The sequence below is a fragment of the Barbatula barbatula genome (genome assembly GCF_947034865.1).
Source record: "Barbatula barbatula genome assembly, chromosome: 5".
Lineage (NCBI taxonomy): Eukaryota > Metazoa > Chordata > Actinopteri > Cypriniformes > Nemacheilidae > Barbatula > Barbatula barbatula.
Window position 1 is genome coordinate 4,277,320 of NC_136769.1, and position 72,089 is coordinate 4,349,408.

Below are 72,089 nucleotides of genomic sequence, written 5' to 3' on the forward strand. Positions count from 1 at the left end.
ATTTCACTGGGACTTAAAATGTTGGTTATGAATCACTTGCATTTGTATTGCAGATGAAGCTAGTGATGAAGGGGATAAAACACTTTCTGATATGTCCGATCAAGAGACACTTGATGACCAGTTTGCTGATTTTGAAAACCTCATTGATGACGACAACGTCTCTTGTATGTTATGCACTTGTGCGTCATTGTGTATATGGATTCATAAAGAATTTAAATGTATGCTGTATTGCAGATCTGCCGAGAAGCGCTGAAATGCAAGGACAATTTGAAGGCTCATCTGAAGAACCCTGGGATGCAATGTCTCCAAAGCTGAAGTGTGATAAGGATTTTATGAATTTGCAACTCTTTGGTTCTGGTGTGGACCAAGTTGAGCTTTGTCGAGGTAAGTTGGGAATTCCTGTTTGGTTTTGTTTCTTATTTGATGACCTTCACTGGCAAAATTGACTAAATTTTTTGCTGTTTATTTCCTGACTCAGTTGGGCTCAATAAAGAATACTCGTATAGGATGCTCAAATATCCTATAAAATGTAACTTTTTTTTAATGAAATTCTCCATGTTTCCACCCTAAATGTGCAAACTGCTCTACAGAGTGCGTTCGATCCTTCGGCAAAGTGAAAACAATGACGTGTTAGGCCTTTTACCACCATAGTGCTTTGAAAGGGAGTTCCGTTGGTTGCAATTCTAAACCTCACTAGTTGCTGCTAAATTTGTTTGACCCTTAATGAATAGTGTAATGAGAGATTTGCAGCATTGAGTCTCCTTTAACTTATTTCTCACAGATAGTTCTGCACCGGTTCCTCTTGGCCATTTGCCGCCTAACTGTGGACACACTTCACACACTCATGGAGGTCTTGTTTATGCTACACCCTATAATGGATGTGGTGTTACACAAAAGGTACTTGTGGTTAATTTGCTCTTGTGTAAGGTTAAAAGCTATAAAGCCAACTTGTGTGTTTGTGTTTTTCAGGGAGGGAATTATGTCATGCAGATGCAATGGCAGGGAATCCCTGTTTTCCTCTCTTGTCCCATGTCCTAGTCTGTTGTGAATGTGACCATGTCTGGATATCGGCCTCCTTGATTTCAACCAGACACAACTGTTACACCAGCGTCTACAACACCAACCCAAAAGGTTGAACTTCTATCGCTGCACGATAGAGAGCATCCTGACCAACTGTGTCACAGTCTGGTACGGGATCTGTTCTGTTGGTGAGCTCAAGGCACTGCAGCGGGTAGTGAAAACAGTCCAGTGCATCACAGGGACTACACTTTCTCCCATTGAGGACATCCAGAAGAAACGCTGTCTGCGTCGAGCTCGCAGCATTCTCAGGGACTCCTCTAACCCGCTCAAAGACTGTTTACTCTCCTGCCTTCCGGTAGGCGCTTCCGGTGCCTCCGGACAAGAACCAGCAGACTAAGAAACCCAGAGCCCAGAGCTGTTTCATTATTGAACTCTGCCCCCCACTGATTCCACTACCTCTCTTACCTTTAACTTCATCGCTGCTATAACATTGTTTACATTGCACTACAGGGCTGCATGACTGAACTGTACACACCAGTACTTCATGTTATCTGCTCTACTGGACTGTTTACACACACACAGCATCATTTGCACTCTATACTGCTCACTTGCACATCTGAAATATTTAACTGAATGATCATTTGCACTCATGGACCACTTTCATAACTGCACTAACTTATCTAAACTGCACTGTAATTCTAATAACTGCATCTACTCATCTATTGCACTGTAACTTCAATAACTGCATTAACTAATCTACTGAACTGTAACCTTATTAACTGCATTGATCTATTTCAGTCTAAATTATTATTAACTGCATTAACTCACCTATTGCACTGCAACTTTAATAGCCAATGTCAATCATTTATGCATACCTAAGTCACTTGCACTATTTTAGTCTAAATTATTATCTGTTCATATCCACCTGCACATTAATGTTCATAGTATATAGCCATCTGTATATATTGTTCATAGTACATACATACTGTCATATTTTCATAGAACATACCTACTTCAAAATATTTTTATAATCCATGCCCACTGTATTCTGTATTTATTCTAACTGTATATCCTGCACTTGCTAACTGCACTTCTGGTTAGACCTAAACTACATTTCGTTACACTGTACTTGTATATGTGTAATGACTAAAGTTGCCTCTAATCTAAAACCCACATCGCCCTTAACATATCTTTCCACCTCTCTCTGATGTCTGAAATAGTCAAATGTGAGGAATGAGAATAAAATGTTTGTTTACATTTGAAAAGCTTGGTTTAATGTTCTTTGTGCAAAAGCTTAAACCTGTTGATACCAGTTCTGTCATACACATCCCAAACAAGTGTAAACAAACCTATTATGCCATTTGTCCTGTTAAGGAATGGGTTACATTCAAAATCTATATTGTCATACTCACCCTGTCGTCATTTTAAAGTTGTGATTGTCTGTCTTCTGCAAAACCCAAATGAAGATGTTCTGAAATGTTGGAAACCAATTGCCGTTGTTCCATTGACTTCTATTGTATAGACGTAAATCTAATGCAAGTTAATGGGGACCAAAGGTTTTGTTGCCAACATTTTTTCAAAATATAATTTGCTCTACAGAAGAAAGCCATACAGGTTTGAAGTGACAACCCGTCAGGTGAGTAAATTGATAAAATTTTCACTTTGAAGGCTAAATATTCCATAGAGTAAAACCGATGCATGTGAAGGACTGTAATACAAGAGAAGTTCACTCAAGTAGTGAGGAGCTTAACCATGCAGGAATATATATCTATTGGAGAGAACTCTTGCATATTGTATATGTGTTTTATAATTACAAACATTACTGTCATGATATCTCAGTGGTTTGGATTTAATGCAATGCTCTTAAAGTGTTTGCAGACTTTAAGCCACAACTTTTTAGATTCAATCGAGCGCGCTCATACTTCCCATCATTCTGATTACGGTTGTCATTTTGTCACCCTCAGCAAACACACGGAGAAATGCAAATGATGCAGCTTTCAAGGCGATTGATCTGGCTGTTGGAAAAGGAAATAGAGATGGTGCACGGGAGCTTGGTCTGAATGAGTCGATGATAAGACGTTGGAAACAGCAGCGTGAGGAATTGACTGCAAAAAGACAACTAAAGCTTTCAGAGGGAAGAACAGCAGATGGCCCCGAACTAGAAGATGAGCTCGAAGACTGGGTCAACACACAGAGAGCAGACAGCCGAGGTGTTTCAACACAAAACTTTTGTAAAAAATATTATAGTCGCCCTCAGGGGCGATTCTAGGATTTTCATTTTAGGGGGGCTCAGCCCCCAATAAGGGTATGATTAAAAAAATATTAGGGTAGGCTTGTATACTACTAACCTTATTGCAATCCACAATTTAATTGTATTACCTGTATTTCATATATGGGAGTAGGAGTAGTGACTGAGCCATATACAACACTTTAAAAAATAAAAATGAAAAATGTAGATGTGACCAGTCACTAGAAAATTTGAGTTGGGAATGTAGATTTGTTTTACAATGAAGACTACCTGATTCATTATTCACTGTACAAACACACGTACACACGTTTCCAGTACAAACACAACTTTTTACTGTTTGCATTTCTATGCTCACATAGAAACCATAGATAAGGAATTTTTCTGACAAAATAAAATAAACTTTTAACCAGAAAATAACATAAAAGCCATAAACTGACTATCCATATCAGCAATATAAACAACACAGGTATGAGGCTTAACAATGGATTAAGTGGGGGCTGTGGTTATCTATCAGAAGGAATGAAAATTAAGCAGCTTGTGAGAAGCAGGGACAATGTTTTTACAGCCCAGTTACTGGTCTTTCATTGGGAGCATCAACCTGTGTCTTCTCTCCTTAAGAGTAGCAAACCTGTTGATAATTTGATCATGGTCCATTTGCTCAACTACATCTTTCTCGATGGCCATAACTGCCAGTTGATGTAATCATAACACAGAGAGATCATTATAGTTGCATACCTTTATCTTTTCAGCATGCAGGGGCGCCAATTTGCCAATTCCCCACACAATGAATGAATGATAGATAATAAATAACCGATTTGCGGCGGCCCAGAGTTTTTTTTACTGCTCGTGCCGGTGCCGCCCCCCACGTGACATGAAAAAATGCTGCCCCGGGCGACTGCCCGGTTCGCCCGTGCCTAAAACCGCCACTGCTCATGAATCCTCAGTTTTACAGATGTTTGATGTTTGTCGTCTTTCGTTGGGACAGTGAGGGGCAGATCGGGTCACTATGAGTCTGAGGGGTCTTGTCTCCCCGTCACTATAGTGCTGTCTGCGCGCCTGTATGCGCTGTTTGCTGTGACCGCTTTCAATGAGTCTGTTGACGAACAATGTGACATTTCAGACGTTTAAAACTCAACTAATCGCGGAGAAGTTCAGGGAACGAATTTATTATAAGACGCCGCTGTATCGTTTCAAATCCGTTCAGAGAGAATGAACGACCGGCGGATTCTCTCGTTAAGTTTCATTTCAAGGATTCTTGACGGTCTTGTGAACATGCGGAAAAGTGTCATTATTACAAACTAGAATCAACATTATAACGTAACGAGCCTTAATAATACAGATTAAATATAAAGCCTAGTTTCCTTCAGTATAATGTATAATATTGTTTTGCTGTTGGAAAGGACTGTATAATTTGACTGGTCTTTAAAGTTTATGGCCGCCAGGGAGCATCGATTAGAATGCAGACAATATGTTCGTTGAGGTGTTTATTGGAATAAAGATTTGAATATGAAGGTGTGTGTGGTTCTGAAACAAAGGTACAGGCATAAATCAGTAAATGTTGAATAGTTATAACATGCCTAACAGGAATATAATTAAACCAAAACAATTAAAGAATAAATCCTCATTTTGTTATGTCAAAACAACGTTACACATTGTGCATGAACAACGGAGAAAATACATTATTTTAATTAAGACATGTAAAGCTTGCTGATTAAATCTTCATTAATTATCAGCGTGCACAAGAATTAAACCCTGGCGCAGTGCTAAATAAGCTCCGCCATTATGTGATAATAATAAACATGCCACAACATAAATCTGAGGTGAAAATAACAACAAACTTACTCACTGGTAGTTGCACGCACACAATTCTAGAAACTCGTAAATGAATACCGTCAGTATTAAAACAAATAGAAATAGAAACTTCAGTCTATCAACACCGACGCTCTCTTCCAAACTTTCCGGGTCGTCCATTTTCACAAATATGGTCTTGACATGATGCACATTTTCTGTCGGATCAGAGGGATTTGGTCTGATGTATTCAGAGTTGAGTCAGTCTTAGCACAAGAGATGAACACAAAACACAGGAGCACAGTGAGGAAGATATAAAACATGTTTAGTTCATATATACTGAGACTCAAAATCCTGATTTGTATGTTTGTCCTGAAAGGTTTGTTTCATTAGTGACATTAGCCTAACAGTGAAAACACATCCATTGGTGTTAATAGAGCTGCCGGTCTTCTGCTGATGATCATGAACGTTTTCTTTTTGTTTCAGTATAACAGACACATCAGTGTTAACAGCTGTCATTATTCTACACCCATAGTTCCCATTTTCACCTCCTTCATTATGCTGATATCTTAAACTCTCATGGAAATGTCCTCACAAAACAGATGTTTGTGTTTTAAATAGGCAGAATTTGATATCGATTTTAAAAGCTCAAAACTTATGTGATTTTAAACACCAGAGAGTTTTATAACCTGAGGGTCTTGTTGTAACCGGTCAAATCAAAGTCCTTCAGAAGTTATTGAATGATTTAACTCTCATTCTTTTCAATTGATTCGTTTTTTTATTCCGAATTTCGATTTGCAGCCATTTTCTGTCACTTGTGCAAAAATATCGATAGACTACAGCGCAATATTTTTTCATGATAGTGTATCGATAATCCAACCGCTACAATCTGTAATATTTTTCATTGTGTTTTATCGTCATATATGCTACAGTACATATGGCCAATGTCTCAAGAGGGAGCAGCATGACACCAGAGTGGGAAACTTTAATGGTTTCTACTGGTATGTGAGTGTTGGGATGATAAAAACACCTCAGCAAGTTGTATTTTCAGCTCTATTTGAGACATTTTTATTTGTAAAAATATATTGTCGCCAACACCGGTAATTGTGTTTTTCCATCTTAAAAGTAAATCTAAACTTCGTCATGTGCTGTTACCATCAGATCTAGAGAAGCTTATACATGCCTTTATGACATCAAGACTAGATTACTGTAATGCACTATTAGGCCTATTACAAAAACTCCAACTGGTCCAAAATGCGATAGCTCGGGTTCTTACACGTACAAAAAAGTATGAGTATATTAGCCCGGTTCTGTCAACCTTGCACTGGTTATCTATAAAGCATCACATTAACTTTAAATTCTGCTTATTCCCTATAAAGCCCTGCATGGTCCTCACTATTTGAGTGAACTTCTCTTGTATTTCAGTCCTTCACGTCCACTACGCTCTCAGGCGTCCGGTCAGTTGGTAATACCTAGAATTTCAAAATCAAGTGCAGGTTTGGAACAGTCTTCCCCACACTGTCAGACACACTCTGTCAGTTTAAATCTAGACTAAAGTGGCAACTTTAAGATTTATAATCTTGCATACACTACAGTATTATAATATAAATATATTCTGAAAGGTTTAGGCTGCACTAGATAGATCAACCGGAACCAGGAACACTTCCAATAACAACTGATGCATTTGTTGCATCAAAGAGTGCAGAACAGTACTCTACTCTCAGCCAGTCTTGTCTCATTGTTCCAAGGTTACTAGAGCGGGCAAGATGCAGTCCATGCCCAGACCTGACAAAAGCTGTGATAAGAGCTGGACAAAGGACTCTAGAAATGTCCGGCCGCTTTTAGATAATGATAATATTAAATCTAATTATCACTGTCGAGCTTGTGCAGAGGCTGCAGCTTTTGCCAGAGGCGAACTGGAATCCCCTGGTTAGGCCTGGTTTCCCTCTGAGGGTTTTTTCTCCTCCAATGGGGAGAGCTAATAGAATTTTAAAGTTTTATGTAATGAACACTGCATATAGGAATTTATAGTCTGTCTGATATCTGACCTAATTTTGACTTGCATTTAATGTTTTCTTTTACAGCTGCTTTGTAACAATGAAAATTGTAAAAAGCGCTATATAAATAATGCTGACTTGACTTGATATTGCAAAATGTCTAGTATAAAAATCTATTGCATTGTGAGTTATCTATGGTGATATGTATCGTATCACAAGGCCTTTGTCAATACACAGCGCTAATATAATGAGAGTTAAAGTTAGAAACACTGTAAATAATAAACAGTTGAATATTTATCCATCATAAATAAGACCAGAGAAATTGAACATTGTTAGATGTTTTTATGACAACTGCTCTCACTTTGCTTGGGTTTCTGTAGTTGATTTGTGATGTGGCCGAGATGTTTTTGTCATTTATGTTACACATGGAGATAAATGTTGGTATTTGATATAGTGGACAGCATCTTGGTCAACAATTGTTGTTTTTAGTGATGTTATATAAGTGAAGCTGAGTTGAGTTATTGACAATGTCTCTCTAACATCTCCAGTTCCCACCAACAGTGATTGACACCTTCAGTAAAGCTCCTCCTACATCAAACCACCAATAAATACCAGAAAGCAACAAGCAGAAGAATCACTTCAGGTGTAAGAACCTCTTCACACAGTTGTTGGAGTTTGTGGAAGAGAAGCTTGAGAACACGAGAGATCCAGAACTACACACAACAGAAACTCAGAGGACTAAAGAACACAGAGGTTGGTTTCTGTTTTTAAATCTTTATTTCTGACAGTGGAGTTTGTAGAGCACAGCATTTTGACCCTTTGTTTCACATTTTCATCAGTCTGTTGGTTTTTTATCGTCTTATTGAAAAGAAAACATGCATTTGTTCTTTTACTCGACTACATAAGACGCAGTCTGTTGGTTTTAAGTTGTCATTCTTTCTTTTACTCGACTATATTTTTGGGGGCATCGTTTCTGCTGTACTGAGCTTAAAGTGACAGCAGCTTTATAAATCACAGTCTGTTATTATTGTTAATAAAACAACAAAAGAAAATCGTCACTCAAAGCTCTTGACTGGTGTGACTCTAATAAGGATTGATCTATATTCAATTTATACTGTAAAGACTATGTAGTGTTATTTCACATCTGATGACTTTATTTTGTACCTGAAAATGTTTTGCATTGATTCTTGATTTATACTTGATTCATTCAATCCAAACCACTGAGATATCATGACAGTAAAGATTCAATTTATCAAACACATAATTCAATAACAAAAATGATTATAATTAACATACATTTGCTCTCTGGATTGCACAATGAATTATTTATAGTTTTGTTTCTTTTTCTGCTGAAAATGTCATTACTGTAGTCTGAGTTAATTTAATGTCGTAATTTAAACAGAGTAAAGTTAAAATATTCTCTTAGGATGTGGTCATCTTATATGGCAAACACTTTTATCCAAAGCAATACTCAGTGCACTGAATGACTGTGTTCCCTGAAAATGAAACTATGAACTTGTCTTCTGCTGTTGTTTTGTACAATTGTAAAACTGTGTTTAACAGATAGTTTTGTTCATTTCAGATATGATGGAAGTGAATAAGGACAGTCAAGATGCTGATCAGAAACATCAATGTGCACAAAGATTCCAGACAGTTTCACTGGAAGAAGCTCTGAGAACAGGAGACAAAAAGAGTGAAAAACAGCACATGAGAATTCACACTGGAGAGAAACCTCACGCATGTCTACAGTGTGGAAAGAGTTTTACAGCTATGAGTAGCCTTAAGACACACATGAGAATTCACACCGGAGAGAAACTTCACGCATGTCTACAGTGTGGAAAGAGCTTTACAGATCCGAGTAACTTTAAGACACACATGAGAATTCACACTGGAGAGAAACCTCATGTATGTCTACAGTGTGGAAAGACTTTTTCACAAACAGGAAGCCTTAAGAAACACATGAGAATTCACACTGGAGAGAAACTTCACGCATGTCTACAGTGTGGAAAGAGCTTTACAGATCCGAGTAACCTTAAGAGACACATGAGAATTCACACTGGAGAGAAACCTCACGCATGTCTACAGTGTGGAAAGAGCTTTACAGTCTCGAGTAACTTTAAGACACACATGAGAATTCACACCGGAGAGAAACCTCATGCATGTCTACAGTGTGGAAAGACTTTTACACAAACAGGAAGCCTTAAGACACACATGAGAATTCACACTGGAGAGAAACCTCATGTATGTCTACAGTGTGGAAAGACTTTTACAGAAACAGGTCACCTTAAGACACACATGAAAATTCACACCGGAGAGAAACCTCATGTATGTCTACAGTGTGGAAAGACTTTTACACAAACAGGTCACCTACAGATTCACATGAGAATTCACACTGGAGAGAAACCTCATGTATGTCTACAGTGTGGAAAGAGTTTTACAACTACGAGTAGCCTTAAGACACACATGAGAATTCACACTGGAGAGAAACCTCATGTATGTTTACAGTGTGGAAAGACTTTTACAGATACGAGAAGCCTTAAGACACACATGAGATTTCACACTGGAGAGAAACCTCATGCATGTCTACAGTGTGGAAAGACTTTTACAGATACAGGAAGCCTTAAGACACACATGAGAATTCACACTGGAGAGAAACCTCACGCATGTTGAAGGATTTTTATTGTGTTTTTTATTGTGGTTTAAACGTGCCTTTACAAAATATAACCAGTGTGTAACCAAGAATTTAGGGCTGATACTGTGGGGCTATTTCCACAGGAAATTGCTATGTGTGTGTGTAAAGATTAGATTACACGGGGAGCCCCATGGAATGTGGTGGATTGGGGGCCTCCTATATAATTTGTTACAGATGGATGGTGGTTTGAAAAACAAGGCAGTGAGCTGATTGGCTGGAGAGCAGACAAAGGGGAGACGATCTGATTGGACCCCACCATGGAGAAGAGACTCGACGAGAAATATATAAACTTCTGAATGTGTTTTTCGGGGTCGATTCTTTGTTAAGACTGTTTTGAGTCTGAGAATCCACCGAAACAGCTGTTTGTTTGAGACTTCTGATCAATAAATTTCAATGTTTTCTGAACTGGCCTCTCTCCAATTTTTGAACGCGCAGAACATTGCTTTAATGTTCATCAATGTCTAAAGTGCGGAAAGACTTTTACACAAACAAGTCACCTTAAGAGACAGATGAGAATTCACACTGTATCATCATACATGTTTTACAGGAGACTGCATGGAAATGTAGTGTAATACATTTTTGTAATTGCTGTGGTACAAACTGTACAGAGCGTTTTTACAGCACACAGTATGTGCCAGCTGTTAGCTTTAGTGACCGGTAGGCGATTCACAGAGAACGCGTGTTACCGTTAATGTGTAATTTGTAATATTCACACGCTTAATTTAAGTGTATAACATGCTGGGTGCTTGTGGGTTTTATCTTTTATCTCTCCGGCCCTTTATTTGAGATGCTTTTCATGAACTGGTCCCCATTATTAACAAATCGAAAAGCCCTGGCATAGAATTACAGGAAATACACTAAATAATGTTTTTTATAGCCTAACCTTGAAAGCTTTAATTTGTTTGCTCTGTCGAAATTCAGGCTGGTTTCTCTTCTAATGGAATAGCATGTGGGAGGGTTACATAATACTGTAGCGCTACAGTGCCATAGTTATAACTTTAACAGCCATTTACATATACATTTTTTCAAATAATTACCGGATGAAGTGCCATTTAATTGCTAAAAAGCCATTTATTTTGTCCAACTTTTTTGTCTCAAGTAAATCTTTTTTTCAGCAAGCATATTTGAAAAAACTTGGAGGTGTGGATGATCTGGACATGGTGAAAAAAATCAATGTCTGCGTTAGTACGTTTTTGTGCCAGACATTGGATTATTTGTCATTATTTTTCGTTCGTAATCTTTGAATTGATGACATCAAGACTGTTACTGTAATGCACTATTAGGTGGTTGCATTACAAAACTCCAACTGGTACAAAATGCGGCAGCTCGAGTTCTTACAGGTACAAAACAGTGAGTATATTAGCCCGGTTCAGTCAACCTTGAGTTAATATACGATCTGCTGATCACCCGCTGGACGAGTGTATTTAGTTGTGGCAATTATTGATTCTGCTGCATCAGGTAAAGTGTATAAGAGGTGTGGTTAATCACATGTATTATACATATTTTACTGTGGTTCAATTCATAGTTTCCAGAAATAAACTACAATGTGTTTTATAATTAAAAGCATTACCATGATATCTCAGTGGTTTGGATTGAATGAATCAAGGATCAATGCAAAACAGGTACAAAATAAAGTCATCAGATGTGAAATAACACTACATAGTCTTCACACACGGAGAAATGCAAATGATGCAGCTTTCAATGCGATTGATCTGGCTGTTGGAAAAGGAAATAGAGATGGTGCACGGGAGCTTGGTCTTAATGAATCGATGAGACGTTGGAAACAGCAGCGTGAGGAATTGACTGCAAAAAGACAACTAAAGCTTTCAGAGGGAAGAACAGCAGATGGCCCCGAACTAGAAGATGAGCTCGAAGACTGGGTCAACACACAGAGAGCAGACAGCCGAGGTGTTTCAACACAAAACTTTTGTAAAAAATATTATAGTCACCCTCATGTTGTTCAAAACTATTTAAATGTAACGTTAGGATATTGAATTTTATTTCAAGTGGAACAAAAACACTTCACATTACAAGCCATTTCCAAAAAACATGACAGTAGTACAAACAACTTACACTAAAACCAGATAAAAAGTTCACTTGATAAATATCTCAAATCTCACAGTGTTATCTGGGGACCTCGTGGCATTTAGAAATGACCTCCCCACATCTGTATTTCATGTGGCGCATTCCCTCAGGATAAGTGAAGCCTGTGATTTTACTCATATCCCGGATGGCAAGACTTTGTGTAAAACACCCTTGAATTACACATAGAAACTCACACCGGAGAGAAAGCGTCCACATGGCATCAGTGTGGAAAGAGTTTCAGATGAGAAGCTTGTCTCAGATCTCACCAGTGTTTTAACTCTGATCGGTGCTGAAACAAGTTTATTTCTGCATCACATCAACAAGACTTGTGTGCTGTTTGAGAGCTCATGTGAAAATCAATGTTGTAAACGTTTATGTAAACAATTGGTTGAAAATTTATATTTAAAGTTGTTCATATCTTTGCAGTGTTTTTAAAATGCTTTAAGATGAATCATGTTCAAATTCACATGTCACATTGCTCAGAGTTTCTCCTTAAAACTGCAGATGCTCTCTCTCTCTGCACAAGACCTCCACAAACGGATGTGACGTTTACTTTAATGTTTATACGCTCACAGATGTACTGGAGTCTCAAGAAAAGTTATTGTAATATCATCAGTCAACAAATATCACCAGTTCAGTCACAGACGACGGTATTTGATCACTATGGTTACCGCTACTACAGGCACAATTGAGGCAACTAACAGCTTCTCGTAGGACCCCGGGGGCGGAGCCAGGAGTCGCAGCGGCAGCAGCACAAAGAGACTGAACGTCGATGACCGACACGATTGTGAAGCAGTGACGGGAAAATACTGAAGCAGCTGCGGGCCTGTCCGTCACTACTCAGGCTAATGTACATAGCGGACATCCTCATGAATCCTCAGTTTTACAGATGTTTGATGTTTGTCGTCTTTCGTTGGGACAGTGAGGGGCAGATCGGGTCACTATGAGTCTTTTTTTTTTTTTTATTTTTTTTTTTTTTTATTGAACATCAAGAATGTAACAAAAACATAAAATACAACTAAAATGGCATTGACAGAACACAGTTAACTGAGTATTACGCCAGGCACATATCAGTCAGATAAATGGTTAATGATCAAAGAACATATATTGAAGACAAACAAACAAAAAAATAAAAAATAAAATAAAAATAAAACACAAGAAGGGGTCTATTCATTCTTCTTCTAAGATATCAAGGTCTCTTATTATTCCAGCCAATTCCTGGGCTTTTTTACTTTTCATGCATTGCAATGATGGAAAGAAATTACAAATAAAGTCTTTTTTAAATACAGAAAAATAAGGTTTTGTCTTCATACATTTGCATTTATGAATAAAGAATTTGCCCAAGATCAACATTACATTAATAAAAAATTCATTTTTTTTATTCTCATTCAACAGCATTCCAAACATAATATGCTTCCTAGAAAAAGTTGGCAGTGAACGAATCCTTGTCTCCAACCAGTAAGACATATTTTCCCAAAAGGTATTTGAAAAAACACAAGAAAAGAAAAGGTGATCAGTTGTCTCTATATCAACTTGACAAAAATTACAGACATTTTCTTCAAAATTAAAGCGTTGTCTTAAAAATTCACTTGACGGGTATACCCCATTGAATATTTTAAAGTGGGTTTCCTTAGCTTTAGGAGCCACTGGAAGGCTAATATACTGTGTTCGCAAATTTCTAACAGATGGTTTGTCATAAACCCGTAGAACACAGCTATTATACAGAAATGTCGGATATAATATAGAATTGAAATAAGAACGAATAAGTTTGTTGGGAAGCATTGCCCTGAGGTCATTACCATTCAAAAGAAGTGATGGGAGTTCACAAGATCCATCTGACATGTTGACAGAAGCATTTTGCACCAAATTTATAAAACTTTTTGGAATGGCATTTAAGACACGCTCAAATTGTTTGCGTTCACATTGTAAATTGTATTTAGTACAAAAGTCTCTAAAAGTCAACAATCTCCCATCTTCATCCATTAAATGAAGAACTGACCAAATACCTTTTTCAAGCCAATCAAGAACACATAGAGATTTGTATCTAGATACAATAAATCTATTGTTCCATATAGGGATTCTATGTGGAGAAAAATTGTGGTTATATAATAATTTCCAATATAACAAAATCTGCTGGTGAAAGGAAGATAATTTGATTGGCAGTCTGGAAACAGTAAAATCGCATCTCAGTAGAAAATCAATACCACCCAATTTTCTAAAAATACCTCTGGGAATGCAAAACCAGAAATTAGTTTCATTTGTTATAAAGGATTTTAGCCATTTGACCTTCAACATACCATTTATACAATGGAAGTCAAAGGCTTGTAATCCACCATTTTCATAATCTTGTATAAGATTTGCCTTCTTTATATAGTGCACACGTTTTCTCCATATATAATTGAAATTAATTTGATTAATGGTCTTAACAGCTCTACTAGAAATGGAGAGACAAGATGCAGGATAGATACACCTAGAGAGACTTTCCATTTTAGTTAAATAAATTCTACCAAAGATAGACAAATCCCTTTGCATCCATGCATCAAGCCTGGCTTTGCATTCATTCCACCTATTCCAGACATTTTGCCATCATGACCTCATCCTTAGAAATGTTTATGCCTAAATATCTGACATTCGACTTGACTGGAATATTATATGCAATATTAACAGGGCATTCGTGTATGGTAATAATTTCACATTTGCCGACGTTGAGTTTTAAACCTGAGAATTTAGAAAAATAGTTAACTGTCTCAATTACTTTAGGAACCTGGTCAAGACCTTTTAAAAATAATGTTGTATCGTCAGCCAATTGACTAAGTATAATTTCCTGTCCAAACACATTTAATTTTTCAATATTTGAGTTTTTAATTAGGAGAGCCAACATCTCTGTGGCCAGTATAAACAATGAGGGTGAGATGGGGCATCCTTGTTTAACTCCTCTCTTAATATCAAATCTGGGTGAAGTACCTGTTGGTAAGGCCACTGAACTATTGGTATTTGTGTAGAATAACTGAATAATTTTACAAAAATTTTCTCCAAACCCAAAAGTTTTCAAACATTTAAAAATAAATGAATGTTCTAACATATCAAAGGCTTTATAGAAGTCTAAAAATAAAATGACCCCATCATCCTTTATTTCCTGATTATACTCCAGCAAGTCCAAAACCAATCGAATATTGTTATGTATTGATCGGCCTCTAATGAATCCAGTTTGTGTCTCCCCAATAATTTTGGATAAACCAAACTTTAAGCGATTATTATATATGTGGGTTAATAATTTATAGTCATTGTTTAGTAAGGTTATAGGTCGTAAATTGTCCAACAATCTAGAGTCTTTTCCAGGTTTGGGAATAAGAGTGATTAGTCCTTGTCTCATTGAATTAGGCAAAACCGAAGCTTTCGTAATTTCCTGAAAAGCTGCAAAAATAAAATCCCTTAATAAGTCCCAAAAATGCCGATAAAAATTAGACGTAATACCGTCTGGGCCAGGTGATTTATCCAATGACAGGCACATAACAGCAGAGTCAAGCTCTTCAATTGTCAATTCTGCATCACATAACATTTTGAACTGTTCCTCTATACGAGGAACAAATTCTCCAGTTTTTTTAAAGAGGGAAATAGGGTCTAATATTGAAGAGGAGGGAGAATATAAATCCTGATAAAAGTTGGCGATTTCTTTAGCTATTACTTGAGGATTAGAACACTCTGCACCATTAATAATTAAAGTTTTAACAGAGTTTCTTTCTTGCCGCCTTTTTTCTAATTTACAGAAATAAGCTGAGTTTTTCTCCCCTTTTTCCATCCACTTGGCTCTTGATCTAATATATGCCCCTTTAGCTTTTCTCATATAGATTTCATCCAATTGTGATTGCAAAAGTAACAATCTTGATCTATCATCCTCCGTTAAACTTGATTTGTTGGAGCACTCATCTATTTCCTTAATAATAGAGGTCTCTTTTAAAGTATAAGATTTGCTTAACTGTTTACTATAAGAGATAGATAACTGTCGAATTTTGTATTTAAAGAATTCCCATTTACTTGTCCAGGAAACCAGGCTATTATCATTAGAAATATTTAAAACAGTATTGTACAAAAGGCCCGGCTGTCTTCAATGCCCCGGATGATACAGACCTATCAGAGCATGTATCGCTTTAGTAGCGTCATTACGGTGATGCGGAAATAACGTTAGTTAGTTTACACAGCGCACGTGAGGAGACGCGAAGTTCAACGGCTGTACTCTATCTCAATTACACTGAGTGGATTAAAGACTTTATTGGGTTACAGTGTGCGTGTATGTGAAGTAAGTGACATATGTTCTTATCTCTAGTTAGTTGCAGAAAGTGCGTTATTGTTCTTGTGCTGTTCACATTAACCAATTAGCCTAGCTCGGTTTGTATAACATGCTCGATCTTGCATGTTCCCGAAATGCTGTTTGCTATAAGATGTTTAAACCGTTAGTTTACCTATCTGTATTACTATTGTTGTTATGTGTGTTATGAAACAATGCTATGTAACGTTGACATGGGAATCCATGTTTAGTCTGGAAGTTGCCGCGATACCGCATTTGCATGTTGCTATTGCCCCCTTGTGGACATTTAGAGTATAATTACCTCATATGTGGAATTAATGCTGTTATATTGTAATAGTGTTATTATTCGGTGTTTGAGATATGTTTGCTGTGAAACCATTGTATATTCATGTAATTAAGTTTGTTCTTGGTTTAACTTGTTACAGAGAAACCACATCTGTATATCCACCAAGCTCTTCTTCAGTAAAGTGGACATCTTTAAACCTTTGTCGAGTGCTTTCTGATCTAAGATTCCATCTCACTCAGTTCTTACCGACTGCCTACCGTGTTTCATACATCCTAATTCATTCATCAACGAACCCTCATTTTTCAAGTATCCTTAACCAATTTCATATAATCTTCATTTCCGAGAAGGTTAGAGTTAAATTTCCAATAACCCTTGTTACGGAAAGGTTTGTTTTTATGATATATCATTAATTCAATTGAACAGTGATCTGTTAGGGGAGCTGCCGATATACTAGATATAGTTTGATAAGGCAGAAAACTATGAGAAATTAACCAAAAATCAATTCGGGACTTGCAAGAAGCATCAGGTTTAAACCAAAAAAAAAACTGTTTTAGATATGGGTTTGACTCACGCCAGGGATCTATTAAGCCTTGATCATTACAAAAGTGTAATAATAATGAATTGTAATGATTTACATTATATTTAGTTGGTGACCTATCTAACCACTCATCATACACCATATTAAAGTCACCACCCAATATAATAAAATCAGTAGCATACTTTGCTTTCATTTCCTCTAATATCAGTGAAATTTCTGAAATTAAACATTTGTTTTGGGATAAATTGTTATAACCATATACATTTCCTAAGAGAATGTGACAATGTTCAATTTTTGAATGCAAAATAACCAATGTCCGTCCAAGCTAGATCTTGACTCCACAAGTTTCCCAGGGAAATTGTTAAATAGAAAGGCTACACCTCCTGAACGAGTTGTTCCATGAGCAAATAAAACTGGTTCACCCCACTGATTAGACCAAAAAGTAGAATCACTGTCAATTGAATGAGTTTCCTGCAAAAAAACACATTGAGCTTTTCTTTCTTTACAAAAAAGAAACGTAGCTTTTCTTTTTATATTGTTTCTCAGACCCCTTACATTTAGTGAAAGAAAAGAAATGCAACTACTAAGTTTAAACATAGAACAAGAGAAATAGTATTGGAAAATACTATAAACAATATATATGAGGACAGAATAACTCTGATTATTAGGATTTAACACAAAATCAAAACAAAATAATATGAACTGATGCTCTGGCAGATGAGTTTCATATTCAGTTCTCACCATACAGCCTTTTCATTGTTTCACGGCAGTAATCAGCCTACGCTTTGACTTGAGATTAAACGGCCGTCGATGTATCCCAAAGGACCGCGATAGTAAGCCTTCTTTCCGGCATTTCTGGCTTCCTGGATGAGCGGCCAAAGAGCTGCACGAGCACTCCGATCCTCGGCTGACAGATCCTCCGCGAACCTAATTCCACGTTCAGTGCACAGCTGCGACTTCTTTGTAATCTTCCAAATTTCATCTCTATATTTACGCATGGTAAACTGAACAATCATTTGACGGTGTCTTCCACTCTCCTTTTTTCCAACCCGGTGAACCGAGTCAACGACATCTCCCAGCTTCTGTGCCAGATGTGGGGCTATGGTACCCAAGAGTTCAGTCACCTCTTTCCGTGCATCCTCGTCAGTATGCTCTTTCAACCCTTTAATACGAAGATTCCATCTCCGCTTATAACGCTCAAGCTCGGACGTTTTCAACCTTAACTCCTCATTAGATTTCTCGAGAACTGCGGTTTTCTTTTCCAAGACGACATATTTTTGTTTGTATTCCTTAATCTCCGCAGCATTAAACTCCACTGATTTGGAGATGTTCGTAATCATGATGCTGTTTTGTCTAATTTTGTCTGCGATGTCCTCCAGCTTTGTATCTTGAGAATCGAATCTCGCTGTTAAGGAGTTAATCGCTTGCAACAAATTTGCATTGGAGATTTCACAGTCGTCTGGTTTCACCTTTTTTTGGAAAGTTTTGGTAGGAGTAATGTGAGAGGCATCCCGTCGTCTTTCCTTTGGGTTCTCTCGGCCGTAATTGTGATCCATTTCCATGGGTATCGTTACCTTTTGAGCTCTGTTTGCTGAATGCGCCATGTTCTCTTAAAAATTAACTCGACTGGTTTATGAGAAGGCGGTAATAAAAAGTATAAATTGAAATAGTTCTGCCAGAGCTCAGCAAAACATGTGCGCCTAGCTCGCCATCTTGCCGATCACCTCGGGTAGAAGGTTCTCTTAGCCGCTGAAAGCTTTCCTCGGCCTGGGTGAAAATGGGCGGGCCCAGACCTAAAATGGTAGCGCCGCGACTGGTTTCAAGTTTTGTACAGAACAATTGTAAATGTGTTAACATTTTTGATTCACGCTTATTACTTTTCGATCTGTGAACGAGTTGTTTGCATTTGTTTTTTAGTTTTTTGCGCTATTATCTTACACGTGTTTTAAATTTTTTTATTTACGCTCATTATTTTTCAAACCATGACCACAATACTTGTGGCGGGTTTCTGATCCCATAGTAGTCGTTCAGGCACGTCGGATAACACATTAGACAGGTTTATTTTTAACGTTGCTTCGTCAATGTCCATGTCAATTTATTAATAAAATATTATATAATATATTTTTTTAGGAACCCAGTCATTCAGTGCAGTGCAGAGTAGTGCTTTGAATAAAAGTGTTTGCAATATAACATGAACACCTCCTAAGAGAAAATGATTTGATTGAAACTTGAATCTAAGTGTTTATGGTTTAAACAACTAGAACTTAAATACATTACAAAACAAGTTTTAAAGCTTGAACTGATTTATTTCTTTCATACAGTCTCCTGTAAAACATGTATGATGATTTAGTACAGATTAAAGACAAACACAACTAGAACAGTAAGTGTTATCTTGTGTTTTTTCAACTGTGAAATGTTTCTCTCCGCTCTGAGTTCTTCTTGAGGTTACTCATAAATCCTTCCACACTGAAGTCACGCAAAAGACACTGATGACACACAAAGGGTTTCTCACCAGTGAATTCTCACGTGTCTCTTAAGGTTTCCTGTTTGTGTAAAAGTCTTTCCACACTGTAGACATGCGTGAGGTTTCTCTCCGGTGTGAATTCTCATGTGTCTCTTAAGGCTTCCTGTTTCTGTAAAAGTCTTTCCACACTGTAGACATGCGTGAGGTTTTTCTCCAGTGTGAATTCTCATGTGTGTCTTAAGGCTACTCGGATCTGTAAAACTCTTTCCACATTGTAGACATACATGAGGTTTCTCTCCAGTGTGAATTCTCATGTGTTTGTTAAGGTCACCTGTTTGTGTAAAACTCTTTCCACACTGTAGACATACATGAGGTTTCTCTCCAGTGTGAATTCTCATGTGTGTCTTAAGGTTACTCGAGACTGTAAAGCTCTTTCCACACTGTAGACATACATGAGGTTTCTCTCCAGTGTGAATTCTCATGTGTGTCTTAAGGCTACTCGGATCTGTAAAACTCTTTCCACACTGTAGACATACATGAGGTTTCTCTCCAGTGTGAAATCTCATGTGTGACTTAAGGCTACTCGGATCTGTAAAACTCTTTCCACATTGTAGACATACATGAGGTTTCTCTCCGGTGTGAATTCTCATGTGAATCTGTAGGTGACCTGTTTGTGTAAAACTCTTTCCACACTGTAGACATACATGAGGTTTCTCTCCAGTATGAAATCTCATGTGTGACTTAAGGCTACTCGGATCTGTAAAACTCTTTCCACACTGTAGACATACATGAGGTTTCTCTCCAGTGTGAATTCTCATGTGTGTCTTCAAGTTACTCGAGACTGTAAAGCTCTTTCCACACTGTAGACATGCGTGAAGTTTCTCTCCAGTGTGAATTCTCATGTGTGTCTTAAGGCTACTCGTAGCTGTAAATCTCTTTCCACACTGTAGACATGCGTGAGGTTTCTCTCCAGTGTGAATTCTCATGTGTGTCTTAAGGCTACTCGTAGCTGTAAATCTCTTTCCACACTTTAGACATGCGTGAGGTTTCTCTCCGGTGTGAATTCTCGTGTGCTGTCTTTCACTCTTTTTGTCTCCTGTTCTCAGAGCTTCTTCCAGTGAACCTTTCTGCAACTTTTGTGCTCGTTGATGTTTCTGATCAGTATCTTTTACTTCATCTTGACTGTCCTTATTCACTTCCATCATATCTGAAGTGAACAAAACTATCTGTTAAACACAGTTTTACAATTGTACAAAACAACATCACAAGACAAGATCATAGTTTCATTTTCAGGGAACACAGTCATTCAGTGCACTGAGTATTGCTTTGGATAAAAGTGTTTGCCATATAAGATGAACACATCCTAAGAGAATATTTTAACTTTACTCTGTGTAAATTACAACATAAAATTCACTCAGACTACAGTAATGACATTTTCAGCAGAAAAAGAAACAAAACTATAAAAAATTCATTTTGCAATCCAGAGAGCAAATGTATGTTTATTATAATCATTTTTGTTACAGAATTATGTGTTTGATAAATTGAATCATTACTGCCATGATATCTCAGTGGTTTGGATTGAATGAATCAAGTATAAATCAAGAATCAATGCAAAACATTTTCAGGTACAAAATAAAGTCATCAGATGTGAAATAACACTACATAGTCTTCACTGTATAAATTGAATATAGATCAGTCCTTATTAGAGTCACACCAGTCAAGAGCATTGAGTGACGATTTTCTTTTGTTGTTTTATTAACAATAATAACAGACTGTGATTTATTAAGCTGCTGTCACTTTAAGCTCAGTACAGCAGAAACGATCCCCCCAAAAATATAGTCGAGCAAAAGTAAGAATGACAACTAAAAACCAACAGACTGTGTCTCATGTAGTCGAGCAAAAGAACAAATGCATGTTTTCTTTTCAATAAGACGATAAAAAAACAACAGACTGATGAAAATGTGAAAAAAATGATCAAAATGCTGTGCTCTACAAACTCAAAGCAGAACGATGGTCACCTTATAGCCAAACATGTGATTCTATTGAACCTTTACCAGATCACAACCAGATCAAGTTATGGTCACTTTATGCAGTTTAGTGATTCACCTTCAGTTCTAATCTTCTGCATTTGTGGTTTATCAAATAAATTAAAGCTTAATAATTCCTCCACTGTCAGAAATAAAGATTTAAAAACAGAAACCAACCTCTGTGTTCTTTAGTCCTCTGAGTTTCTGGAGTGTGTAGTTCTGGATCTCTCGTGTTCTCAAGCTTCTCTTCCACAAACTCCAACAACTGTGTGAAGATTTCAGTTCTTACACCTGAAGTGATTCTTCTGCTTGTTGCTTTCTGGTATTTATTGGTGGTTTGATGGAGGAGGAGCTTTACTGAAGGTGTCAATCACTGTTGGTGTGAACTGGAGGTGTTAGAGAGACATTGTCATTACCCCACTCAGCTTCACTTATATAACATCACTAAAAACAACAATTGTTGACCAAGATGCTGTCCACTATATCAAATACCAACATTTACCTCCATGTGTAACATAAATGACAAAAACATCTCGGCCACATCACAAATCAACTACAGAAACCCAGGCAAAGTGAGAGCAGTTGTCATAAAAACATCTAACAATGTTAAATTTCTTTGGTCTTATTTATGATGGATAAATATTCAACTGCTTATTATTTACAGTGTTTCTAACTTTAACTCTCATTATATTAGCGCTGTGTATTGACAAAGGCCTTGTGATACGATACATATCACCATAAATAAGTCACAATGCAATAGATTTTTATACTATACATTTTGTAATAGATTTTTACCAATGAAAATGTCATAAATAGAGCTGAAAATTCAACTTGCTGATGTGTTTTTATCATCCCAACACTCACATACCAGTAGAAACCATTAAAGTTTCCCACTCTGGTGTCATGCTGCTCCCTCTTGAGACATTGGCCATATGTACTGTAGCATATGACGATGAAACGCAACAAAAATATCACAGATTGTAGTGGTTGGATTATCGATACACTATCATGATAAAATATAATGTGTAGTCTATCTTGCACAACCGACAGAAATTGGCTGCAAATCGAATTTCTAAATAAAAACTGATTCAATTGAAAAGAATGAGAGTTAAATCATTCACTAACTTCTGAAGGACTTTGATTTGACCGGTTACAACAAGACCCTCAGGTTATAAAACTGTCTGGTGTTTTAAATCACAGAAGTTTTGAGCTTTTAAAATCGATATCAAATTCTGCCTATTTAAAACACAAACATCTGTTTTGTGAGGACATTTCCATGAGAGTTTAAGATATCAGCATAATGAAGGAGGTGAAAATGGGAACTATGGGTGTAGAATAATGACAGCTGTTAACACTGATGTGTCTGTTATACTGAAACAAAAAGAAAACGTTCATGATCATCAGCAGAAGACCGGCAGCTCTATTAACACCAATGGATGTGTTTTCACTGTTAGGCTAATGTCACTAATGAAACAAACCTTTCAGGACAAACATACAAATCAGGATTTTGAGTCTCAGTATATATGAACTAAACATTTTTTATCATTGTTATATCTTCCTCACTGTGCTCCTGTGTTTTGTGTTCATCTCTTGTGCTAAGACTGACTCAACTCTGAATACATCAGACCAAATCCCTCTGAATTCATCTGATCCAACAGAAAATGTGCATCATGTTAAGACCATATTATATATTATACTGAAGGAAACTAGGCTTTATAACTTCTCCCTCAGTATTTGAAACTGCTTGAATGGAGCTGAAGGGGTTGGCTCTTTACAGTTATTATTTGGTTAAGTTGTTTCTTTCCTTTTTCATAATTTAGTTAATTTGAATGATTGATTGTTTGTTTCTTTATCAGTGACTGTGGTTTATCTCATTAGATAAACTAATCCAGTTAATACATTTATATATAGATCTTGTCTGATTCTGTCTTATTACTGAATTGACCAAGGAATTATTGTCACAATCTGAGAGAGAGTGCAGGTGGAACTTAAAAGTTTATTAAGGACAAAGTCAAATGAGAGTCACACTCGAGCCACGCTCGGAAATAATAAATACGGAGGTAGTCGAGAAGGCTGGGGTCGGTCGATCCGCGAACAGAGTCCAGTGGGGCAATGACAGTTCAGAAGAGGGACAGGCAATCGTCAACCGAGGGGCGAACTTTATCATAGGGGTGAAGCAACTCGTAAACAGGCAGGTAGGAGTTAAAACCGAGGGGACAGTCCAAGGAGATCTAACCAGCGATCACCAACTCGGATGAGCACACACTGGACAGAAGACAAGGTTAGTACACAGTAGATTCACAATGACAAGCCGTACCACGGTACAAGGGCAAAGCGATCAGCATAATTTGCAAAACACACTGGCAAGGAACAGAAAGACGGAAGCAACTATAACAGTCAGAAATTAGCGAGCAAAGAGAGAACAGGTGTGCAAGAGAGCGAAATGATATAGTGATAGCAGCTGTGCGTGAGCGCAGAAGAGAGTAAAACGAAAGACTGAGCGAGGATTAGACCAGAGTCCCGACACTTATTGTACTTTAATCATACTTATTATTTTCGTTTCTCTTGGTTTATTAAGAAGTGTCTCAGAATTGATATCTTATTTTTTCGTGTACTACCTTCCTTGAATCATTGCTGGGCTGGCTGTTTGGTTATTTTGCGATTAAGATCATTTCAATTTGTTCTTTACGTTTAAATATGATATTGATCTTTCTGTTGAGTGAATCCCCTTTGATGGTGTGTGTGTGTTTGTGTCCGTTTCATTTACATTTATTCATTTGGCAGATGCTTTTGTCCAAAGCGACCTCCACTGGTAAGCCTCAGCAGCAAGTATAATTTGTCCTTTTGTTCCCCTCCCTAAAGTATGAATGTTTTCTAAATTGTTTTTTTTAATGATTGAAATAAAGTCGTTGTCCCTTTTAAAAATTAAACTTCGTCTCTGGCTGAATTGTATACTTACCTGTGCGTCCTTAAGAGAATCAGTAGCAGGGGCGTCACTAGGCCCTTTTTAGGGGGGCTTCAGCCCTAAACTTCTGCCCAGTCCCCCTAAAAAATATTTGATTAATTAATTTGTGATCGCTTCTTTCCCCTTTAAAAACGAATTTGTAACGGCGGCGCGCTGCGTCTAGTTTCGGCTCCTCCCCTGATCTGAGTCTGCGTGGATTCAGCGCGTTTTTCAATCCGCAGGGGCGCCGAGCAGAGCGAACATCAGAGTTGTGTGTGTGTGTGTGTGTGTGTGCATTTATTGCTATGATATGACATCTGCATCGGTGCAGTTCTTGTAATTGCAGTTTAAATAATGTTACTGGACCAATACACGGTTGGGTTTCTCATCCAATACCAGTACGTCTTCGCTACAGTGTGGTAGTTGTTTTTTCTTCCAACAAAAATGAAGCGATTAACACCTATGAAAACATACTTTAGAAAACGATCATGATTTATTTTAATCTACTTTTTAAAATTTAAAACATATTATTGTGTATCTCGGCATTACATTGTGCAGCCATGCCCAGAAATTGTTAAATACACACATCATTGTCTGAAAGCCACAAATTGCACAGAGAGAGAAACATCATGTGGAGTTATTTTGTTTTGTAATATTATATGTTTTTTTTGTATTAAGTAATAATGAATCATTAGTGTATCATGATACATTAGAGTAAGAGTAGAGTAAAGGGATTTGTGTTTTATTTTAAGTAATTGATTTATAGAAGTGGCAAATAGAAATAAATATAGAACAGATTAAACATATTTCCAATAGACAATTACATTAATACATGTTTTGTCTATATTCTTATACATACACTTCTCGAATACAATGAAATAGTGGATAGCAATAAGTTTAGAAGTATAAAAACCTACCCTAATAGTCAAATAATATTTTTTTAATCATACCCTTATTGGGGGCTGAGCCCCCCTAAAATGAAAATCCTAGAATCGCCCCTGGATACGCATCCTCTCTTCAATTTTGGAATGTCTGTTGTGCGAAGGTGTGTTTCCTGTAGGAATATTATCTCTGCTTTTTAATTTGTTTAAATGAGAAAACACCTTACTTCGCTTTACAGGATGATTGAGTCCCCTCACGTTCCAGCTCACAAATTTAGTCGCAGGTCTATTCATTCCATCTGCAGAACCCATGTCTGATAATGTCCAACTCAGTGCTATTAGCGATAGCATCCGAGTGAGTGTTAGCTGCTATTTCCAAGCCTGCGGTGCGCTCCTCTAGCGCATTAGTTTTGATGTTGGCCTGATCGATTGCTCCCTTCAGTTCGTCTCTCAAACCACAGATTTCCTCGCGTATTTCTTCATTTTGCATCTCTGCTTTCTCATCCATTTTCGCCAGCAGTTCGTTTCTTAATGCATTTATTGCTTGCAATATAGCTGACTGTCCCGAGCTAGTGTTTTCTGCTGGTTCGTTAGTTTTAGCAGCCTTCCTCCGGTCCGACGTGTTTATACGCAGCTCACCTCGATTAACAGAATAGAAACAAAAATTCTCATTTTACCAATCTACACAGTGTCTGAATGACTTAGAACAGCAAAAAAAAAGAGTTTTTAAAGGTTCATGTGGGAGAGCTCAGTTAGACACGTCTACATCTCTCCGAGGCCCAACCGCCTTCGGAATTAAAGTTTAAGAACATCGGTTAATTACCAAAGGAATTTCAGAGATGTAGGCATATACAAAAATGCTTTATTCAATAACTGTAAAAATTAGCTGCTTGCCAAATTGTCAAACCTAGACACAACGAAAATAACAAATAGATTATTTCCATCACTCAGGGGTCTGGAGCGATACACTGATAAAAAAAAAGTTAGTTGATGTGTGAACTTGAAAATGTTGAAAAAAACCTACAGCGGTGTTTATGTTGTGCATGTATTGATTAAGATAAATAAATACTAAAATGTAATGTTTGTTGCATTTTCACTGATTAGGCCTACTCAAGTATTTATAACGACGTAAAAAAACGTAGAGTTTCATTTTTCTTTAGAAGAGCACCTGAACAAACCCACATTTCGAAATATTTTTCGATGTACCTTAAAAAAATTTGATTAGACTAGTGAATAGCAAATTATTTTTTTTCTTATATTTAGTTCGATATTTTCTAGACAGATATATTACAGAAGAGAATTCTCTAAGGATTCATCAATGCGCATGCGCGTGACTCCCGCCATTTGAGGGATCGTTTCTGAGGGAGCGGATATCATCCACACAAGCAGATATGTTAAGTTAATTGTCTTCTAAATGTTTTATAGTATATGTTTATTATGATTTCTCGATCATATATGTTTAGCGAATGTTAGGGCCCATGTCACAGTATTTTAGAACTGTTTTGCAGCCTTCACTAGCTTAATATATTTACATCAAGACAGATGTCTTCAGGTTGTCGTGTATTTCTAGACAGGTTGTCTTTTTCATTTAAGTATTCGACAATGTTTTTCACAAGCATTTCTTTATTTTCACTGGTATGAACAACAGCATGAGCAACAGTAACGTTATATTTTGCGTCACATTTGTATTTTTTAATACGAAAATTGACGATAGACTAACTTTTATGTGTGACATTTTATCTTCCGCGTCCTCTCGCTGCTTATTACCGGTACTTGGGTGTGCTAGGCTAGGTGATGCTGTTTAACCGATTAATGTTAATTCGGTGTAATAACCGGCGTGTAGGGATATTCTGACATGTTTCTGAATTTGACTGCGCTGCTTAACTGTTTCCGCTCGCATTTTAAACAAGGTTACGGCCTCCACAACGTCTGATCGATCATCCAGTAATACATTTGATCAGGTAAGGAGCATTAAAGTAAGCAAATAAGTTATGAGAGGCTCTGTTGTATCGTGAATAAATCATGTTTGAAGCGCTTTTCCTGCTTCGCGTTGTGCCCGCAACTCCTTCTTTGCTTTCACAGTTAGTAAAATACCTAATGGCGATCCTTCCGCTGGAATAAATAGTCCCTGGCCGACCGCAGCCATTGGTACACAATGAACATCGTTGGTTGCAGAGGTTTAGCTGCCCTGTGAATAAAACTAAGCTACTGACCACGCCATTTAAAATGCTGGAAGTAAACGTTTTAAAATAGAAAGTGCAGACAGACATAGGCGGAAACTTCTAGCACATGTCACATTAACAGAAGTTCTGTAATCTGCACAGATCTGCCTCTTTACATGTTTATGTATACTCATGTATTAATTCTTGCAAGGATTATCTATCATTAATATACTTTAGCTATTAAATGATCTTGAATCAGTATTTTTATATAGTGCAAAAATAACCTGCTATATTAAGTCAAATTTTCTTTGATTTGGGTTAAAAAAGTATTAAGTATATAATAAAGAGGTCAAAAGTAGTTCACATGTATTCTCTTTATTTTATAGCTACGGTTTAATTGTGTGTGTATGTATTCAAGGACAATATGGTGTACTCAATATTTTTCTAATTGCAGGAAATTGAGGGGGAGGAGTTCAAAAGGACTGAAGAGTGACCCAGAGCTGTCAGTTGTGCACATCAGATTGGAAGACTGTACTAGGTAGAATTCAGGAATCGATTTGTACACCATATTGTATATATATAAAGCTCAGACAGTGCATATGTATATATACAGTATATATAGAAATGCAGTTTGCCCTGCCATTTGCAAATTTGTGGTATTTCAGTCTCTTAAGTCCCCAGTTTGTATCACTGTTTCTTACCAATAAATATTATAGAAAGAAACTAAAGATTATGCAGTCATGATCATATCAATGTATATAGTATGTGTATTTCAGTCTTCACTAATGTCATATACTGCATTACAGACCCCGGATTATTTTCTGAAAATAAATGATCATATTTACAGGAAATAATATTATTAATAATAGTAATAATATTAAGCAAAAAGTAATTGAATTGATAAGGAAGCTGATCGATTACATCTCTCAGATGGTGTGTGACCTAATGTGCACCTACCAGCACTGAAGCCAAATGACCTGAATCTGCACAAGTCAACAAGCTTCAGTCATATTTATTGGACTGTTTGAAGACATCATTTGCTGATCCAAACCTGTTACACTGCGGCTCAAAACAGATTCATGAAATGACCTTTGGGCAACTGATAGGAATGAAGGATTTCAGTGTATATATAAGGGATGAACCTGACAGGGTCTGTACACTTCATCAGAAAAGAGAGGAGACCCGTGATGGAGATTCAGCCTGATCATGATTTCCTAACCACTACACTTAAACCACTGGACTGAGCTTCATGAGATGTTACTTTTGGAATATCATTTTATATATTATTAAAAAAAATAAAAACATCAGACATGCTTATTCCCACATGCATTTAAGTGTTTATCTTCATGAATAATAGAGTCATCAGTGTCATATTTTACCAGCAATCAGAAATGTTAGGTCTGAAAAAATAGATAGTTTAAAATCTTCAATCTTTTAAAAACTAAATCTCTAGGTTTGGCTTTTTTTGCATGTAATCGACCTTTAAAGACTTCAAAAGTTTCTGCGTCTTGTGTGGAGAGAAAACAATAATGCACAATACATTAAAAACAATAATATAGCACAATAAAATCACATTTTCCTCATCTCTGTACCACATTACTGTGCATACACAGCAGATTAATGCCTTTCACGTGATGTGGACTCCTGCAACTGCTGCTGAGTTTTGCGTCTTTTGACATAATAACCAGCCAATAGCAGTGTTGCTCTCCTGGATCAAAGTTCAGAGCAGGGGTCTCCAACCTTTTTGTAAGTGAGGGCTACCAAAATATCTAAAATCCTCTAGAGGGCTTCTTGTTGATAACATAAATTTAAACTTTAAAATTGCGATGCCTTGTTTTTACATTCACAGAACTAAATTCAGTTTTCTTTCAGATATTAAAGCTTATAACACTTGCTAACAATAACCTTTCATGACAGTGTAGCACTTGGTTGATTGGTATAGTCACAGATTTGTCAGCTGTCTTGAGCATTATTAGTGAGCACTGTGTTTAGCGGGCACCTTACAGAAGCAATGCAGCACCAAACACACCAGGCTTGTTTGAGATGCATCTTCTCACAGACCGATCATAACTTCGAAGCACTGCCAAAGCGATCCAAAAGCACAAGGAGTCGAATGCTCTTCAAACACTCCCGCAGTTTCGATTGGTTGCGTTACTGTGGATGCTCATGGGTTTGCGAAAAATACATCGGCATCCAAACACTGCGAATCCAATGCGTTCGTGCAGCTTGCAGTAACTTACATAAAAGGATATTATAATCAAGCTGCTATTAACTCGACATGCTGCTATTTAAAAATGGCGCTCACAAGTTTCTATTCGTCTTGTTGGTCACAGTAACCCAGCCCCTGACGCAAGCGGTTCTTTCTTGGCTCTGTTCTAGACCAGCAATACTTTGGTGCTACTACTCTTTCTGGTTCGGAGCTTTGTGTGTGGAAAAACAAAGAACGAATTTGAAACTAGGCTCTGGCTCAGAACCAGCACCAGCTCTGCCTTGGTGGAAAAGGGGAATCAGTGTTTCCTCCATAATGAGTTTGTGAATTTAAAAGAATGCTTTAACTAATCCATTACACCTTAAAGGTGAACTATGCAAAAGTCATTCATGGAAAGGTGTTGTCCTAACCCTAAATTTAAATAGTATTTTATAATATGTCCCTCTTTTGTGATTTCAGATTATAGATAAACCTGTGCTTGTGGTTCTACATCAGATGACCATGGCAACCCAGGTGTGGAAATGGAGGACTGTTTTTAATCTGAAATCTGTGTAATCTATGATGGACGATTCTTCTGACACCATATGAATGCATACGGTCGTCTGGCAGAAGCTAGATCATTTCGATCATAAGTTATTAATATGGATATTTTTCTTACAAACACATCTCTTTGCTTAAGAAGGCATTTATTATCATAATGTATCTATGTTTTCATGCTCTGCTTGTATTTCTACTGTCCAATTAACATTAAACATTTGTTTGCAATTCACAAAAATTACTGTTCTGTTTCATTGGAGGTACCCATTACATTTTTATAGTTTTTGTTTTACTGGGAGAAACAACATTTGATGATTATTTTTCCATTGTCCAATCATTTTGTTAAAATATATTTATTTAATATATTTGTCTTTGACTTTATGTACTTATTGGGGTTTTATCCATTGTTCTCGGTTATTTTACAAAGATAAGCTATATTTTAAAAGTACATTACTGTATAGTTACACAGAATCTTAATAAAGTAACAAATAAAAGCCATACATTTACAGAGATTAACCTGAAAGGTAGTTGTTTTTAATGTTTTTTCACATTATTGATCTGTTTTTCTACAGTTTGATAAAAATTATTAACCCTTATATACTATAATTAAATGAATTATGACTAAAATATTCTCTGTATTTTTAAGTTTTTTTGTATTGTTATTTGACGGAATCCGTCTGGCAATTTTGCTGCCAGAGATTTACCGTTTTTTTACGGGTTTTTTTTACAGTGTATGCATGGCCTAAATAAACCACATTTAAATTTTTAATGATAATTTACAAAAAATAATAAATATTGTTAATTGCAGCATTTGGAGTTTGCTATAATATGCTTAATCACTGGTCGAATATAAACAGACATCGCACGCTGGAGAAAGTTATTCCTGGAGGGAACATTCAGAAGGGGGATACATTTAAAACACTTTCAATTTACTGATTTATGTAATTTTACATACATTTCTGTCATGAACAGGAAAATAATCAATAAAACATTTACAGTAATTGTCTGTAAAAGTACATCTTTTAAATCTGTAAAAATTTAGAGTAATGTTCAGTAGAAAAAAAATGTAATCTGTAAAAATAGTATGAAATGCCTTTAAAAACATAGTTTTGATGTAATTGTAATTTACAATACTGTCATTTCAATGTTAAAACTTTAAATTACAGCAAATATCTGTAAAACAACAACATTTTACTGTTTAATGAAGAACTTGGGAAATTCTGTAAAAAAATACAGAATATTACCTGTAAAATAACGGTAATTTTTTTCAGTGTGATTACTAGTTCTTCTATTGATATACAGTACGCTGCCTTTCCAAACTGCACTTGAGCGTGCAATGATCCCAGATGTCATATGTAATATGATACAATGTCATTTTCAGGGAACCCAGTCATTCAGTGCAGTGCAGAGTATTGCATTGGATAAAAGTGTTTGCCATATAAGATGAACACCTCCTAAGAGAAAATTGAATCTAAGTGTTTATGGTTTAAACAACTAGAACTTAAATACAGAACAAAACAAGTTTTAAAGCTTGATCTGATGCATTTCTTCCATGCAGTCTCCTGTAAAACATGTATGATGATTCAGTACAGATTAAAGACCAACACAACTAGAACAGTAAGTGTTATCTTGTGTTTCTTCAACTATGAAATGTTTCTCTCCGCTCTTGAGTTCTCGTATGCTTCTTTCCACACTGAAGTCACGTAAAAAACACTGATGACACATGAAAGGTTTATCTCCAGTGAATTCTCATGTGTGTCTTAAGGTGACCTGTTTTTGTAAAAGTCTTTCCACACTGTAGACATGCATAAGGTTTCTCTCCAGTGTGAATTCTCATGTGTGTCTTAAGGCTACTCGTATCTGTAAAACTCTTTCCACACTGTAGACATGCGTGAGGCTTCTCTCCAGTGTGAATTCTCATGTGAATCTTTAGGTGACCTGTTTGTGTAAAAGTCTTTCCACACTGTAGACATGCGTGAGGTTTCTCTCCATTGTGAATTCTCATGTGAATCTTTAGCTGACCTGTTTGTGTAAAAGTCTTTCCACACTGTAGACATACATGAGGTTTTTCTCCGGTGTGAATTCTCATGTGTGACTTAAGGCTACTCGGATCTGTAAAAGTCTTTCCACACTGTAGACATACATGAGGTTTGTCTCCAGTGTGAATTCTCATGTGAATCTTTAGGTGACCTGTTTTTGTAAAAGTCTTTCCACACTGTAGACATGCATGAGGTTTCTCTCCAGTGTGAATTCTCATGTGTGACTTAAGGCTACTCGGATCTGTAAAACTCTTTCCACACTGTAGACATGCATGAGGTTTCTCTCCAGTGTGAATTCTCATGTGTATCTTAAGGTTACCCAAGACTGCAAATGTCTTTCCACACTGTAGACATACATGAGGTTTCTCTCCATTGTGAATTCTCATGTGAATCTTTAGGTGACCTGTTTGTGTAAAAGTCTTTCCACACTGTAGACATGCGTGAGGTTTCTCTCCGGTGTGAATTCTCATGTGAATCTTTAGGTGACCTGTTTTTGTAAAAGTCTTTCCACACTGTAGACATACATGAGGTTTCTCTCCAGTGTGAATTCTCATGTGTGTCTTAAGGTTACTCGTATCTGTAAAAGTCTTTCCACACTGTAGACATGCGTGAGGTTTCTCTCCAGTGTGAATTCTCATGTGCTGTCTTTCACTCTTTTTGTCTCCTGTTCTCAGAGCTTCTTCCAGTGAAACTGTCTGGAATCTTTGTGCACGTTGATGTTTCTGATCAGCATCTTTTACTTCATCTTGACTGTCCTTATTCACTTCCATCATATCTGAAGTGAACAAAACTATTTGTTAAACACAGTTTTACAATTGTACAAAATAACAGCAGAAGACGAGATCTTAGTTTCATTTTCAGGGAACACAGTCATTCAGTGCACTGAGTATTGCTTTGGATAAAAGTGTTTGCCATATAAGACGACCACATCCTAAGAGAATATTTTAACTTTACTCTGTTTAATTTACAACATAAAATGAGCTTAGACTGTACATTATTGACATTTGTATTTGATTGACAAAATGTATTCATTGTGCAATCCAGAGAGCCAAGGTATGTTTATTATAATATAAAAATGATATTTTTACCGAATTATGTATTTTATAAATTAAAATCATTACTGACATGATATCTCAGTGGTTTGGATTGAATGAATCAAGTATAAATCAAGAATCAATGCGAAATGTCAATAATTTATGCATACCTAAGTCACTTGCACTATTTTAGTCTAAATTATTATCTGTTCATATCCACCTGTACATTAATGTTCATAGTATATAGCCATCTGTATATATTGTTCATAGTTACTGTCATATTTTCATAGAACACACCTACTGCAAAATATTTTTATAGTCCATGCCCACTGTATTATATTTTTCATATTGTATTCTGTATTTATTCTAACTGTATATCCTGCACTTGTTAACTGCACTTCTGGTTAGACCTAAACTACATTTCGTTACACTGTACTTGTATATGTGTAATGACAATAAAGTTGAATCTAATCTATCTAAAAATATTTTCAGGTACAAAATAAAGTCATCAGATGTGAAATAACATTACATAGTCTTCACTGTATAAATTGAATATAGATCAATCCTCACACCAGTCAAGAGCTTTGAGTGATGATTTTCTTTGTCTTTTGTTGTTTTATTAACAATAATAACAGACTGTGATTTATAAATCTGCTGTCACTTTAAGCTCAGTACAGCAGAAACGATGCCCCCAAAAATATAGTCGAGTAAAAGAAAGAATGACAACTTAAAACCAACAGACTGTGTCTCATGTAGTCGAGTAAAAGAACAAATGCATGTTTTCTTTTCAATAAGACGATAAAAAACCAACAGACTGATGAAAATGTGAAACAAAGGGTCAAAATGCTGTGCTCTACAAACTCAAAGCAGAACGATGGTCACCTTATAGCCAAACATGTGATTCTATTGAACCTTTACCAGATCACAATCAGATCAAGTTATGATCACTTTATGCAGTTTAGTGATTCATTTTCAGTTCTAATCTTCTGCATTTGTGGTTTATCAAATAAATTAAAGCTTAATAATTCCTCCACTGTCAGAAATAAAGATTTAAAAACAGAAACCAACCTCTGTGTTCTTTAGTCCTCTGAGTTTCTGTTGTGTGTAGTTCTGGATCTCTCGTGTTCTCAAGCTTCTCTTCCACAAACTCCAACAACTGTGTGAAGATTTCAGTTCTTACACCTGAAGTGATTCTTCTGCTTGTTGCTTTCTGGTATTTATTGGTGGTTTGATGTAGGAGGAGCTTTACTGAAGGTGTCAATCACCTCAGTCTCCCTCTTGAGACATTGGCCATATGTACTGTAGCATATAAGACGATAAAACACAATGAAAAATATCACAGATAGTAGCGGTTGGATTATCGATACACTATCATGAAAAAATATTGCGCTGTAGTCTATCGATATTTTTGCTGCAAATCGAAATTCAGAATAAAAAAAACGATTCAATTGAAAAGAATGAGAGTTAAATCATTCAATAACTTCTGAAGGACTTTGATTTGACCGGTTACAACAAGACCCTCAGGTTATAAAACTGTCTGGTGTTTTAAATCACAGAAGTTTTGAGCTTTTAAAATCGATATCAAATTCTGCCTATTTAAAACACAAACATCTGTTTTGAGAGGACATTTCCATGAGAGTTTAAGATATCAGCATAATGAAGGAGGTGAAAATGGGAACTATGGGTGTAGAATAATGACAGCTGTTAACACTGATGTGTCTGTTATACTGAAACAGAAAGAAAACGTTCATGATCATCAGCAGAAGACCGGCAGCTCTATTAACACCAATGGATGTGTTTTCACTGTTAGGCTAATGTCACTAATGAAACAAACCTTTCAGGACAAACATACAAATCAGGATTTTAAGTCTCAGTATATATGAACTAAACATGTTTTATATCTTCCTCACTGTGCTCCTGTGTTTTGTGTTCATCTCTTGTGCTAAGACTCAACTCTGAATACATCAGACCAAATCCCTCTGAATTCATCTGATCCAACAGAAAAGGTGCATCATGTCAAGACCATATTATATATTATACTGAAGGAAACTATATTTAACTGTATTATTAAGGCTCGTTACGTTATAATGTTGATTGTAGTTTGTAATAATGACACTTTTCCGCATGTTCACAAGACCGTCAAGAATCCTTGAAATGAAACTTAACGAGAGAATCCGCCGGTCGTTCATTCTCTCTGAACGGATTTGAAACGATACAGCGGCGTCTTATAATAAATTCGTTCCCTGAACTTCTCCGCGATTAGTTGAGTTTTAAACGTCTGAAATGTCACATTGTTCGTCAACAGACTCATTGAAACCGGTCACAGCAAACAGCGCATACAGGCGCGCAGACAGCACTATAGTGACGGGGAGACAAGACCCCTCAGACTCATAGTGACCCGATCTGCCCCTCACTGTCCCAACGAAAGACGACAAACATCAAACATCTGTAAAACTGAGGATTCATGAGGATGTCCGCTATGTACATTAGCCTGAGTAGTGAAGGACAGGCCCGCAGCTGCTTCAGTATTTTCCCGTCACTGCTTCACAATCGTGTCGGTCATCGACGTTCAGTCTCTGTGTGCTGCTGCTGTTAGCCTGTTGCTACCCGATCCGTCCGGAAACACGCATGTGCGAAACTGACGTCACTTCCTGTCTGAAATAAATCGAAAGACTTTACGGCAGTTTCGGGTATTATTTATTATTTATACCGTGACTGCTGTTGTTTTACACTCGTTACCCGATACGCTCAACGTGTTTTTATACATTTTGAATTACATTTATTAATAAGTGTTTTCATTATATCTGTTTCTTTTTCATGTACGCTGCTTTGAGATATTTCTTGGTTTGTTAAATTGTTGCTGCATTATAATGCCTGTTTGTTTGAAGTTTGTTATAAAAAGTAACTGAATCAATTTCGGTTCAAATTCGGTCAATATATGGCACAAATTAACTTTGTTGAATTAAATAAATGGTCAAATTAAACTGAATTGTATCAATTCTCTAGACAGAAATGGGAAAATACAGATGTGTTTACAGGTTCTCTCAATTCGTTTTCTAAAGAGGGGTCTACTTAACTGTTCTAGATTGTTTAACACATGTCTGCATTTAAGAAACACAACATAAGTTATGTATTTATTCCATTCCTCACTCACACGATCTCTTACTCGCACACACACACTACATTCCTCATTGTAGAACAGAGCATTGACCTTGTTCATCAACACAGTATGACAAAAATGTTTCCAAGTCTTCTTCATAGTAAAGCTGTAGCACTAGAGGCCGTGCCAAGTCAGGAGCCGTGTGTAGCTTGTAGGAGAAATAAAGTTGTGTTGTAACTGTACCGGGCTGTCTGCGTGGAGTGTTTCATATATCGACGGATTCTAGAGATCAGAATGTGTTACAATCTCCTCCTCGAACATAATTTTGCCTTGTTTCTTGTAAATGTCTTATAAATCAAATTTTTCCTACACAGTTTATAAGATACATAATATTTTGTTTGTATATGTTGAAAAGACTGTAGTTCGACGGGGTCATTGAAGAAGCGGAATGAGGTATGAAGGAAAATGTGTAGATTTTATATTATTGTCAGAACGGATTTTAAGTTAAAGAGAATGTCAGTACTTAATTTGTTTGTGAGTTTATTGCACATGCTATCAATATAAAAAGATTTTATTTCATTTCATGTTGGTAATTTGTTACAATTATTTGTATTGTGTGTAAACATGATTCATATGTGAAGCTACGTAGAAGCATTTTGTATTTCTTCTATAGTTTTCACGGTGTTCATGGTGCTCGTTGAGAGGAGTAAATAAATTAACACCCGTTTGAAACTCTGCGTCTTGATGAATATAACCAAGGGGCCGCTACAAATCTTGCTTTCTCATTGACTGTAGGTTTTCGCCGACGTCATTTTTCAGTCAAAACTCATTTCACACAGCAGGTGCATATATTTAGCATGCCAAATATTTCACAGGACGCTGCAAACTGACTCTGAAGCTTGAGCCACGTGGTATACGAGCGAGCGACCGCACACCTGCGTGTTTGCAGTAATGTGACAGAAAAGCCAATGATAACATTTATTCCTAGTATTGTTGGTACAGTAGTAAAAACCCACACAAACTTTTGAAAGAAATCCATCACAATATATGTTTTATATATATTTGGGAAAACAAACCATTACGCACCTCTAGTGAATTCATAGTTTTATTCCATTTTAATATATGTATATCGTTTTTGAAATGCACGCATTTGCATTAACAGTAAAGTTTGACAGACCAAGAGCAGGGTGATGTGTGACGTGAAGGCGTGTAAACTACACTATGACCCTGATTTAATCTTGGCAAAGTGATATGGAACTGTTATAAGGTCAGAAGATCTGGAATACCTTAGGTGTGCAGAATGTTATTGAACTACACTACAATGGCCATAAGTGTAAAAGAATAAGGAATATTTTGCCTTCAAAACATTTTCATAATTTACTCAACCAATTGTCACTTCAAACCTCTATGTCTTTCTTCTGCAGAACGCATTTTGGGAAAAGATTTGGTCCCCATTCACTTGCATTAGATTTATGTCCATACAATAGAAGTTAAAAGGGAACAACTGTTATTGGTCACCAACATTTCAAAATATCTTCATTTGTGTTTTGGTAAAGACAGACAATCACACATTTAAAAACGACGGCATGGCGAGTGACTTGATAAAGGTAAACCGTTCCTTAACAGGACAAAAGGTATAATAGTTTTGTTTACACTTGTTTGGGATGGTGTAGTACAGAACTGGCAACGTGGCAAATGGCCAAGAGGAACCGGTGCAGACATATCTGTGAGAAATAAGTTAAAGGAGATTCAATGCTGCAAATCTCATTACACTAGTCATTAAGGGTCCAGTGAAATTTAGCAGCATCTAGCGGCGAGGTTTCAAATCGCTACCAACGGCTCACCGCAGCCCCTCCCTTTCAAAGCACTATGTGGTAAAGGACCAATGATGTCATTGTGTTTTGCTTTTTCCCTAAGGATCTAACACACTCTGTAGAGCAGTTTTTTAGTGCTACATCGGAAACATGGCCAATTATATAAAACTAGAGGCAAGAGTTAGAATTAATAGGATATTTGAGCATCGTATAAAGTATCATTTATGGAGCCCAACTGACACAGGAAATAAAAACATTACAGCAAACAATTTATTCAATTTTGCCTGTGACTGTCATACAAGTCAAAGACAAACAGGAATTCCCAACTTACCTCGACAAAGCTCAACTTGGTGGCGGTAATGCACCTTAAGCTGGTTTGGCAACCGCCAATAGAAGAAGAAGAAGAAGAAGAAGAAGAACTCTGTGCACCGCTTCTATTTATGCTTCATGCTTGTCAGTGGTGGCACAGTGAAGTTCATCAGATGATTTTCAGGATAACTCAACAGAAGCTTCTATTACAATTCACATGGGTTCCAGCACACACAGGTTTTGAGGGCAATGAGATCAGCTCACTTTCTCGACAGGAGGAAACCTGGTTCACAAGGCTAAGGCTAGGGCATACAGGACTGACTAGCGGACTACGCACAATAGGGAAAAATGAGACAGGAATTTGCCCATTTTGTATGGAAACAGGAACCGTGAAGCATGTACTTCTGGCATGTAGGCAGTATGCTGAAGAGAGAGAAACACTTCAGAGAACTCTGTAACTTTGAACAACATGTTGGGTTAACCTGGAACACCGTCTATAATCAAAACAGTGATCGAATTCTTAAAGAAACACAGATAGCAAGAAGACTTTAGCACATTTTATGTTATTTTATTTTTTCTTTGGAGGTGAGCTGAGGTGGAAACTGGAGGAGCTGAAGCTTGGCCTCTAATCCCCATTATCAGAGAAGGTCCTGGCTGCAGGATGCAGGTGTCATGAACGTGGAGGGTGGACGTGGTGGAAGAACAAAGACTTAGAAGAACAAAGGGATAACAAAGACTTTAATATATACAGAAAACAAAAACCAACGAGGGGGTAAAAAGACAGTACACAATAACTAACACGATAAACTGAAAACAAACCACTAAGACTAAACAAACACTCACAGAGACTAGAATAAACTTAAGTACTTTTTAGGACAAGGCTTCTAGGGGGAAAACCAACGAGGCTACTAGGACGGGGTAACAAGTACAACGAACGAGCACAAGACATTAGACACGAGGATGTTTTAAAGGGAAACAGACAAAGGATAATTAACAAGGGGCAGGTGAAGGTAATGAAACACTCAGGGAAGGTTAACGAGACAAAAGGGCGAGGAAACACTGACGAGACACGAGAAAGCACATGGCAAGTCAGAATCAAAACAAAGCCATGTCTTTCTCACACAAAACCTAAGGCTATGCCATGACTCCGCTGTAAGACCAAGAATTAACATGACAAGATAGCGGAATCATGACAGCAGGGGCGGTGCTACATATCGCTCCCTACGCGTCTCATTGGTTAGTGGTTGGGGTAATATTAAGGGCGGGTTTATGTGTCGTCTCGTCCTAACCTCGCCTTATTGGTTAAACACAAGTAATTCGTCTATTCTTCAGTATGCGTCACTTCCGCTATATCTAGCATTACGGTGAGTACACGGTCTGTATTTGGGCAGTTTATTCATAAGGTTTAATCCCCACGTGTAATGAACTTGATTGTCATTGATAAACAATTGAATAGTTCAAATGCAAAACTGGCTAAATATCACATCATTAACTTGTGATGTTGAGTGAATGTTTTTTGTACATAGCAGTCGGAAAAATATGTTATTAATGGATAAAATTAGTTTTTGTTTTAAAGAAACGACGTCTGATGGACTCTCCAATTATTAAAGATATAAAAATAAGATCAATGTAATGAAACTTAACTTGTTAACAAATCTGATCGACATTCTGTATCCCACTTGTCTCTGTTTGCTGATCCTTGGATTTGCAGGTTTTCCCAGTTTCTCCTTGATAACATGCAAAACAGTGTTAACCAAAGTGTGGGAAACTGTTAAAGGAATGTACAACACATGCCACAGCTGGTGTACTATCACATGAAAAATCATATTTCAGATGGCAGTGATGCATCAGGGTAAGTCTTTTGTTTTTGTCACTTTATTTAGTAAATCTGGTAAAAATACAGAAAAACAACTGTGCATGCGGTTAATCTTATTATTTGTGACTATAATGTATACAAATTCAGATTTTCAGATTTCACAATCATAAAATGCAATTTAAACTGTTGATTGACTTTGTTTGCTGTACAGCTGTTTACGGTTGAATTTTCTAATTTTAATAGCGAGTAATTCATTTACAGATCAATGGCTGTAAATTTACATTATTAAACCGTTTTTGAAACAACAGTATTTTGCTGTTGAAAATTGGCCGTATTTTTACGGAAATATTTCACATCTTTTGAGGTTTACGGATGTGTGGAATTACGAAGCAAATATAATGGCATTTAATATTTATACGAGCGTTGCTGATAAATGAACTGTTTCATTGCTCAAACTGCCTGAATAGCGTCATCTAAACCAGGGCTCTCACGTCTCACGCATTTACCGTGAGACAAGAAAACAAGAGATAACTCGTCCGGCTTTATGCAATTAACGGACGAGGCGAATTAAATGTGAAGAGGAACAAAACGTGTCCGTTACAGCATCACGTTCGCGTCCGATCACGGTGCATCAAAGATTTCTCAATCTTTGTCAATGTGTGACGAGTCGAGAGTGAGAATGTGTTACACGTTCTGCTGTTTGCAGACTCTTACAGGAATACAAAGATGCATTTGCAAGTCTTCATTCATTGTATTTATCTGCAATGGTCATGACTCTAAGTGTCCCTACTGCTTCATTCTCTACTCTGGCAAGAACTTTGACACCATTCTGCCGAACAATCATGAGAGGAAATAAACCATATTAAACTTTTTAACTCATGAGAAAGCAACAACACATGGACTGGACATGGGTGAGTTGAAATGTAATGCAAATGATTGAAGCGTTTGCTTTTGCAATAAATGAGCCTGGCATCCAATCCGCTTGTTAACCTGACGTCACGCACCATTATGGACGTATACCGTTTCCGGGTCCAACCGGTATCAGAAGACATAGAAAAATAACAAGAAATGATGTAAGACCTCCGATCCCATCCTTTATCTCCGTAACGAAATCACAAATGAGATTCACTGAGATTTCCATATTAATAATCGTTATTATAATTATATTAAAGCTAAAGATGTTCTCTGCAGAATTTGTAGCATTAGACTGATCATTAACACCTCATTAAAATCACATCATTCATTAATGGTGTCCTTCACCTGAGATCATATTTGAAGACATAATTTTAAAAGACGAATGTTTCTTAATTCTGGTTTTGTTATGAACTTCGTAAGAACCGATATCGAGAACATTTAGAGAAACGATTGTGTGAGAGCTTAATGGCTGTATTTCCAGACGTTGACATTTGATGATTATGAACAGTATTTAGGAAAATATATTTAGCTCTTTATTCACACTGCGTTCTGCAGTTATCGTATTTGGTGTCCTATATTCTATGCAGTCGGATTATCTCCTCCTCATGAGCTCATATTGTGATGATGAGACACAGCGCTGATTTAATATTTAGATTGAATTTTTATTCGAGATTTGAGGTGATTTAACAAGAAGGTGCTTGAATCAATTATCACTCAATGTCTTGTTGTCTTAGCAACAGGTCCGTTCTCTTAAACCTGCTCAGGAGGAGGCTTACTTCTTGTAAACAGGTTTAGATCGCGGCCACGACGCAGTCAAGTCGGCTTCATTCATTCAAAAGCATCTTGTTGCACAAGGTACAGGATAAAAAAAGAGCTTTGCGAGAATTAACGCTATTAATTAATATTGTATGTGTCTTTCAGTCTTCACTAATGCCATAGATTGCATTATAGGCCCCAGATTATTTTCTGAAAATAAATGATCATATTTACAGGAAATAATATTATTAATAATAGTAATAATATTAAGCAAAAAGTAATTGAATCGATAAGGAAGCTGATCGATTACATCTCTCAGATGGTGTTTGACCTAATGTGCACCTATCAGCACTGAAGCCAAATGACCTGAATCTGCACAAGTCAACAATCTTCAGTCATATTTATGACGGGACTGTTTGAAGTCATCATTTGCTGATCCAAACCTGTTACACTGCGGCTCAAGTCAGAACAGATTCATGAAATGACCTTTGGGGAACTGATAGGCCTAATGGTCAGAGCGTTGGGCTTGTGATCAGAAGGTTGCCTGTTCTAATCTCAGTGCCAGCAGGTCATGACTGAAGTGCCCTTGAGCAAGACACCTTACCCCTGATTGCTCTGCAGTAATGTGCCACTGTATAAAACTACTTGTAAGTCGCTTTGGATAAAAGCGTCTGCCAAATGAATAAATGTAAATGTAAATGAACCTGACAGGGTCTGTACACTTCATCAGAAAAGAGAGGAGACCCGTGATGGAGATTCAGCCTGATGATGATTTCCTAACCACTACACTTGAACCACTGGACTGAGCTTCATGAGATGTTACTTTTGGAATATCATTTTATATATTATTTAAAAAAATAAAAACATCAGACATGCTTATTCCCACATGCATTTAAGTGTTTATCTTCATGAATAATAGAGTCGTCGGTGTCATATTTTACCAGCAATCAGAAATGTTAGGTCTGAAAAAATTAGTCGTTTATCTCTATCTCTAATCTTTAGGTTTTACTTTTTTTATGTAATCGAACTTTAAAGACTTCAAAAAGTTTTTTTCATCTTGTGAATTTTGTGGAGAGAAATCAATAATGAAAAAAACATTAAAAACTAAAATATAACATAATAGAATAATATTTTCCTCATCTCTGTACTACATTTCTGTGTATACTCAGCAGATTAATGCCTTTCACATGATGTGGACTCCTGCAACTGCGGCTGAGTTTTACATCTTTTGACGTAACAACCGGCCAATAGCAGTGTTGCTGATCACTAGTTCTTCTATTGATATACAGTACGCTGCCTTTCCAAACTGCACTAGAGCGTGCAATGATCCCAGACAATTTAATCCAGATATTCTAATCGTACACAACAGCTGCGTTCAAAGAACCGAATTATCCAGATCATGATTTGTGTGAGGGTGAGTTCAGATTCTACATTACAAATAACACATTAGACAGGTTTATTTTTAACGTTGCTTTGTCAATATCCATGTTACTTTATTTAAAATATATAATATTATACAATGTCATCTTCAGGGAACACAGTCATTCAGTGCAGTGCAGAGTAGTGCTTTGAATAAAAGTGTTTGCCATATAACATGAACACCTCCTAAGAGAAAATGATTTGATTGAAACTTGAATCTAAGTGTTTATGGTTTAAACAACTAGAACTTAAATACATTACAAAAAAAGTTTTAAAGCTTGATCTGATGCATTTCTTTCATACAGTCTCCTGTAAAACATGTATGATGATTCAGTACAGATTAAAGACAAACACAACTACAACAGTAAGCAGGGCCAGATTAACACTTCACTGTATCCCGGGCAAAAATATTCAAGGGCCCCATCATCACAACCCCAGGATCACCATAATCTGGCAAAATACAGAATAAATTACAGTAATACAGTCAATATACTCAATATTTCAATAACTAACTGACATCAAATGCATTTTGATGTACAGATGTGCAAATGTTCATCGAACTACAAATGCACCACTATGTTCTTTTGTCAAGACCACTCAGTCATTATGTTATGAAAACAAAACACATCGGCATCAGTATCATTTGGCAAAATTGACCCACTTCATAGTCACAAAAAATAAATAAGCAACGACTTTCAAAGCATCCAATATTTATTTAACAACACCTACTGCGCAAATGCATAAAATTGATAGAGCCATCACAGAGGAAATCCAGTGACAAGACACAATCCATAGAATCCATCTCCTAGAATTAAGCAGCATTTTGGTCCTCAGCTCATTTTAAACAGAAATCACCGTCACCTCAGAATGCAATAGGACTATCAAGTTATAGCGCAATATAAACATTTTGAAATCTGCTGTTTTATCGCAACAACAATAACCAAACAAAATTTACAAGATTTTCATGGAGCCACCAAAAGGGAAATATTGATCAAATGCAGTATCATCTGCTCTTTTGAACTTGTTTTAAAACAGAAAACAACCTCTCACATCACAGTTCAACAAGACAGGCAAGGGTTAAACATTTTTGTGCAATATAAACATTTGGAAATCTGTCAATTCATCTAAATTAGACAAAAATAAATGCTAAATAATCTGGCAAATTACACAATTTGAATCCTAAATAATGGGGAAGAGCATGTTTAATTAGAAATGCTTGATTTTATTTGGCAAACACATCTTACAGGAGCATTTCTCTGGACTTTGAATGTGAAACAGGTGCTGCTCGCAGACTCGTCGAGCGGTTCAGATGGCGTTTAGACTCGAGACTCATCACCGCTTCACTCAATGTCGCACTCGCAGCAGAATCCGGGTCTTCGGTTGAAGATGCTGCTGGGGCTCTTCGCTCTCGGGGCTCTGAACATTAGCTCTCGCCGGCAGTGAAGACATGTTCTGGCTAGCTGAGCTGTCCTCATCGACGCGCGGTGCCTTATCAGACTAGTTGCTAATGATAACGTTTACTAGCGTAAAGAAATTGCCTATTTTCGGTCTATATTTTAAATTTTCTGCGTTCCTGATATCCTTCTCCCTTTTAAATTTCCGATTAGCGCTCCCACTTAGCTACTGCGTGTTTGGATTTTTTGAGTTGCGTTGTGTTGTAGCGCTTCGGTCACGCGACCGGCTCAGTGCATCTTGATTGGTGTTACCGCCCGCGGGGCCCTTTAGAGGTCGGGGGCCCCTGGGCAATTGCCCATATGGTTAATCCGGCCCTGACAGTAAGTGTTATCTTGTGTTTCTTCAACTGTGAAATGTTTCTCTCCGCTCTGAGTTCTCGTATGCTTCTTGAGGTTACTCATAAATCCTTCCACGCTGAAGTCATGCAAAAGACACTGATGAAACATGAAAGGTTTCTCTCCAGTGAATTCTCATGTGTGTCTTAAGGCTTCCTGTTTGTGTAAAAGTCTTTCCACACTGTAGACATGCGTGAGGTTTCTCTCCAGTGTGAATTCTCATGTGTGTCTTAAGGTTACTCAGATCTGTAAAACTCTTTCCACACTGTAGACATACATGAGGTTTCTCTCCAGTGTGAATTCTCATGTGTTTCTTAAGGCTTCCTGTTTGTGTAAAAGTCTTTCCACACTGTAGACATACATGGGGTTTCTCTCCAGTGTGAATTCTCATGTGTTTCTTAAGGCTTTCTGTTTGTGTAAAAGTCTTTTCACACTGAAGACATGCGTGAGGTTTTTCTCCAGTGTGAATTCTCATGTGTGTCTTAAGGTTACTCAGATCTGTAAAACTCTTTCCACACTGTAGACATACATGAGGTTTCTCTCCAGTGTGAATTCTCATGTGTGTGTTTAGGCTACCTAAGACTGCAAATGTCTTTCCACACTGTAGACATCCATGAGGTTTCTCTCCAGTGTGAATTCTCATGTGTGTCTTAAGGCTACCTAAGACTGCAAATGTCTTTCCACACTGTAGACATACATGAGGTTTCTCTCCAGTGTGAATTCTCATGTGTGTCTTAAGGCTACCCAAGACTGCAAATGTCTTTCCACACTGTAGACATACATGAGGTTTCTCTCCAGTGTGAATTCTCATGTGTGTCTTAAGGCTACCCAAGACTGCAAATGTCTTTCCACACTGTAGACATACATGAGGTTTCTCTCCAGTGTGAATTCTCATGTGTGTCTTAAGGTGACTCGTATCTGTAAAACTCTTTCCACATTGTAGACAAGCGTGAGGTTTTTCTCCAGTGTGAATTATCATGTGTGTCTTAAGGTAACTCATAGCTGTAAAACTCTTTCCACATTGTAGACAAGCGTGAGGTTTTTCTCCAGTGTGAATTCTCATGTGTGTCTTAAGGTAACTCATAGCTGTAAAACTCTTTCCACATTGTAGACATGCATGAGGTTTCTCTCCAGTGTGAATTCTCATGTGTTTCTTAAGGCTTCCTGTTTCTGTAAAACTCTTTCCACACTGTAGACATACATGAGGTTTCTCTCCAGTGTGAATTCTCATGTGTTTCTTAAGGCTTCCTGTTTCTGTAAAACTCTTTCCACACTGTAGACATGCTTGAGGTTTTTCTCCAGTGTGAATTCTCATGTGTGTCTTAAGGCTTCCTGTTTGTGTAAAACTCTTTCCACACTGTAGACATGTGTGAGGTTTTTCTCCAGTGTGAATTCTCATGTGCCTCTTAAGGTGACTCGTATCTGTAAAACTCTTTCCACACTGTAGACATTCATGAGGTTTCTCTCCAGTGTGAATTCTCATGTGTGTCTTAAGGCTTCCTGTTTGTGTAAAACTCTTTCCACACTGTAGACATGTGTGAGGTTTCTCTCCGGTGTGAATTCTCATGTGTGTCTTAAGGTTTCCTGTTTGTGTAAAACTCTTTCCACACTGTAGACATGTGTGAGGTTTCTCTCCGGTGTGAATTCTCATGTGAATCTTTAGGTGACCTGTTTCTGTAAAACTCTTTCCAGACTGTAGACATGCATTAGGTTTCTCTCCGGTGTGAATTCTCATGTGTGTCTTAAGGTAACTCATAGCTGTAAAACTCTTTCCACACTGTAGACAAGCGTGAGGTTTTTCTCCAGTGTGAATTCTCATGTGAATCTTTAGGTCACCTGTTTGTGTAAAACTCTTTCCACACTGTAGACATGCGTGAGGTTTCTCTCCAGTGTGAATTCTCATGTGCTGTTTTTCACTCTTTTTGTCTCCTGTTCTCAGAGCTTCTTCCAGTGAAACTTTCTGGAATCTTTGTGCTCGTTGATGTTTCTGATCAGCATCTTTTACTTCATCTTGACTGTCCTTATTCACTTCCATCATATCTGAAGTGAACAAAACTATCTGTTAAACACAGTTTTACAATTGTACAAAACAACATCACAAGACAAGATCATAGTTTCATTTTCAGGGAACACAGTCATTCAGTGCACTGAGTATTGCTTTGGATAAACGTGTTTGCCTTATAAGATGACCACATCCTAAGAGAATATTTTAGTTTAAATTACAACATAAAATGAGCTTAGACTGTACATTATTGACATTTGTATTTGATTGACAAAATTTATTCATTGTGCAATCCAGAGAGCAAATTAATGTTTATTATAATCATTTTTGATACAGAATTATGTGTTTTATAATTAAAATCATTACTGCCATGATATCTCAGTGGTTTGGATTGAATTAATCAAGTATAAATCAAGAATCAATGCAAAACATTTTAAGGTACAAAATAAAAGTCATCAGATGTGAAATAACACTACAAAGTCTTCACTGTATAAATTAAATATAGATCAATCCTTATCAGAGACACACCAGTCAAGAGCATTGAGTGACGATTTTCTTTGTCTTTTCTTGTTTTATTAACAATAATAACAGACTGTGATTTATAAATCTGCTGTCACTTTAAGTTCAGTACAGCAGAAACGATGCCCCCAAAAATATAGTCGAGTAAAAGAAGGAATAACAACTAAAAACCAACAGACTGTGTCTCGTGTAGTCGAGTAAAATAACAAATGCATGTTTTCTTTTCAATAAGACGATAAAAAACCAACAGACTGATGAAAATGTGAAACAAAGGGTCAAAATGGTGTGCTCTACAAACTCAAAGCAGAACGATGGTCACCTTATAGCCAAACATGTGATTCTATTGAACCTTTACCAGATCACAACCAGATCAAGTTATGATCATTTGATGCAGTTTAGTGATTCATTTTCAGTTCTAATCTTCTGCATTTGTGGTTTTTCAAATAAATTAAAGCTTAATAATTCTCCACTGTCAGAAATAAAGATTTAAAAACAGAAACCAACCTCTGTGTTCTTTAGTCCTCTGAGTTTCCGTTGTGTGTAGTTCTGGATCTCTCGTGTTCTCAAGCTTCTCTTCCACAAACTCCAACAACTGTGTGAAGATTTCAGTTCTTACACCTGAAGTGATTCTTCTGCTTGTTGCTTTCTGGTATTTATTGGTGGTTTGATGTAGGAGGAGCTTTAATGAAGGTGTCAATCACTGTTGGTGTGAACTGGAGGTGTTAGAGAGACATTGTCAATAACTCAATTCAGCTTCACTTATGTAACATCACTAAAAACAACAATTGTTGACCAAGATGCTGTCCACTATATCAAATACCAACATTTATCTCCATGTGTGACATAAATTACAAAAACATCTCGGCCACATCACAAATCAACTACAGAAACCCAAGCAAAGTGAGAGTAGTTGTCATAAAAACATCTAACAATGTTCAATTTCTTTGGTCTTATTCATGATGGATAAATATTCAACTCCTTATTATTTACAGTGTTTCTAACTTTAACTCTCATTATATTAGCGCTGTGTATTGACAAAGGCCTTGTGATACGATACATATCACCGTAGATAAGTCACAATGCAATAGATTTTTATACTATACATTTTGTAATAGATTTTTACTAATAAAATGTAATACAAATAAAAAGTCTCCCTCTTGAGACATTGGCCATATGTACTGTAGCATATATGACGATAAAACACAATTAAAGATATCACAGATTGTAGTGGTTGGATTATCGATACACTATCATGAAAAAATATTGCGCTGTAGTCTATCAATATTTTTGCACGACCGACAGAAATTGGCTGCAAATCGAAATTCAGAATAATAAAACGATTCAATTGAAAAGAATGAGAGTTAAATCATTCAATAACTTCTGAAGGACTTTGGTTATAAAACCTCAGGTTATAAAACTGTCTGGTGTTTTAAATCACAGAAGTTTTGAGCTTTTAAAGTTTTTAGTTTGTAATAATGACACTTTTCCGCATGTTCACAAGACCGTCAAGAATCCTTGAAATGAAACTTAACGAGAGAATCCGCCGGTCGTTCATTCTCTCTGAACGGATTTGAAACGATACAGCGGCGTCTTATAATAAATTCGTTCCCTGAACTTCTCTGCGATTAGTTGAGTTTTAAACGTCTGAAATGTTACATTGTTCGTCAACAGACTCATTGAAAGCGGTCACAGCAAACAGCGCATACAGGCGCGCAGACAGCACTATAGTGACGGGGAGACAAGACCCCTCAGACTCATAGTGACCCGATCTGCCCCTCACTGTCCCAACGAAAGACGACAAACATCAAACATCTGTAAAACTGAGGATTCATGAGGATGTCCGCTATGTACATTAGCCTGAGTAGTGACGGACAGGCCCGCAGCTGCTTCAGTATTTTCCCGTCACTGCTTCACAATCGTGTCGGTCATCGACGTTCAGTCTCTTTGTGCTGCTGCTGTTAGCCTGTTGCTACCCGATCCGTCCGGAAACACGCATGCGCGAAACTGACGTCACTTCCTGTCTGAAATAAATCGAAAGACTTTACGGCAGTTTCGGGTATTATTTATTATTTATACCGTGACTGCTGTTGTTTTACACTCGTTACCCGATACGCTCAACGTGTTTTTATACATTTTGAATTACATTTATTAATAAGTGTTTTCATTATATCTGTTTCTTTTTCATGTACGCTGCTTTGAGATATTTCTTGGTTTGTTAAATTGTTGCTGCATTATAATGCCTGTTTGTTTGAAGTTTGTTATAAAAAGTAACTGAATCAATTTCGGTTCAAATTCGGTTAATATATGGCACAAATTAACTTTGTTGAATTAAATAAATGGTCAAACTGAATTGTATCAATTCTCTAGACAGAAATGGGAAAATACAGGTGTGTTTACAGATTCTCTCAATTCGTTTTCTAAAGAGGGGTCTACTTAACTGTTCTAGATTGTTTAACACATGTCTGCATTTAAGAAACACAACATAAGTTATGTATGTATTTATTCAATATATTTATACATTTATTCCATTCCTCACTCACACGATCTCTCACTCGCACACACACACTACATTCCTCATTGTAGAACATTGCATTGACCTTGTTCATCAACACAGTATGACAAAAATCTCTTTCTTCATAAAGAAAGTCTACTTCATAGTAAAGCTGTAGCACTAGAGGCCGTGCCAAGTCAGGAGCCGTGTGTAGCTTGTAGGAGAAATAAAGTTGTGTTGTAACTGTACCGGGCTGTCTGCGTGTTTCATATATCGACGGATTCTAGAGATCAGAATGTGTTACAATCTCCTCCTCGAACATAATTTTGCCTTGTATCTTGTAAATGTCTTATAAATCAAATTAATATTTTCCTACACAGTTTATAAGATACATAATATTTTGTTTGTATCATTATGTTGAAAAGACTGTAGTTCGACGGGGTCATTGGAGAAGCGGAATGAGGTATGAAGAAAAATGTGTAGATTTTATATTATTGTCAGAACGGATTTTAAGTTAAAGAGAATGTCAGTACTTAATTTGTTTGTGAGTTTATTGCACATGCTATCAATATAAAAACATTTTATTTCATTTCATGTTGGTAATTTGTTACAATTATTTGTATTGTGTGTAAACATGATTCATATGTGAAGCTACATAGAAGCTTTTTGTATTTCTTCTATAGTTTTCACAGTGTTCATGGTGCTCGTTGAGAAGAGTAAATAAATTGACACCCGTTTGAAACTCTGCGTCTTGATGAATATAACCAAGGGGCCGCTACATATCGTGCTTTCTCATTGACTGTAGGTTATTGCCGACGTCATTCAGTCAAAACTCATTTCACACAGCAGGTGCATATATTTAACATGCCAAATATTTCACAGGACTCTGCAAACTGACTCTGAAGCTTGAGCCACGTGGTATACGAGCGAGCGACCGCACACCTGCGTGTTTGCAGTAATGTGACAGAAAATCCAGTGATAACATTTATTCCTCGTATTGTTGGTACAGTAGTAAAAACCCACACAAACTTTTGAAAGAAATCCATCACAATATATGTTTTATATATATTTGGGAAAACAAACCATTACGCACCTCTAGTGAATTCATAGTTTTATTCCATTTTAATATATGTATATCGTTTTTGAAATGCACGCATTTGCATTAACAGTAAAGTTTGACAGACCAAGAGCAGGGTGATGTGTGACGTGAAGGCGTGTAAACTACACATTATTTAATCTTGGCAAAGTGATATGGAACTGTTATTAGGTCAGAAGATCTGGAACAACTTAGGTGTGCAGAATGTTATTGAACCACACTACAATTGCCATAAGTATAAAAGAATAAGGAATATTTTGCCTTCAAAACATTTTCATAATTTACTCAACCAATTGTCACTTCAAACCTCTATGACTTTCTTCTGCAGAACGCATTTTGGAAAAATATTTGGTCCCCATTCACTTGCATTAGATTTATGTTCATACAATAGAAGTTAAAAGGGAACAACTGTTATTGGTCACCAACATTTCAAAATATCTTCATTTTATCTTGTGTTTTTTCAACTATGAAATGTTTCTCTCCGCTCTGAGTTCTCGTATGCTTCTTGAGGTTACTCATAAATCTTTCCACACTGAAGTCACGCAAAAGACACTGATGACCTGCGAAAGGTTTCTCTCCAGTGAACTCTCATGTGAATCTTTAGGTGACTCGTATGTAAAAAACTCTTTCCACACTGTAGACATGCGTGAGGTTTCTCTCCAGTGTGAATTCTCATGTGTGACTTTAGGTGACCTGTCTTTGTAAAAGTCTTTCCACACTGTAGACATGCGTGAGGTTTCTCTCCAGTGTGAATTCTCATGTGTGTCTTAAGGCTACCCAAGACTGCAAATGTCTTTCCACACTGTAGACATACATGAGGTTTCTCTCCATTGTGAATTCTCATGTGTCTTTAGGTGACCTGTTTGTGTAAAAGTCTTTCCACACTGTAGACATACATTAGGTTTCTCTCCAGTGTGAATTCTCATGTGTGACTTTAGGTGACCTGTCTTTGTAAAAGTCTTTCCACACTGTAGACATGCGTGAGGTTTCTCTCCAGTGTGAATTCTCATGTGTGACTTTAGGTGACCTGTCTTTGTAAAAGTCTTTCCACACTGTAGACATGCGTGAGGTTTCTCTCCAGTGTGAATTCTCATGTGTGTCTTAAGGCTACCCTAGACTGCAAATGTCTTTCCACACTGTAGACATACATGAGGTTTCTCTCCATTGTGAATTCTCATGTGTCTTTAGGTGACCTGTTTGTGTAAAAGTCTTTCCACACTGTAGACATACATTAGGTTTCTCTCAGGTGTGAATTCTCATGTGTGTCTTAAGGCTACTCGTATCTGTAAAAGTCTTTCCACATTGTAGACATACATGATGTTTCTCTCCATTGTGAATTCTCATGTGTGTCTTAAGGCTACCCAAGACTGCAAATGTCTTTCCACACTGTAGACATGCGTGAGGTTTCTCTCCATTGTGAATTCTCATGTGTCTTTAGGTGACCTGTTTGTGTAAAAGTCTTTCCACACTGTAGACATACATTAGGTTTCTCTCCAGTGTGAATTCTCATGTGAATCTTTAGGTGACCTGTCTTTGTAAAAGTCTTTCCACACTGTAGACATGCGTGAGGTTTCTCTCCAGTGTGAATTCTCATGTGAATCTTTAGGTGACCTGTTTGTGTAAAAGTCTTTCCACACTGTAGACATACATGAGGTTTCTCTCCAGTGTGAATTCTCATGTGTGTCTTAAGGCTACCCAAGACTGTAAAAGTCTTTCCACACTGTAGACATACATGAGGTTTCTCTCCATTGTGAATTCTCATGTGAATCTTTAGGTGACCTGTTTGTGTAAAACTCTTTCCACACTGTAGACATGAGTGAGGTTTCTCTCCAGTGTGAATTCTCATGTGTGTCTTAAGGCTACTCGTATCTGTAAAAGTCTTTCCACACAGTAGACATACATGAGGTTTCTCTCCAGTGTGAATTCTCATGTGTGTCTCAAGGTTACCTGTTTGTGTAAAACTCTTTCCACACTGTAGACATGTGTGAGGTTTCTCTCCAGTGTGAATTCTCATGTGTGTCTTAAGGCTACCCAAGACTGCAAATGTCTTTCCACACTGTAGACATGCGTGAGGTTTCTCTCCATTGTGAATTCTCATGTGAATCTTTAGGTGACCTGTTTGTGTAAAACTCTTTCCACACTGTAGACATGCATGAGGTTTCTCTCCAGTGTGAATTCTCATGTGTGTCTTAAGGTTACTCGTAGCTGTAAATCTCTTTCCACACTGTAGACATGCGTGAGGTTTCTCTCCAGTGTGAATTCTCTTGTGCTGTTTTTCACTACTTTTGTCTCCTGTTCTCAGAGCTTCTTCCAGTGCACTGAAACTTTTGTGCACGTTGATGTTTCTGATCAGCATCTTTTACTTCATCTTGACTGTCCTTATTCACTTCCATCATATCTGAAGTGAACAAAACTATTTGTTAAACACAGTTTTACAATTGTACAAAACAACAGTAGAAGACGAGATCTTAGTTTCATTTTCAGGGAACACAGTCATTCAGTGCACTGAGTATTGCTGTGGATAAAAGTGTTTGCCATATAAGATGAACACATCCTAAGATAATATTTTAACTTTACTCTGTTTAAATTACAACATAAAATGAGCTTAGACTGTACATTATTGACATTTGTATTTGATTGACAAAATGTATTCATTGTGCAACCCAGAGAGCAAAGGTATGTTTATTATAATCATTTTTGTTACTGAATTATGTGTTTTATAATTAAAATCATTACTGCCATGATATCTCAGTGGTTTGGATTGAATGAATCAAGTATAAATCAAGAATCAATGCAAAACATCTTCAGGTACAAAATAAAGTCATCAGATGTGAAATAACACTACATAGTCTTCACTGTATAAATTGAATATAGATCAATCCTTATTAGAGTCACACCAGTCAAGAGCATTGAGTGACGATTTTTCTTGTTTCTTGTCTTTTCTTGTTTTATTAACAATAATAACAGACTGTGATTTATAAAGCTGCTGTCACTTTAAGCTCAGTACAGCAGAAACGATCCCCCCCAAAATTTAGTCGAATGACAACTAAAAACCAACAGACTGCGTCTTATGTAGTCGAGTAAAAGAACAAATGCATGTTTTCTTTTCAATAAGATGATAAAAAATCATCACACTGATGAAAATGTGAAAAAAAGGGTCAAAATGCTGTGCTCTACAAACTCCATTGTCAGAAATAAAGATTTAAAAACAGAAACCAACCTCTGTGTTCTTTAGTCGTCTGAGTTTCTGTTGTGTGTAGTTCTGGATCTCTCGTGTTCTCAAGCTTCTCTTCCACAAACTCCAACAACTTTGTGAAGATTTCAGTTCTTACACCTGAAGTGATTCTTCTGCTTGTTGCTTTCTGGTATTTATCGGTGGTTTGATGTAGGAGGAGCTTTACTGAAGGTGTCAATCACTGTTGGTGTGAACTGGAGGTGTTGGAGAGACATTGTCAATAACTCAACTCAGCTTCACTTATATAACATCACTAAAAACAACAATTGTTGACCACGATGCTGTCCACTATATCAAATACCAACATTTATCTCCATGTGTAACATAAATGACAAAAACATCTCGGCCACATCACAAATCAACTACAGAAACCAAAGCAAAGTGAGAGCAGTTGTCATAAAAACATCTAACAATGTTCAATTTCTTTGGTCTTATTTATAATGGATAAATATTCAACTGCTTATTATTTATTATTATTATAAATATCAATGATTGAAGCAGTTTGATTATCGATACACTATCATGAAAAAATATTGCGCTGTAGTCTATCGATATTTTTGAACAACCGACAGAAATTGACTGCAAATCGAATTTCTAAATAAAAAAACGAATAAATTGAAAAGAATGAGAGTTAAATCATTCAATAACTTCTGAAGGACTTTGATTTGACCGGTTACAACAAGACCCTCAGGTTATAAAACTGTCTGGTGTTTTAAATCACAGAAGTTTTGAGCTTTTAAAATCGATATCAAATTCTGCCTATTTAAAACACAAACATCTGTTTTGTGAGGACATTTCCATGAGAGTTTAAGATATCAGCATAATGAAGGAGGTGAAAATGGGAACTATGGGTGTAGAATAATGACAGCTGTTAACACTGATGTGTCTGTTATACTGAAACAAAAAGAAAACGTTCATGATCATCAGCAGAAGACCGGCAGCTCTATTAACACCAATGGATGTGTTTTCACTGTTAGGCTAATGTCACTAATGAAACAAACCTTTCAGGACAAACATACAAATCAGGATTTTGAGTCTCAGTATATATGAACTAAACATGTTTTATATCTTCCTCACTGTGCTCCTGTGTTTTGTGTTCATCTCTTGTGCTAAGACTCAACTCTGAATACATCAGACCAAATCCCTCTGAATTCATCTGATCCAACAGAAAAGGTGCATCATGTCAAGACCACATTATATATTATACTGAAGGAAACTAGGCTTTATATTTAACTGTAGGCAATTATTAAGGCTCGTTACGTTATAATGTTGATTTTAGGTTGTAATAATGACACTTTTCCGCATGTTCACAAGACCGTCAAGAATCCTTGAAATGAAACTTAACGAGAGAATCCGCCGGTCGTTCATTCTCTCTGAACGGATTTGAAACGATACAGCGGCGTCTTATAATAAATTCGTTCCCTGAACTTCTCCGCGATTAGTTGAGTTTTAAACGTCTGAAATGTCACATTGTTCGTCAACAGACTCATTGAAACCGGTCACAGCAAACAGCGCATACAGGCGCGCAGACAGCACTATAGTGACGGGGAGACAAGACCCCTCAGACTCATAGTGACCCGATCTGCCCCTCACTGTCCCAACGAAAGACGACAAACATCAAACATCTGTAAAACTGAGGATTCATGAGGATGTCCGCTATGTACATTAGCCTGAGTAGTGACGGACAGGCCCGCAGCTGCTTCAGTTTTTTCCCGTCACTGCTTCACAATCGTGTCGGTCATCGACGTTCAGTCTCTGTGTGCTGCAGCCGCTGCGACTCCTGGCTCCGCCCCCGGGGTACTACGAGGAGCTGTTAGCTGCCTCAATTGTGCCTGTAGCGGTAACCATAGTGATCAAATACCGTTGTCCAGGTCCGTAGCCAGCCAGTTGAAAGGGGAGGTTATTTTTTTTCAAAAAGTGGACCTTTTTGCAGTTTTTCTCCTCCTTTTGTATTTAATTATGAGGTTCAAATACTTAATTTTGGTGACCTTTTATGCACTAATTTCTGCTGGATTAGCTTGTCTGCTGGTATCTTAACCAGCACGCTTTTGGATGCAACTAAAATATTTATTGCATTGTTGTCAAATTGCTTCCTCGTGTAACACTTTTGTCAGTCCATACACAGTTCATAAGTTTAAAGACCAAACTAACAACAGAAGAGATTTAATTTACTTTACTGAAATATTAATAATAATTCTTCTCATCATAATTTCTTGACTCTCTGCTATGTTTTATTATTATAATTACGCTAGGTTATTATATTGTAGACCAGGGGTACCCAACCTTTTTTCTGCAAGGGCCACATAAATCTCCCTGTCTTTAATGGGGGGCCGGGTCGGTTTGTAACAGAAAATTACATGGGCCGGAAGTACTACTTGAATTATTGTGGAGATTTAATTATGATTTGAAATGTATTTATTATGCCTCCTAATGGTATAATAGTTTATTAATAGTTAATAGTTTAGTGCTACTCAAATTCAAAACATTTTCTTATGCATATTAATTAACCTTTCTCTTTTAGTCTCTATGAAATTTTCAGATCGTTCGCGTGTAAGTGCTATCGCAATGGTACGTTATGAATTTAACAAATTATTAGGCTATGTGAGTAACTTAGAGAAATTTGGGTCTGAAAGCCAATATTCTGACGCTCGCTCACGGCCCTACTAGAGCAAGCGTCCTGATTGGTTAACGCTGCGCGAATTTTCGCCAAAGTTCAGATTTCTCAACTCAGCGTCATTCGCTCGAATCGCGCCGTAAGTAGGTCATCACATCTTTGCATTGACTTAACATGTAAATCACTCACGCTTAACGCTTCATTCGCGTTTGGTGTGAACACACTATAAGGCATTGTTCATAGGGCCGGTCCAAATCTGTGGGTTGGGCCACATTCATATATATATATATATATATATACAACCCCTCCCCCCGCATCATTCAGAGGCGATGCTTCTTCACGTTGCTTTGAAAAGTGTATTGCGAGAACTCTCTCTCTCTGCGCACGCACACACAAGTGTCCTGCAATAATAATCATATTAATTTGAAACAGCAACCCAGAAATTTGTCACAAGCATTGATTAAAACAATGATGACAATAATCACATAAAAAAAACGACTTCTGAAATTCTGGACCTTTGGCAGTGAGGGGGGGTTCGTTCGAACCCCCCGAACCCCCCCTGCCTACGGGCTTGTTGTCTGTGACTGAACTGGTGATATTTGTCGACTGATGATATTACAATAACTTTTCTTGAGGTTTTTCACCAAACAGTTTTTTGTGCAGCTTTTTTTATTTTTTTTATTAACAACAAGAGTAAATCTTTACATACATTCGTGCATACAATGAAATACAACATACATACATACATACATATATTGAACAAGAACTGTACATTAGGGTGTTAATGTTAATTTACATGAAAATATTAAAGAATTTACAAATTTTCAATGTTTTAATTGCTTTTTGCTTCATAGAAAACCGGAGTGAATCTATATAAAGTTCAGTTTCTTTCTTGAATGAAGTAAAACAGGGTTTTTTACAGGAAAATTTACACTTGTGAATATAAAATTTTGCCACTAAAAGAATAAAATTAATTATATAAACCTGACTGTGCTTGATTCTACTGTTCTCCCAAAGACCAAATAAAATATGTTTCCAAAACAACATAAATTGGTCATCAATGTTTCTTGTGATAAGATCACATACATTTTGCCAAAATGGTCTTACAAATGGGCAGTGCCAGAATAAGTGAACCACAGTTTCAGGGCAACTGTCACAAAAGGTGCAATTAACATCAATATCACTTTTAAACTTTATAAAGTAATGTTTTACAGGGTATATTCTATGTATTAATTTGAATGACACCTCCTTAACTTTGTTTGTAATCAAATACCACACAATATCCTCCGTAAAACGGGTATGAAGTTCCAGATTGAGTAAGGATTTCTGACCATCTGACGAAGCCAATTAACTTTAAACGTATTATTTAACATTTCAAAATCTAAAACATTTAGGCCGCCATTTTCATATGAATTCATTATAATTGTTTTCTTTATGTAATGTATTTTATTTTTCCATACAAAGTCAAACAGTATTTTATCTATTTCTTTGCATATTTTTTTATTAAGATGCAAGCATTGCTGCATAAGTCAGTCTCGAAATTCCCTCTGCCTTGGTAAGCAAGACTCCGCCCCTTAAAGAAAGATCTCTCATAAGACAGTGATTAAATTTCCTTTTAGTTTTTTCAACAATAGGATTACAATTTAATAAACATCTTCTGTGCTGATCTTTAATAATGCTTATTCCCAAATACTGAACCTCAGTTTTTAAGGCAATACCATCATACGATGCTTCAGAGCATTCCTTGATGGCCATAAGATCACATTTAGCCAAATTTAAGTATACACCAGATGCCCTTGAAAATTCGCAGATTAATTCAGTAGCCACTGAGATCTGGTCTTAGTTTTGAATGAAGAGCGTTTTGTCATCAGCTTATTGCGTAATTTTGATCTCTCTATCAAAGATTGTGATGCCTTTCATTGGACTTTATTTAATTTGAGATGAGAGAAGCTGACTCACCAATAGAAAGAGGTATGGAGAGACAGGACACCCTTGCCTAATTCCTCTAGTAATATCGAATCTAGGGGAAGTACCATTTAATAGTTTAATAGAACAGTTGCCTTTTTTATAAAGGGTTTTAATTGCTGCAGAAAAAAAAAAACCAAAATCAAATTTCTTAAGCGTGTCAAAGATGAACTGATGCTCTACCGAGTCGAATGCTTTATAAAAATCTAAGAATAATATAAACCCATTATCATTAATCAATTCTGAATAGTCCAGGACATCCAACACTAGTCTTATATTATTGGTTATATGTCGATTTTTCATGAATCCTGATTGCGATTCATCAATAACGGAATCCAAAACTTTTTTCAATCTTCTAGCTAAAATTAGGGCCAGCAATTTATAATCATTGTTTAATAAACAGATAGGGCGCCAATTGTCAATATATAGCTTGTCTTTTTTTGGTTTGGGGAGCAATGTAATTAAACCTTGTGTTAGAGTTGGAGGAAGAAACTGTCTCTCAATGCTTTCAGCAAATACTTCTACAAGAAAAGGAGCCAACCAAATCTTTGTAAAATAATTTATATAATTCAGATGTCAAACCATCAGTACCTGGTGATTTGGAATTTTTCAGATGATTAATTGCTTCAGACAATTCAGATATTGTAATAGGTTTATCACAAGAGTCCTTTTAATATTTATCAATGGGTTTAATCTGCAAAAAGTTCAAAAAGGCATCAGCATTCACTTGAGAGTAATTAGAGGTATAAAAGTTCTTATAAAACTCACTACAGTACTGAGATATTACTGTAGGATCATCGGTTGTAACTCCATTAATGTTTAATTTATTAATGATGTTATTAACAAAATTCCGCCTTTCTAAATTGAAAAAATAATGTGAGTTTTGTTCCCCTTCCTCAAGCCACTTTCTTCTAGAACGAATAAAGGCACCTTCTACTTTTTTCTTATACATGTCATCTAATTTACTTGTTAAGTCGACCATTTCTAATTTTTCGTCCTCTAGAAGAGAATCTGGATGTTTCTGAGACAAAATTGTTATTCTCGTTATTATTTTAGTTTCTTCAGATCTTTACTTTTGGCCATTAATGAAGCAAATTTTCTCATATATTTGCCAATTTCAAATTTTAGAAGTTCCCAATTCGTACTGAAGGCATTTTCCATTTTAGCTTTAATCCAATGACTGGAAATCAAGTCCTTAACTTTCTTTTGGGCCTCCTTATGCAGCAGAAGAGAATTATTGAGTTTCCAATATGAAGACTTTACATTAGGTGTTTTATGAAGCAGCTTCACATTAATATAAATAGCTCTGTGATCTGTTAAAGGAGTAGGTAAAATATCTACATCGATCCCATCTTTGTCAAGACTTTCAGAAACTAACCAATAGTCTATTCTGGACCGATTTGAACCTGATTTGTTACTCCATGTAAAGACTATATCATTAGGGCATTTAGATCTCCAAACATCTATTAGATTAAATGTATCCATGAAGTTTTTGAGATTAGTATTTGTAGATTTTGGACGTCCTGATGGCCATTTATCAACAGCATAATCCTGCACAATATTGAAATCCCCTCCCATTATAATATAAGCATTTGGATATTTGTCTAACCAGCTTTTAAATGTATTCTCTATGAACCCTAAAAGATTGTCATTTTCTGACTTCCTATTGTACCCATAAATATTTGCTGTAATAATATACACATCATTACAATTAAGTAACAAACAAACAAAGTGACCTTCTGAATCACAAAACGAATGCACAACTTCCCCATTAAATCTATTCTTAAGTGTTATTACCCCTGCTGAATGTTCAGAACCATGGGAAAACCATATTGAAGACCCCCATTGACTATTCCAAAATTTAACATCATCATTAACCGAATGAGCTTCTTGTATATAACAGAAATCAGCTCTGTATTGTCTAGCAAATAGAAATAATGCTTTTCTTTTAATATTATTATGCAACCCCCTAGCGTTGAAAGATATAAGAGATAAATCCAACAGGTTTAACAGAACAGTTGAAAACACAAAATATAATAAAGGTAAACTTTAGAAGAATATAAGGAAATGAAAATCAAGATCAGCACCTATTAAAACAATTAAACTAGGATACTTGACCTTTAGCCTTCCATTAGGAAATGTCTTTACTTTTGAATTGAAAGCATAACACATAACCTAATCAACAACACAGGAATATTTTTTGCTTGCCACTTTTCTGAATCTCAGAACAACAAACCTTGCGTCTTAGATGGATTGTAGTACAACGTTTGATTATTGCTCATGTTATTTCCACACCATCAACAAAACCTCGACCTCCAACGAAGTATGCCGATTTGCCCTCCTCTCTTGCCTTTTTAATCATTGGCCACAGTTTCTGCCTTGATTCCCTATCCTCCTTCGTTAAGTCTTCAGTGAAGTGCAAACCATGATTCCGAAGGAATGGGTTGTTTTTTGCAGCTTTCCACACTGCTTCCCTGTATCTCCTCACAATGAAGCGAATGATGACAGCTCGTGGCCTCGGCTCGTTCGGACGCTTGGAACCCAGGCGGTGCGCGATATCTATCGCCGCTGGCAGCTGATCTCTAACTTGTGGTAACACTTCTTGACAGATGCGAATCACTTCCTCGCGAATGTTTTCCTTCACTGCTTCTGGGATGCCGTGTAATTTTATGTTCCATCACCTGCCGTAACGCTCCAGATCGGTCACACGACTCATGTAAGTCAGGGTAGAATGTTCATTCTTCTCCACACGTCTTTCAATACAACACATCTTTTCTTTTAAATCCTTGATTTCTGTGCGTGTAGCTTTGACCATCTCTTCTAGAGCATCACTTCTGGTGTTAATGAGATTAGCAAGTTTAGCAACGATATCGTCAGACTTCAAGTCGACCGTACATGTTTGTGAGAACGGCTTTTTGGCTAATGGAGGTTTACTGGGTGTTATGGGAAGTGGAGGAAATTATTCTTTGTTGTTCAGGTTGTTAATTATTCCTCCATCTTCGTAATCGTGATCAGCGATAACCTCCATGCCATCAATGTTTGCTGCTTTGTTAACAGCATTTGGACGTTTCCGTGCAGATTTGGGCATTTATAATATTAAGCAAAAAAGATGATCGCTTTTTCTCAACTCAAAATAACTTTCCAAAATCGAGTCTATCCTTCTTTACTAAAGTTGGTGCTGAGAGCTCGAAAACTCACACCGCCATCTTGGCCCCTCTGACTCGAGTACATCTGTGAGCGTATAATCATTAAAGTAAACGTCACATCCGTTTGTGGAGGTCTTGTGTAGAGAGAGAGCATCTGCAGTTTTAAGGAGACAATCATGATGCATTCAATTTTGAAATTGAGGTCTGTTGGCACTTTTATAGTCTGAGAAGGCTCTGATCTTTCCCTGTCCTTAGTGTTGTGGTATGGCAGACAAAGTCTTTTCCATCACTTGACAATTCTGCACTCATGGACCTAACTCTCTTCTTGTTGGACTTATGTGGGGGGGTGAAGCTGACTCGGGCTTCTCTGTAAACCTCTTGTTCTTCTGCTGTTACTTAAAAAGGAACATCAATTAACCGACAAATGGTTTTAAATAGTCTTTTGTCTTGAAGTATACATTTTATTATTATACTCATTTTAATATTATATTCATATATTATTTATTATCTTTAGACAGTGTATAAACCCTGTGACACTGCACATATAATCTGTTAACAACAGATCAGTGAATGGTTTTTGGTTCTTTTACACTTTTTTCAATTAGAGTGTAATTGTTTTAATTTGTGCACTGTTAGACCTTTCAAGGCATTTCTACAGTCAAATACTGGCAACACTGTTGCCAGCTACTTACTGTAACTGAGACTTTGCGGTGACTAACTGGCCACAATTTTGTTAGTATTGCTAAACTGTACTGTAACTGATACTGTAAATCAAGAATAACAGCTAATTACTGGCAGGAGTAGTGATAGTTATTTACTGTAATGCAACACTGTCACAGTAGAATACTACATATATGTAGCCAGTCCCCACTAAAATATTAACTTACAATATTACACAAATACATAAAAAATAGGCTATTCTTCAAATGCATGCTGATACAAGATCATTGATAACGCTGATGGATTCTCATGAAAGATGGCATTTTGCGTGATGCATGTAAACAGAAATGTTAGGGTTTCTATAACTGGCACATAATGACAAAAGTGATCTTTACCAGCTGTGTCACTGTCAAGTTATCAGGGTTTGTTTGCATCAATGTCTGCACAAACTTGAAAAAGGCTCCAATCAACTTTAAGAGGGTGCATGGAATAACTCAAAGCATCGATTTCTTCATCATCAAATCAATTTATTATATGTTTCAATGAATATCTCAGATGATTAGCTTAATAACCTACACAGAAAACATAAATATATGAGTCACTGCACACAGTATTAAAATATATTTTAAGTACTGTTGAACATTTTAGGCAATGTTCTGCACGTTCAAAATTGGAGAGGAGGCCAGTTAAGAAAACGTTGAAGTTTATTGATCAGAGGAATAAAACAAAATACATCAGCTGTGTACACCAGCTGATGGGTGGATTCTCAGACTCCAAACGTCTCACCAAGAAATCGACCACGAGGAACAGTTTCACAGATATTTATACAGTATTTTTCGTCGAATCCCTTCTCCATGGTGGGGTCCAATCAGATCGTCTCCCCTTTGTCTGCTCTCCAGCCAATCAGCTCACTGCCTTGTTTTTCAAATCCTCATCTGTAACAGATTATACAGGGGGCCCAACATGCTCTGTGCGTAACCTGATTTTAACACACATACATAGTATTTCCTATGGAAGAATACACTCAATATCAGCCCTTGGTTCTTGGTTAACACAACTCACACACTTGGTTATATTTTCAACATATTATGCACAGTTGGTTAATAATAATGGAATCCTAAAGCATATTGAATGTAAAGGCACGTTTAATACCACAATAAGATCCTTCAGTGTACACATTTCTTCCCCAAAAAGAAGTTGTGTGGTTGTTGTTACACACACACACATAAGCAGAACATCCTACCCCCACTCACTGACCACATTCCGATCTCTGGCAACATCTAGCAACTGTAGAACTCTCAGAAAATACATCTGATTTAAACAACATCAATCATCCATTTTTATATCGATCCATATATGGATCTAAATTCCACAATCCCTCTCTTGACCATTAAAAAATGGTCATGAAACATCACAATCATCATTCTCATCCTCATCTAGGAAATGATCGCCAGACAATAGAGGCATGGTATATTTGGGAGGGGTTAGGTCTGTCTTTTCTATCTGTTCCTTGCATGTGCACCCCATTATAAGAAAAAAAACTCCCCTGTATAATTGGCTGATCCCGTTCTGGTGGATATTGAAAAGGTGAGTGGATTTTGGCTTGCACTGTAATCTCTCTGCATTTTGAAATCAAATTTTGCTGAGGTACGGGTCCAAAGGCTGGGTTCTTTCGGGGTCCAACCACCGGTATATGCTATCACCTTATTCCACGATGGACACCATTCACCCCTATAGGTTTGCCTAGACTGGTACGCCTTACAAACACTGTCCATATTCCCGTCCGTACATACATATACCTCGTACCCCCTCCATGAGCTATTTTTTCCCCCACAATTTATGACAGCGCATAGGTCGAGCGCATAGGTCGAACGTAAATGATGTGGTCTTACCCCAAACATAATTAATTACAAGTTGTTCACACGGTAACCTCGTATCGGCTATGGCTCTTTTGTAACTCGGTTTCGATATGTTGTTGTTGCTTTCCTGACCCTCAGTTATGCTAAAAATTATTCCTACTATAACCCCTGAAATTATTAATAGGATCCCTGACAGCTTACAGTTTTCCCACAGCTTCATCTCGTTACCCTCTCTTGGACTTTAAATGGTTAAACACACTCTTGGAAAAATTTAAATGGTTAAACACACAGTAGACTTAATGGAAATATGAAATTAAGTAAAAATATATGGTTAAAATCCCACAAAATAGAAATGTAAGGAATAAATGGTTATACGTCAATGAATATGACAATATAAAATCACAATAGCAATATAAAAATATGAAAAATATGGAAAATATGTAATATGAAAACTGTGAATATAAAAATATGAAAAATAGTAAATATGGAAAATCCTGATATGAAAATGTTGATAACCCTTGATTATAATGAGTAAATGGTTATCACTATCTGTACTCCTGTGAACACCTATCTCAATATACTCTTGACTCTTTGAAAATCAAACCACAGTCCACTAGATTGTTTATGCCACTGTTGATGCCTGTGTCCCACTTTCTGCTCCAGAGATATCCTCCCCCTCTTGGACCTGAACCCTCAGGTCCACAGCAGTCTCCGACAGTGACCTGTTTGGTGGATCACAATTAACACAAGAAGACAAGTGATACCAGGTGTCACCCCTGCCAGAAAGACGGACACAATGTGATGTCCTCGCCATCACTTTCAGAAGCTCCGTCCAGCGTGGCTCATTCCACTTCCTTCGAAACTTTTTAAGGCGCACCCACTGTGAACAGGACTCGACAGGTTCTCCAACAATGTCAGAGGGAGTCTGCTGAGAGAAATGTTGAATCATAGCAGTCAGTTTGTCAAAATACACACAATGTGAAAGTGGTACACAGGTGTCCAGCTTCAGCGGCGTCGACGGTCCTGGAAAAGATCTACCTGTAAGCAATTCAAAATGAGTTAAACCTGTTATTCTATTTACAGATAAGCTGATAAACATTAGTGCGAAAGTGAGAGCTGATGGCCAATTAAGTTTTGTCTGTGCACAGATTTTAGCCAATTTTAGTTTTAAATTAAGGTTCATCTGCTTTCGCTGCCAGATCTTCAGCATCGTTACCTTCCATCTTAGAGTGGCCAGTGCATTTAATTACCGCCACCTCCCTAGGGATCATCAGAGCCTCTAAAAGTCTCTGTCTGCATGCGCATGCTTAATTGGTCGACCAGACGATGTGATAAAGCCACATCGTCGCCTTAAGGGCATTTCAATATTTACAGCTGTGATAACATACTCAGAGTCAGTATAGATGTTCACACAGTGTTCACCAGCATGTCGCAAGGCTTTGATCACTGCTACCATTTCTGCCCTCTGTGCTGACTGCTTCCCATCTAACCTTGCTGCATCCCTCGTAATCATCTCATGTCCTTCCTGCTCTACCACTGCATAAGCCACTTTCAAACTACCATCTTCTGCTCTCAAGCAACAACCGTCTGAATAATTTAATGAGTGCTTTGACAATTTTTTAATTTGGGCAGTTCAAGTTAGCTGCATGGGCCAAATGGGACTCAAGGTCTATAAACGTGCGTTCTTTTTTAAATGTTCAATTTAACACTACCTTGAGATTCTTCATGCCATGTGGCTTGATGAGGTGTCGCAATGGGGTTGTAAAAGCTACATATTTTGGATTTAATGTCTACTGTATCCTGTCAGGCCCAAAAATGGCAACATTTCTTACACCGTGGTTGGTTTTTGGATGACTCAGAATACCCTGCCTTTGTGTTACAGTAAGCGTCAAGCCCTGTGAGGTGATCATGCAACCTGGAAATATAACATTAGGTCTGCATATCTGCAGCTTATAAAAATCCTTGGGTTAGTCTGTTGTAATAATATTGACACCCCCGGTATGTGAATGCCACACAGGGTTTACATTCTTCAATGGATATACAGGAAAAAGCGCTTGCCAAATCAATACATGTGAACCATTTGTTAAGTGGAGTGACCATTCATTATATAGTTTGGCGCTACACTATGGTCTAATACTACCCAACATATGTCTACGTCCCTCTCTTCCCCACATGAGGTGTGTTACCTGAAAGGTAACAATTTGCTTTGGTCCCATCTGATAATGTGACTATTACCCCTTCTGCTGAACACAATATACAAACTCAAATATAATTTAATCAGTAAATGTTTCACTAATAAAGGGATTTGGGCGTTACAGGAATACAGGAATTAATGCGACAGACACTGACCTGAAACTTTCACTTGTAATGGTTTTAGTCATAGGCCATCTTTAATCACACCTTTCTCTGTGTGCCCTTTCAACATTGCTCCGCCCCATTCACCGGGCCCGATGTTAGGGTGCATCGCCGCCTGTAGGTTGGAGAATGACGAGAGATGTTGCCCCGGGTTATTTTGGGGTGTGTGGTCCCCTGCCACGACCACTGGACCTACCTCTTTGGGGACCCCATCCCCCCGCAGGTAGGGCTGGGCGATATGGCTTAAAAAAATCTCCGATTTTTTCACAACAAACCCGATTTTCGATTTTAATCGATTTATTTTTTCTATTTAAAAACAAACTACAACTGACAAAGAAATTGCTCAAAACAAATGTACTCTTTATTTTGTTCTGATTTTCCTTTATGCAGTTTAATCTAAATTTCCCATTGAGGCATAAGTGTAACAGGAAACAAGCCTTAAAAAATGCTTATAAACGAGATGGCAGGCCCTGCCATTGTAAACAGTGAAAATGTAGCTTATCAGTTTTCTAATAACCTCAAACTTACAGTGACACAATGCACCTTCAAAATAACAATGCACCTTCAAAATTAATTGTGTCCCTTTTTGGTCAAATAAATGTGGCAAAAATGACTAAATTAGATTGTACAAAAATACATACAGCAGTGGTATTCATAAAGTGCAAACAAAACTTTAAACAGTTTTCCTGAATCCCTGAAATTGTAAACAAAATGAAACATCTACATCCATTACTTTAGTTTCAACATTCTTCATTTACACATTTTTAGCCAGGAAGACAAGCCTGTCTACTACCTCTGGCTTGAGGCATGCCCGGTTACATGTAACAATGCCCTCTCCCACACTGAAAAGCTGATGGGGCACTTGTAGCAGGGACAGACAAGTGTTTTTTGCCCAGATTACTTAGCCTTGGGAAGTTTGGTTCGTGGCGCTTCCACCACTGAAGTGGATCAGTGTCTGGGTGTGCCGCTACCCTCTCAACAAAATCCATGTCGCAATTAGACGAGAGCCGCTTGCCAGAAGCCCCTCCCATGACGCGTATTTCACTCACGAATGGCGCGAATTACACGCGCAAATGGCGCGAATTACACGTGTGAATGAAGCGAGTAAAATCAAAATGTTCAAGCGTCCAACTACTCGCGAATAGCGCGTTTTATTCGCGCAACTCGCGTTTGGTGTGAACACTCGGGAGCGTCGGTCGTAGAAGTTAAAGAGAAAACCGATTTTCATTAAAAAAAAAAATCGCCCTAAACTTCAAATTCGAGTTAATCGATAAAATAGATTTATCGCCCAGCCCTACCCGCAGGTAGTCCGTTTTGCTGACCTTGACCTTGTGCCAGTTCTGGGCAATCTCTTGCCCAGTGTCCATATCTGCCACACGCATAACACTGATCCCTGCTCCGCCCGTCTCCCTATCTTTCCCCGTTTTATCCCCATGATTGGTTAAGGTTTGTGTATGGTTATAGTGCTTATGGGTACCCCTCATAGGGATGAGCACCATAGGGTGGGCCTGTATGTGAGGGTGGCTGCTGGGACATTTGTTTCACCTTCTGTCTTGCCAGGATAACAAAGTCTGTAATAACAAAAATTGATTTTGACATTCACTTTTTCCAATACAAAATTATCAGCCTTGGGGTCAATTTTATTCCACCTAAAGAATTTCAGGGAAATCACCCAGGAAAAAATAATAATAATTGACAATTAAACTGAGAACTTTGAGTTGCATGACCTATAACACATGATGAATGAGCAAACTATAATAAAATATAATACAATTAATCGTTGCAGAAGTCAAAGTGTTTGTTTAAGAAAACTCTTTCTCTCTCTGTATACTGTATATATGCTCTCAGAACACCCATTCTACCTCTTCATCCAGCCACTGGCTTTATACATTAAACATACACCTAACTCTCATTGGTTTCCCATTAACACATACACAAATGCCTAAATGTTGCTGTTTTCTGTCTTTCGCTCCCTTTCTGGCACTCTCTCACTCTGTCTCACACACACACACAAACACACACACCCCTCCAATACACTGTCTCAAGCACAGCCACACACTCATTTTGTCATGCGCAATCTTCACATAATGCTCCATTTAGCCTTTTTCCTCCATTTCCCTGATTTTTGGTGTTATCTTAATTAATACCTTCTCCGATTCCTTCCATACATTTCTGACTCCATTGTATAATTACCGGGGAACACCCAAAAATCACACACTTCTTCTCAAATTCAGACATTTTACACTATAATATTACAGTATACAATACACACTTAGTACACAATTTATTACCTTTTTCTATACTTTTAAAAGTTATATTCAGTACACAATATACTATTAATATACACAGTTTAATCAGCTTTTAGCGTGTCTGAGGCCTGGTTACCTCAAAGCGTTTTAAAGGCTTTTTATAGCTTTTAGTGTGTCTGAGGCCTGGTTACCCCAAAGCGTTTTAAAGGCTTTTTTTATAGCTTTTAGCGTGTCTGAGGCCTGGTTACCCCAAAGCGTTTTAAAGGCTTTTTTTATAGCTTTTAGCGTGTCTGAGGCCTGGTTACCCCAAAGCGTTTTAAAGGCTTTTTTTTATAGCTTTTAGCGTGTCTGAGGCCTGGTTACCTCAAAGCGTTTTAAAGGCTTTTTTTATAGCTTTTAGCGTGTCTGAGGCCTGGTTACCCCAAAGCGTTTTAAAGGCTTTTTTTATAGCTTTTAGCGTGTCTGAGGCCTGGTTACCCCAAAGCGTTTTAAAGGCTTTTTTTATAGCTTTTAGCGTGTCTGAGGCCTGGTTACCCCAAAGCGTTTTAAAGGCTTTTTTTATAGCTTTTAGCGTGTCTGAGGCCTGGTTACCCCAAAGCGTTTTAAAGGCTTTTTTTATAGCTTTTAGCGTGTCTGAGGCCTGGTTACCCCAAAGCGTTTTAAAGGCTTTTTTTTATAGCTTTTAGCGTGTCTGAGGCCTGGTTACCTCAAAGCGTTTTAAAGGCTTTTTTTATAGCTTTTAGCGTGTCTGAGGCCTGGTTACCTCAAAGCGTTTCAAAGGCTTTTTTTATAGCTTTTAGCGTGTCTGAGGCCTGGTTACCCCAAAGCGTTTTAAAGGCTTTTTTTATAGCTTTTAGCGTGTCTGAGGCCTGGTTACCTCAAAGCGTTTTAAAGGCTTTTTTTATAGCTTTTAGCGTGTCTGAGGCCTGGTTACCCCAAAGTGTTTTAAAGGCTTTTTTTATAGCTTTTAGCGTGTCTGAGGCCTGGTTACCCCAAAGCGTTTTAAAGGCTTTTTATAGCTTTTAGCGTGTCTGAGGCCTGGTTACCCCAAAGCGTTTTAAAGGCTTTTTTTATAGCTTTTAGCGTGTCTGAGGCCTGGTTACCCCAAAGCGTTTTAAAGGCTTTTTTTATAGCTTTTAGCGTGTCTGAGGCCTGGTTACCCCAAAGCGTTTTAAAGGCTTTTTATAGCTTTTAGCGTGTCTGAGGCCTGGTTACCCCAAAGCGTTTTAAAGGCTTTTTATAGCTTTTAGCGTGTGTGAGGCCTGGTTACCCCAAAGCGTTTTAAAGGCTATACCAACAATAGTTTCTGATCAACAAATATCAATGATTTTTAATTTTTAGTCAATGGAACGGATATACTTCAAACTCAACACATAAATTTGGAATATCCAATCTGCAGAAGTTCGTTTAAACAGGTCTCTGCTCACCTTTGGTTTTTTTTCTGTCGACAGTGTGTTGAATTAAAAGTTGTCTCGTCCCGATGTTCGGTCAATCCCCGAGTTTTACAATTGTCTTTAGATGCCTCTTTCTCCAAGCGCGTCCGGGGTCACCATCTGTTGAACATTTTAGGCAATGTTCTGCGCGTTCAAAATTGGAGAGGAGGCCAGTTAAGAAAACGTTGAAGTTTATTGATCAGAGGAATAAAACAAAATACATCAGCTGTGTACACCAGCTGATGGGTGGATTCTCAGACTCCAAACGTCTCACCAAGAAATCGACCACGAGGAACAGTTTCACAGATATTTATACAGTATTTTTCGTCGAATCCCTTCTCCATGGTGGGGTCCAATCAGATCGTCTCCCCTTTGTCTGCTCTCCAGCCAATCAGCTCACTGCCTTGTTTTTCAAATCCTCATCTGTAACAGATTATACAGGGGGCCCAACATGCTCTGTGCGTAACCTGATTTTAACACACATACATAGTATTTCCTATGGAAGAATACACTCAATATCAGCCCTTGGTTCTTGGTTAACACAACTCACACACTTGGTTATATTTTCAACATATTATGCACAGTTGGTTAACAATAATGGAATCCTAAAGCATATTGAATGTAAAGGCACGTTTAATACCACAATAAGATCCTTCAGTGTACACATTTCTTCCCCAAAAAGAAGTTGTGTGGTTGTTGTTACACACACACACATAAGCAGAACATCCTACCCCCACTCACTGACCACATTCCGATCTCTGGCAACATCTAGCAACTGTAGAACTCTCAGCTTCAAGCAGGAAAATACATCTGATTTAAACAACATCAATCATCCATTTTTATATCGATCCATATATGGATCTAAATTCCACAGTACAAACAACATTGTTAAAATATTTGCAGTTTATGTAGCAACTTAACTGCAATGTAAAATCAAGTACACTTCATAGCACATGTGCTAGGTGCTAAAACTACTAGCATAAAACACCTCTCAAGCATACAGTACACAATGAGTATTTGTCCTATCAGTAGCATCTCTAAGTTTATGAACACATTGTGGCTTTTCCCAGCAGTTTTGGTCAAACTCAATTGACCCAATGCTGATTTCCAATCTTTCTCCTTGGGTAGGAGAAGCACATTCACTGCTCACAACGATCTTTCAGCATGCATAACCGGGGTCAGTTGTGGCCTAATGGTTAGAGCGTTGGGCTTGTGATCAGAAGGTTGCCGGTTCTAATCTCAGTGCCAGCAGGTCATGACTGAAGGGCCCTTGAGCAAGGCACCTTACC

At 37.3% G+C, this 72,089-nt stretch overlaps 2 protein-coding genes and 1 long non-coding RNA gene across 3 annotated transcripts; 1 reads left to right on the forward strand and 2 right to left on the reverse strand.

The window, feature by feature from the left end:
• Positions 1 to 26,608: 26,608 nt before the first annotated feature.
• On the forward strand, positions 26,609 to 30,417 carry LOC306893868. The gene is made up of 3 exons (XR_013786634.1): positions 26,609 to 27,237; positions 27,893 to 27,976; positions 30,107 to 30,417. It is a non-coding gene; the product is annotated as an uncharacterized lncRNA (long non-coding RNA).
• A 682-nt stretch (positions 30,418 to 31,099) lies between these two features.
• On the reverse strand, positions 31,100 to 34,438 carry LOC306894602 (uncharacterized protein). Its single transcript, XM_079457283.1, has 2 exons — positions 34,326 to 34,438; positions 31,100 to 32,998 (listed from the first exon to the last, which is right to left on the reverse strand). The coding sequence occupies exon 2, from the start codon at positions 32,994 to 32,996 to the stop codon at positions 31,917 to 31,919; it is 1,080 nt and encodes a 359-aa protein (XP_079313409.1). The 5' UTR covers positions 32,997 to 32,998; positions 34,326 to 34,438; the 3' UTR covers positions 31,100 to 31,916.
• An 8,999-nt stretch (positions 34,439 to 43,437) lies between these two features.
• On the reverse strand, positions 43,438 to 48,394 carry LOC306893708 (uncharacterized protein). The gene is made up of 2 exons (XM_079455682.1): positions 48,202 to 48,394; positions 43,438 to 47,216 (listed from the first exon to the last, which is right to left on the reverse strand). The coding sequence occupies exon 2, from the start codon at positions 47,212 to 47,214 to the stop codon at positions 45,262 to 45,264; it is 1,953 nt and encodes a 650-aa protein (XP_079311808.1). The 5' UTR covers positions 47,215 to 47,216; positions 48,202 to 48,394; the 3' UTR covers positions 43,438 to 45,261.
• Positions 48,395 to 72,089: the final 23,695 nt, after the last annotated feature.

What these genes read in the sequence shown, in the direction of transcription:
- LOC306894602 (XM_079457283.1), bottom strand. Translation starts at nt 32,996, where the DNA reads ATGATGGAAGTGAATAAGGACAGTCAAGATGAAGTAAAAGATGCTGAT.
- LOC306893708 (XM_079455682.1), bottom strand. Translation starts at nt 47,214, where the DNA reads ATGATGGAAGTGAATAAGGACAGTCAAGATGAAGTAAAAGATGCTGAT.